Raw genomic sequence first — 72,089 nt, 5'->3', positions numbered from 1 at the left:
TGTGTCGTCTTTGTCAATTCAATCATGCTGACGACACGTCGTGTACTGTAGAACCTGGCCTTGAATTCTTCCTCCATTTCTGCCCAACTGTCGATGGCTTCTGCAGGAAGGTCCGTGTACCAGTCGAATGCCGTGTCCTTTAGAGAACGGACGAACTGTTTGACGAGTAAATCCCCCGATGTGCCAGCGTTGTTGCACGTTTCGATGAAGTGGGCTACATGCTGCTTGGGGTTCCCCTTTCCGTCAAACTGCTGGAACTTCGGAGGTTGATAACCGACGGGCATCCTTAAGTGATCGATTCTCTTCGTGTACGGCTTCTCATAAAGATGACTAGGGCCGGAGCTTCCGACGATATGATTCTTCACCGCATTTGTTATCATGTCCTGGATCTTTTTCATGGTGAATGTGTCGTCGGGTTTTTCACCCTTTGTGGTAGATTTTGAAGTCGTACTCCCTTCAGAGTCGTCGTTCTCTTCGTCTGCGCTCTCTTCCTGTTTCTTGAGCTTTTTGGTTAAGGAGGAAATCCTCTCATTCTGCTTCTTGATTTCCTCGTCTTTCTCCTCGCCATCCTTCATGAGCTTCACGATCATGCCCTTCATTTCGGCAAGCTGCTCCTCAACGGTCTTTGATTCGATCGCCATCACCTCCGCAATGTCGGTCTGTAGGGACTGGACCGATTCTTCACAATCTGATACTTTGAGGGGTGACGTTGGAGAAGACCCGGTACTACTCTTTGCATCGCTTTCTACATAGAAAGGATCGAACAAAGGACTAGTGTGGATGACCAGCCTGTCAGGCTTTTGGTGAGGACGCATATCTTCTTCACCGGGCATAAGGAATCGTGCACCTTCAGCAGGAAAGGACCCGAAAACAGGGATGTTGCGGGATTTGCGGTAATACGGATTCGGGGACACGTCGGAGGAAGCACGGACATGGCTCTTTCTCCTTGTTTTGGTGGTGATAGGAGCCGAACGCAGACTCGAAGCAGCCTCATTCAGATCAGCGTTCTTCATTCCTCTGGTGCGTATACCCTCGTCACGCCCTTTCATCATCTCAGCCAATTCTGCCGCCCTTTGTTTCACCATAGCGGCCTTCTCAGCATCGGACATGGAAACGGTTTGTTGAGCAGCCATCTTCGTTGGTAGATTGATTTTTTTTTTTTGTAGAGAAGGAGATGAGTGGTAGAGTGGTCCCACCGAGCGTGCCAATTTGTAAACACAAATTTACGAGTCTGCAAAAATAACAGAATCAAAATAATGTGAACAAAATATATTTTTATTGATTTTGTATTTGGGTACAATCTCTAATGTTTATCCACTGATTCGATCTCTACAACAGCAAGAATTTGTGGTTTGAAGGTAGAACGGCGTTTGTGCTTGTTGTTCTTCTTCCACCGAGATTTGATGTCAGACTTGTGTGCTTGGAAGCCGTCTTCGGGTTTTTTCTGGAGAGTAGTAGGTTTTTGTATACTACGTTCAGTCTGTCTGCCAAATGACTTGGAGAGAACTTTTTATATCCTCTTCTTAGGTTTAGGGTTTTCCTTTTGTGGATAAATGGGCCTCTTTACTTAAGCTCATTTAAATAACCCACTCCTATTAAATGAACGTCATTTATTAAAAATGGGCCTATTTGGTTTATAACCCAAATTAAACAATTTATCTGACATTTAATAATAGAAGTCAACATTTGACTTTTTCGGGACAAAAAATGATGATGTGGCATTCTTCATATTTTTAATGCCTACAGTAGCATCCAACAGTCTATTTTGCCAAACATGTTTTATACAAATACAAAGTCAAACCACTAACAAAAAAAGTTAATATAAACCGTCGTCTATTACTCGAACGGAACACTGTAAGAGGGGAAGAATTGTAGTATATAATGAACTTGCTAGACTATTTTTGCGAAATTATAAATAACATAAGCAAGTAGATAAATAATTCAAGAGAGATTTTACGAGGAAATACTCCAGGCCTGATGGAAAAGTAAAACCCCAAGAAAGCTGGTGGTCAGGTGATGCAGCTAGCTCCAAATTTTGACATGTTAGATGGGAGAAGATGTGTGAGGCCAAGAAAGCGGGTGGTCTTGGACTTACGAATATTCTGAAATGGAATAAAGCTGCAATAGGGAAATTAGTGTGGAATATGCTCTAAAAGCAGGATTCCTTGTGGGTGAATTGGGTTAATGAGGTTTATGTGAAGCAAGATTCTTGGTGGGGGTTTGAAGCTCCAAATTCTGCTAGATAGAGCTATAAGTGCATCTGCAAGGTTAAACAGGAACTGGTTCAAACTTTAAGGTATGATACTTAGCCTACAAATCAACATTACTCCATCTCTCAGGTTTATAATCAGCTGCACAACTCTGGCATGACCTTGTTTTAGTCATGTGGGGGTAATGTTAGATTTGTATTGATATATTTTCTAAATATTAATTTTTTATAATTTTTACCTACCCACGATTTGATATATATATATATATATATATATATATATATATAAGACTATTTCCCCTTGTGTTCCTTTCTATCTTGTTCTATAATTAGTCAAGTTTCTACATATTTACAATGAATCATAGAAAATAAACTCTTATTCTATGTATTATGTTTTATGCCGCTCTGCATGTTGATTGTTCCCCCTCTAGAACTCCTCGTTGCTTGTTCCCACTAAGGAACTTATCTGTACTCCAGCTTGTACGGAGTTCCTCCATAGGAACTGCTCTACAGTTCCAGCTCTGAAACTTATGCTTAATTTCTGTAAGCATCTAACAATTATCAATATCCAGTAAGCATTATACATTAATTACTACCTCCGTTTCAAAAAGATCTTTATACTTTGAAAAATGTGTCTAAAAATCAAAACTTTGACAATAAATTCTCACTATTATATCTACTTCCTCCGTTCCGTTAATATCGCACCATTTGGTTTTTTACACTATTCACACTACGATTTTGGCCATTTTTTGTGATTCATACGTAAGAAAATTGTAGTCATGTGGGGTCACGTTATATTCGTATCGATATATATTTTCTAATTATCAATTTTTTATAATTTTTACTTACACGTAATTTGTGATATTAAGATCGAGTCAAAGTAATGTGTTATAGGAGTAAAAGTCAACCATGATGCGATATATATGGAACGGAGGAAGTATAAAAAATTATCATGAGATATCTTGTTAGATTCATCTCGAAATGTATTTTATAAATATCAATTTTTTGTCATACTAAATTGAATATTTTAACGGTCAAACATTGCACCGGAGTCCGTGCAAATAGTAACTGCAAAGATCTTTTTAAAACGGAGGTAATATGACTTAAGCACAATCTTTTATCAATGATTCTTGCACATACAACTTAAAAACCATGCCGACCAGTTAATTACGTACGACATGACACAAGGACATGTGAGTTTGGTTGGTTAGATCATACCTAAGCCTTCCTTTAAAAAAATTGGTATAATAAGATACCGTAACTAGTGGACTTGGAGTGGGCCACATATCAATGCTTATCCAAGCCCAAATCACGTGGATCTGACACGAAACACGGCCTATTGCAGCAGTGCCTATATCCATCTTTAATTCTTTATCGTATGAGTCGTAAGACCGAACTGGTGAAGAAAGTGTTAGTTGTCCCATCTAAGTTACGCAAAGTATCTATTTCTTCTTCCACTTGTAATTTTAGCAACTAAAGGCCAAATAATTGAAGTGAAAAACAGAATAATACTCCAAGATACTAGTACATGCATCTAATTCCGCGTATGAAACAGCAAACACGTATATTATATACGTAGTATAATACACAACATTTGATTCTGCTACACATTTTTGTTACTCCTATAATAACAACGTAGATATAATGTTATTATAACCACTCAATACTTAAACAAATACTCCGTAGTTAACAAACAAATACTCACTATGGATGATGGAAATGGTCCGAGGGAGGCTCACTATGACGACGAGATGGAATTGGCGTCGAACCGCCCGAAGAAGCGGGCGGGTCGGAAGAAGTTCAAGGAAACGAGGCACCCGGTTTACAGAGGAGTGAGGCAGAGGAATGGAGACCGGTGGGTGTGTGAGGTCCGATCCCCTAACAACAACTCTCGCATATGGCTAGGCACATATCCTACAGTTGAGATGGCGGCACGTGCCCATGACGTGGCTACATTGGCGCTTAAAGGTAGGAATGCATGCCTCAACTTTGCTGACTCAGCATGGAGGTTGAGTGTTCCTGCATCGATGGATACTAGGGACATTCAGAAGGCAGCGGCCGAGGCGGCAGAGGCATTCCGAGGTGATGGGTCAGAGGTGGTTGTAGGGGAGAGTAGCAACGTCGTAAACAATAATGATAGTGTTGTTATGGAATCTGCAGGTGACAATAATGAGTCAAGGAATTGAATATGATATGATGCATGTATGTAGATAAAGAGGCAGCAGTATATGTCTGTATGACCTGCTATGGTTGTATGTTTGAAACTCGATTGTTACTTTAATTACTTACTTACATGTGAGGTGTACCGCGTTGGAATAAAATGACATTAAAATAAAGGAAGTTTTGAAACCCAATTGTTATTCATGTATAAGTTGTCCCATATTGGAGAAACAAGAGATAAAATCTCAACTTATAAGTTTGTGGGGTTAATTCCACTATTGCAAATTGGTTTTAATGTAGAACCTCCATTGAGCTAGCTTATAAGCCTATTGAATTCTCCTCCCCGGTGCGAATGGAGTAGAACTTTCTACCCACATATCAACCAAACAATCTCTTTACTCTTCACTTCCTAGGAAATGAAACTTCCCATGTATTAGAGTGTCAACCAAACTAGCCCTAAATGAAACATATTTCAATAATTACTTACACTTTTGAATGAGCAAGGTGTAAATTATATATTCTTTGTGAGGAACTTCTCAGCAAAATGAATGGGTGGAAAGAAAACAACATCATATTGTAGAGAGCTTGAATAGAGGGCACCTGCAAAAAATTAGCTAAACCTAATTCAATAATAACGGGTTAGGTCAAGATTTCTATCTATTTAGTTAAAAGAAAAGTTACATGGTGACATTAACTTAGGCCTAACTGTGACCATTGACAATAACTTATCTCGCTCTATGATTAAATCGACATCAACTTAATTGGTCATTTGTGTTCCGTTGTTGAAATAATGGGGCTTCGTATATATGAAGGTCTTTTTCGTTGATGTGGAAGATCTTGCTTGCTTGGATGAGTTGTGTCCGAATTTACCTGCACAATGACGATGTCACTAGCTTCGGGGGTGTTTCCGAGGAAAGACCCTCCGATGCCTAAGTAAGAACAATGCTCGGATTCTAGAGAGAGTTCTCTAGAGAGTAGTCTTAAGGCAATAAATTGGACGTACCTTGAGGTGTGAGCCTTGGCGACTTATTTATAGTGTCTGTGTAGTAAATGTCTTCATAGGTCATTTGTTAAGTACAGTTGGGCCTTGGGCCTTGGTTGGTGGCTAACAAGCCAAGTAGGGTTAGAGTGGGTTTGATGTTGTTGTATAGAGCCATTGGGCTTTGGACTGCTGGCCCAATTGGTGTCCAATTGGGAGATCCAATTGGGAGACCAAACAATTTGTATTCCGATGACTGGAACATACCCATTTTTCGTAAATTAATAAAACGTACGTTCCATCCGTTCTTGTTTATTAGTGCCCTTTCTGTATTGGGATATTTTTTTTATAGCCCTTTTTAGAATATTTCCTTATTTGTTCAACAATTGTTCCCCTTTTACCCAGCCCCGACCCTGAGGGTAGGCTGGGAGTGCAGCCGCCTAGGGCCCAAGGCGAAAAGGGGCCCAAAATAGAAATCTGTACAGTATATTGCTATAATAATTATTACACACGCTAATTAACAAAATAAATATCTTTGGCTCAGTGATAAAGGCGTAAAGCAGTAGTAATTGACTTAGGGATCGTGGGTTCGATTCCTCATGCTTGTTGTATTAATTATGTTTTTTGTTTAACAACTTTTCACCCTCTCTTTTGCTCATTTCATTTTCGTTACTTTTGTTTTACTTTTTACCTTGTTATTTTTTTTAATTTACTTTTACTTCTGAGGAATTAATTTTCTAATCATATTTTTTGTATGTTAATTTCTTAACTCATTAAACCTTCCTCTTTCATGTTAGCATTATGTTCAAGACAAATAAGTCCACACCGAACTTACCTGTGTAATGCTTGACATCTAATTTAACTTTTAATATTCAGTTGTAATTCAGGTAATAGTTGTACGCGAATTTACTTGTATGATGGACTATGAGTCTATGTTAGATGGTATTGAAAAATGAAATTTCGAACTTTATTTAATGAAAACAAGAATAAATAACAACTCTGGACTAAAATTAATCTATTTTCTTGTATCAAATAATAAACCTATCATATTGACTACCTAATACCGTAATTAAGTGATTATCTATTTTACTAATAATTTGCAAGTGCTCAGAGCAGGCCAGTGAAATTCTAGAAGCGGATTGGACGAAAATTTTAATGCATCTTTTTTTCATCAACATTGAAACGATATATTTCAGTTAACTATTAGACATATCATTTCGAAAGGAGCCCTAAACATTTATTTCGCCATAGGACCCCCAAAAACTCAGGACCGGGCCTGCTTTTACCCTTACACCACAATTGTAATTACCTTTCCTTCCCAAGTAAATATGCAGGTAGTCCCTTTATCCTTTTTAACAACACTAAATATTCCATCTATCCTTTTTTTTTTCTCTCTCATACCCACGTTGGCCACATAAATGAGATTCTTTAGATGTCTTTTTTTAGTGGATTGTTCAATATTCCATAAGAGATTAATGAACAAAAACAGAGGGAGTAGTAATTTATGTAAAAGGACTTTTAAAGCATTTTCAATATAGAGAATTAAATGGTTTGAGAAATCAATAATGTTCTATATATGCTTTGTTTTTTTTTTGTTTTTTTGTTTTTTTCTTTTGGAAAATGATACACAACAATCTTCTATTCAAAATAATTATGGACAAACAACTAAGATTTATACTAAGAATAAAAAGGGACGGAGGGAGTAAATTAAAATAGCAAGAAATTAAGATTTATACTCTTTGGATCCTTTAAGGTATACCTTTGTATTCGGAAAAGTTTGAAAACTGAAATTCGTGCAAAAATAAATAAATTAAAATAGATTTATAGAAATTTATTAGTATTGGCCCTGTTTGGCAATTGGCTGTTGGCTGTTGGCTGTCGGCTGTTTTACTTGGCTGGTTTGACTGGCTGTTCAAGTTGGCTGCTTTTGTTGGATGTTTGACTATGGATTGGTTACAAATATGTTTGGTAAAATCAGTTGTTGGATGTTGGCTGTAGCTATGTAAAATGACATTTAAGGACATTTAATGTCTTTTATTCATTTTTCAATACATACTGTGTATTGTGTACGGAGTAAAACGTAATTACAAATAAATAAATATAAATTAAAAATAAATTACTTTATGCAATAGTATTAATAAATTATTATTTTAATTAATAATTACGGAGTAATAATTAATAACTAATAATAAATAATCAATGATTAATAATTCATAATTAATAATTAATAAAAAATAATAATTAAATTAATAATAATTATTAATTATTAATTATTAATTAATCATTAATAATTAATGATTAATTAATTATTCACTTTTAGTTATTAGTCATTAATTAATACTCCGTAATTATTAACTTTTAATTATTAATTATTAATTATTAATTATTAATTATTAATTATTAATTACTCCGTATTAATTATTAATTATTAATTATTAATTATTAATTATTAATTATTAATTATTAATTATTAATTATTAATTATTAATTATTAATTATTAATTATTAATTATTAATTATTAATTATTAATTATTAATTATTAATTATTAATTATTAATTATTAATTATTAATTATTAGTCATTAGTCATTAGTCATTAGTCATTAGTCATTAGTCATTAGTCATTAGTCATTAGTCATTAGTCATTAGTCATTAGTCATTATTTATTAATTATTAATTATTATTATTAGTTAATTAGTAAAAAACAAGGACAAAAAAGTAATTTAGATAGTGAAAAGCCAAAAGCCAACTCCAAAAAGCTAGTGTTCTTAGCTTTTCATTTTTGGCGGAAAAACTGGCTTTTCAGCAAGCTAAAAAGCCAGTTACCAAACATATTTTTGGCTGTTTGACCAGATTAAAAAGCCAACAGCCAAAAGCCAACCAAAAAGCCAGCAAAAAGCCATTTGCCAAACAAGGCCATTGCGTAAAATATTTTTTGAAAGATGGGGCCGTTCCCATCCAAAAAACATACTTCGTATAATTTTAGGAAAGCAATTTTTCTTTTAAAAAGGAAGGGAAGACGCGTTTTTTCCTCCTTTTTCTTTATTTCGTCAATCCATCTTCACTTTTCCACTTGCCCCATTTTCTTTTCTCTATGTCTTTTTTTTAAGGGAACAAACAAATTGAAACTACATAGTAGTTCTGAATTACTCTATACTGTTTTTTCTTTGAAAATTTATTTTTTAAAATATTTCCGTCCAACCAAACATAATGCTCCTTTAAATATTTTCTATCCAACTAAACAAAGTTGTAATGAAAGTGTATGTAGGTGTATAAAAACCGGAGAAAAGTAAGACAAAGAGAGATATAGAAAGGGTCATATGGGAAAAAAATGTTTAAATACAATTGAGTAGTAGTAAGTTGAAAATTATGAAATAACCCCAAAAAAAAGAGTAGAATATCAAAAAACGATTAGAGTATATTATATCCATGATTTGGGATGACAACGGGTTGGACTTGGACTTGATCCGTTTGATCAAGGTCCTAGCCGTTTGGAACATGTGATTCCAGATATGCGGGCCCAAAATGTTAAGATTCTGAATTTTGGGATTATCTACATGCAAATTTTTTTCCTAAAGGAATAAAGTAAATAAATATTAATGCGGAGTACCAATTTTTAAAAGGTTAAATGAATGACTCTATTGAACCGGTATCTCGTACATGTATTTTCAACCAGTTTTACAGGTCATACTCAGTGAAAGCGGTCAGGTTTATAAGGAAATCCTCACCTCTGAAGAGCCTCTTAGAAAATTGATCTCGTAACCTTGAGGTTATGATGCCAAGCGTTTCTTGGTAAATATAAACACCATAAGAAACGCAATGTGTGACGCATTGTTATTAAAAGAAACGCAATGTGTGACGTATTGTTATTATTGTTGTTGTTGTTGTTGTTGTTGTTATTGTTGTTGTGGTTATTATTGTTGTTGTTGTTAGCTTAGACAGGTCAAGTAAAATATCTTGTGTATAAAATTTTCTACACATAGCTCAGAATAAAAACTAATATACCCCGTAATAAAACAAATCCACAAATCAGGTATGCACTAGATCAAAACCTCAACAACAAGATTTAATTTAATCCATCAGAAATGAGTTAAGTCCGATACAAACTTGAATCCCCAGGTTAAAAATTTGAAGATCCGAAACTAGCCATGAACAAGTTGCACAAATACTACCTCCTTTTTTAGTTGTAACCCTTCTCTTTTCTACTTTGCCCATGCTTTGCTCGAGTTACCAATATCTATAAGTATCATTCTGTATCAATAAGAAAATTCATTTTAATTTTTTTTACAGATATGGATAATGGGCTGTAATTAGTCCGTAGTATGTGGGCTGAATTCGGGGCCCAAGTCTCTCTTTTTTTTTTATGCAAGGGCCCAAGTCTGAGAGAGAACAAATTGTAGACCGTCAAATTTTAATTACGGAGTACTCCGTACTTGGTATTGTTTACTCCCTCTGTCCCGGAATACTCGACCCAGTTTGACCGGCACAGAGTTTAAGGGACTTGAATTGACTTATTTAATTTAATAGGTAGTAGTTGATAGTGGGGTATTATTTTAATGTAGTTAGTGGGAAATGTGTGAAGGGGTGGGGTTGGGAGAGAATAGAGGTTGAATTTTTAATTATTTTTTGTATGGAGTAAGGGGTAGGTGGGTTAATAGGGGTGGAGTGAGAAATAATATAATATTGTTAGAATATTTCCATTTTTAGAAACAGGTCAAGTATTAAGGGACGGCCCGATAAGGAAAACAGGTCAAGTATTCCGGGACGGAGGGAGTAGTTCTGTTCAGACTTCAGAGAGCCGACAAAATGATGTTACGCCGTAGTTGAAGTGCGTGGGATTGACGCGTATAATCGATGCACATCACTGAATGCGTAATGAAATCAACATAATAATTTGATAAGGACAGTAGTTAATCTATTTATCTACTAGTCTTATATGCACGCGATGCGTGCGGGATTATATAAAAGCTTAAAATTGTATTACTACCACTAAATACAAATATTGGATTGAACAAATATTCACAAAATTTCTATTTAAAAAAAAATTAAGGTTATACTAAATGATCATACATCAAAATAGTGAAACAAAGTAATCATGCCCTTTACATGACAAAGAATTTAAATCTTAGTACCAAAATAAAGAATTAATATAGAACATCAAACTTTAGGAATTAATAGAACCCTTCTATAATAATCAACCACAAAACAACAGAATTCCGAATTATACAATTGCAACCATGACGAAAAAAATATAGTTATAGAAAAAGGCACTAACTTAGTTATGCCATATGCCAGACCTCTAGTTAGTGGGCACTAACTTCCCCCTTTTCGGAATGTCCTAACTCCTCCCTCTCACAGTCTCAGTGTCTCACCCATCCTCAATTCTATTTTGAAATTACAGAGAAATCCACCCAAAATAACTTAATGAACTATACTACACAGAATACAATATAAATCCACAAAAATAGTGCAAATAGTTTCGATTCGCCACAAATTGTCTCCAACTTCAAACACCAAAATGGGGATCAGCTAATTTCGCACTATTTTTTTTCAATAAATTTGACCACCCTATTGTTGTAATCCAATAATCCATCTGGGTATCAAATTAATCGCTCATTTTTATAATCTCAGTGATATTTGAAGCATCCCCATATATTCTGTTTTGTAATTTAGCCACAAATTCGCAGCAGATTTGGTTTGCCAACCACCTGTTCGATCTTATTCCTCAGTGAATCTTCATGAGTTTGCCAAACCAAAAGAAATTCCAATCAAATGGCATTATGTTATGCAATATGACATCCTTTAACATCATCACAGAAGAACTCACCGTATTTCCCAACAATCCTGACCTTCTTGGTTCTCTTGGCCTATATGCAGCAACAACATCCAAGGTTAATTAAACGGATATTTCTTGTTCAAATAATTGGGTATTGGAATCAATTGAAAGATTAAAGCAAACATTAAAGATTCAACAAAAACCCAGAAAATTAATAGGCAAAAAAAAGATAAAAATTGAAAGCTTACCCTGGTGAAGATCAAGGCGATGATGAGAGAGAAATAAAGGAGGCAAATGCTGCAAATTGGTTTTTCAAAAAGCATAATTACTTGATTAAGTGGTTTCATTGCTACTACGAACGAAAGATTTGAGGGTTTTTTTTTCTCTCTCTTATTCTGATCGAAAGTGAGATCTAAGAAGAATGTGAACACTCATCGCATTACAACAAAAACTATGAGTACATGAAAATAATAAAGGAAATGAGGGAAGATTTTACCTTCAGATCTGAACTTCTGATGGAAATAGAAAAGCGAATACGGTGGCTGCTGCGCTAAGGAAGCGGCGGAGAATACGTTGGCCGGCGACTTCGTTGTCATCCTCGTCGCTTTCCTCTGCGCATTAATCTGCATTCTCGGATGGCTCCACCGCTTTGCTAGAATCCACCGCATTAAACGAAAAGAATCCGATCTCAAAGGTAGAAGACGAAGATGAATCGAAGAATGGAAGATAGAGAATGAGAGAAGATGAAGAATTGCCGAGGTGCTGCTGCACTCAAATGGAATTTTTAGGGTTTGAAATAAAACCGGGGAGGGTGTTTTTGTAAATTGCTAGGTGGACACGAAATGTCATTTTACTAAAAAGCCCTCAGGAGCTGGCTTATATAATAGAGATCTAGGAAAAGGAGAGTTATGGACCATGCCTAAAATATTCCAGGCTTTCAACCATAAATACTCATCTGATTATCCCCTCGATCCCTAAAAGATTGAATTGCAATTTGTTATGTCAAAACCTAAAAACTTAGATCATGAAATTTTTTGCCAATCAGAAAATAACAAAAGATTTTGCATGTACAAAGTGTATAATAAATTTATTATACACTTCACCAGGAAACTTGTACCTGGTTTTTTTAACACTTAATATGTTTTGATTAACTTTTATATTATAAAAAATATTAATAGATATACTTTTTAAAAGGCTAAATGAATAAATTTATACATTATTTGTTGTTTTTAAGAAATATTTTTTTATTAAAAATGAAAAATTTTATCACTAAAAAATAGATAACTTTTACATATATAAGATTAACTTTTACTCCGGGAATAATATATATTATTCATCACATGCAAATAAGAATTTGTGATTTTCTTTTAGGATTTAACAATTAACCCGAAAATCAACCAACCCGGTTCACCCAAGAGGGAAGGGATTTAAGGAATGAATGTGGGTGACGAATAGAGATGGCCAGTAGGTCGTATGACCCAGCACACCCTGACACGTTCTGTAGTGGATCACGTGGGTCAGACACATCTATGACCAATGACACAACCCACCCAACCCGAATACATTTTTTGATGTGCCGTGGGCCGAAATTTTCCAGCACAGACCATTCGACCCACCTTAGCGAACTCAACACAACCCACCACGACCCACCTAACCAACCAAACCCAACCCAACCCAACCCAGTCCCACCCGACACACCATCTTAATTTAAACGATTTTGTATGTTTAAAGTGCTAATAAATTTAATATTTATGTTCATATACATTAACTACATTTCTGTGACTAAGTCAATAACATAAAAAGTAAGTAATTTAACGCTTAAGTACATCCAAACCCACCGGGCAACATCAACTCCTAATACTCGTCTAAACCCTTCAAACCCACTTGACTAGCCTGACCCATCAGAGCCACGTCAGACCTACGAGGTTGCAAGCACATAGTTGCTATAGCTTATGCTATGGGCTTTCATATTCGAACATCGTATCCGATCCGAATTTTTTGGACCAGAAAATGTGATCCAAATCCAATGTAAAAATTTCGGATACCAGATCGCATATCATCCGAATTTTCGATGTCAACTCGATTTTTCAAAATTCTCCTATAGAGCTTTGAACTTTGATTTCTATTCATGTAAAGTGGTATTACTAAAATACCACTTTGATTTCTATTCATGTTAAGTGGTATTACTAAAATACCATCAATACCTTCTTTGTTTTTTTTTTGTCTTTTTCCTAACAATAGTGCATTTACCATTTCCCCCTCCCCTCTTATTACACTTCACAGTAGTTGTTTTACCCTTTTCTCTTACTACACTTAATAATTTATTTGTTTTTTGTCTTTTCCATAAACACAATGTTATACTCCATCCGTCCCAAAAAGTTTGCCCATTTGACTTTTTAAGGTCTCCAAGACACGACTTAAAATTTAAATACGTCTAATTCTACACGCGTAAAAATTATAAAATGTTGATATTGAGAAAATATTTATTGAAACGAATCTGACAAAATCCCACGTGAATATATTATTTCTTATGGGTTGATGATGATTCTTGGTCAAGGTTTTCAAAGTTTGACCCTAATAATCGCAACGAGGCAATCTTTTAGGGAAGGAGGGAGTATATCGGTATGATTTTATATTATAGTTTTACCTAGACTAAGTTGTATTTAAATTGTAGAATGATCCAAGTGGCATTCATGTTTCTCCAAGAGTTTATTCGCACCAAGCATTTGCTGACCGAAATAGGAACACCAACTCTTTATAGAGGAACCATGTTGTGTAGTGGACCCTCAAGCAAGTTGTTCCGGAAGAAAGAAGATGGTGAATAAATGAAGTTCAAGGATGATTTCCAGCTCTATGTGGCTAAGCATCAATGTTAATTTCTATATGTATAAATTACATAGTAGCTTGACACTAGTAGCCTAGTAGGTAATGATGCATCACCCTAACTCCCCAAGTTTAATGTAGTATGCATTGAGCAATTTTGCAAGGCGATGTTTCATGTTCTTAGCCAATACTCATTGCCTTTGCTCATTTTGTAAAACTTAAAGAATCCTGGTTGCCAAACACATCTAATGTATAATATATATTACCTAAGCGTTTGTGTTTAAAATTTGTATATTTGTGATTTTCATATTTCGTTTTCCCTAGCATTTACTATACAAGGTTTTACAAATTTACTTTAACTAATTGTTTATACATCTCTTGGGAAACCCCGCGCGCTATCGCCTGGTCCAACAACTGGTATCTAAAAAATAGTCAAGTTTTACATTAATTTTTTTTTCCAGATACACTATCGAAAATATCTGAAACATTAAAATAGGATCCGAAAGATAAATAGAAAAACTTGATTGATCCAATATGAAATCCTAACTTTTTTCAATATCGTACCTGAAATATTCAAAACCTTAGAACCGGACCTGATATCCAAAATTTCGACGGAGTTTTAGATCGAATGCGGACCCCTATCTCCCATACGATTCCTACGGATTCCACGAGTCTACAACGAGGAAGTACAAATACATATCAGATATGTATGGGAAAATACATAATAGAACATAAGACAAAATAGGAAAAAGGACAAAAAAAATAATTAAATGGTACTTTTCTAAACACAAATGGTACTTTTTTTTTAAAGAATGGTATTTTTTTTACATGAATGATACTTCCTTTTTTTGTCTTTTAGCTATTTGTCTTTTAGTTGATATGTGTGTTTCCACACTTATCAGATATGCGAAAAAACGAACCTGTCTACAACACCGAAATATCCCCTCCGTACACAGCAAAAAAGTAAAAATAAAGCTATTTAAAGAAACTGTTGCTTTCCAATTTCGCCTTAACACGTAGAAATTAAATAAATTATAAATCCATATATCCAACATGGACACATGATAAATACCCACAAACAACGTGTGCTTTTATCAACAAAAGGACAAAAAGAAGACACTACTGTGCTAGACGAATAATGGTACCTCAAATATTTTTATCACACCGTGTATCAAACATATAACACTTATAATACACAACATTAAACACTGCTTAACATTTTTGTTACTCCTATATTAACCTGCCTCAAATATGGACACAAACATAACCACACAATACTCAAACACAACACTCGATCAAACACAACACTCGAACACATTACTCGATCAAACACAACACTCGAACACAACACTCGATCAAACACATCACTCGATCAAACACATCACTCGATCAAACACAACACTCAAACACAACATTAATCCAAGTTAACAAAACACACATTATGGAATATGGAAATGGGCAATGCTTCGACCCCAACGCTTCAATGGGGTCTAACTATGATGAACAAATGGCATTGGCTTCGAGTTGCCCGAAAAAGAGGGCAGGAAGGAAGAAGTTACAGGAAACGAGGCACCCGGTGTACAGGGGAGTGAGGCAGAGGAATGGAGACCGGTGGGTGTGTGAGGTCCGAGCCAATAACAACACTCGTATATGGCTAGGCACATACCCAACTGCTGAGATGGCTGCACGAGCCCATGATGTAGCTGCATTGGCGCTTAGAGGTAGTAATGCATGCCTCAACTTTGCCGACTCTGCATGGAGGCTGCGTGTTCCTGCATCAGTTGATCACAGGGACATTCAGCAGGCAGCAGCCGAGGCAGCAGAAGCTTTCCGAGGTGGAGGATCAGAGGTTTATGCAGTGGATCAGAATAGCAACATAAACAACAATCATGTTATGGAAACTTATAATTATGGAGAACAAAACGGTGAATATGTGGATGAAGAGGCGGTATATAACATGCCAGGGTTACTGATGAATATGGCTGAAGGAATGTTACTCCCTCCACCTCAAAATTCATATGGAGGATACAACTGGAATGATGAAACTGATGACTGTGAAGTCTCACTGTGGAATTATTAAGCATGGACTATAAGATCCCTGAAACATTAATATGAATAGTAGTATGAACTATGAAGTATTAAGTCCAGAATATTGAGCAAATATTTATCAGTGTCATAATCTGGACTCCACTTAGCTTGAGCTTAATCAATTAAACTGAATCCTTTAATGTATAACTTTTCACATTTTTGTCAACGTACTAATGGAAAACTGTGAGTATTAATATCTCTAACTATATACGAAGTATATGTACTCCCTCTCTCCAAAATACATAATCTCGAATGCTTTTATTCACTTTTCTAAGAGATGAAGGCAAAATATTAAAATATGCGAAGTAGTTTGATGGATTTGGCTTTTTGTTCCAACGTTAAATACTACGGAGTAATAGTGTGTGACTGTGTGAGCATGAACATGTGAGAACAAACAATGAACGAAAATGAAAAATGGGCAACCTTAAAGAAATAAAAAGAGCAATATTTGTAAAATTATACTTCAGTACTTGAACATGCAAATAAACTCCGATAAGGTTTCATATGACTATTTTTTTCCTCTTACGTATAAATCACATACGGACTATGTCATAGTAAAAGATTTTTTTTACGAGATATATAAGGATTAAATTGCCGTTTATGAATATTATTACTCGTATTTAGAAACAGGTATACTCCAGTATGTAAGTTATGGGGGTACATTGAAGGCCCAAGTTTGGGAGAGAACAAATAATTAATTCTTTTAATTTCATAAACAGTCAAATCTTATTTGTTCATTTTGTTCAAAGATAGCCGAAAAGTTAGTTGAAGTGCGTGGGAGTGGCGCGTCTAATCAGTGCACATCACTAATAAATAATTAAATATGGTGATAAGCACAGTTAGTGATAAGTACTCACCCAATAAATTTGTTTGGATCCGTACGAATAACTGGCAAGAAAAACACGGCATAACATGGTACTTTGTTTTGATCCTCCCTTTAAATTTGACTTGGCTCACTAAACTTATTTGACTCGAACTCAAGTATTATTCTGTTCACCTGAACTTCCCTGAATTTATCTTATCTCATTTTATAGTCTCTAAATTTATCTTATTTTATATTTTATACATCCTTAAAATATGGTCTCATTGCAATATTTTGGATCAAACTTTTATGTGCTAGTATGAATTCTCATGAACTTATAAGAAATAACTTTTCAGCTATAAAAAATCTTTGAAACCTCAACTAACTTATTATCTTATCTTATTACCCATTGTCTTATACGGAGTACTATTCTATTTCCCCTTATTTTATATTATATTAATTTTATATGATCGTATTTGCCCTGAAATAAGTGAACATAAGGTGAATAGAACAAAGTCTTGACTTACGAACATATTTGATTTATACTTGATGAGAGCAGCCAAGGATTAATCTTGTCCAATAATGTTGATGTAGAATAGAATGACATGTCAATTATGTGCGCTTGTTGTTCTTTTCTACGGGGAGGATTTGATGTTGTATATGGAGTATGCTTCATTGCAAGCTTGATTGCCATGAATAGGGCTTTGCATTCGGCAAACTCTGTCGACCGCCAAGCTTGAATTCTTTGTGTCGCTAAAACACCACATTTCCTTCATGATCGTGAGGCACATGTCATGTGTTGACTTTTTCCTGATGTTAAGGCCAAGTGTGTACCATACGAGACAACTCTCATGAGGTTGTGGTGCCATTACTGATGCAGGTATCTTACTGCAGGTTAGTATCATTGCATGTTGTTTTTTGTACTAATGTTATGTACGATGCATGTTGCACATATAAGGTAGGTTGGCTTGGATCAAGCCTCGAGGATTCAGGTGTCGTGCGGGCGGTCAAAAGGCTCGTTTGTGACATGTGGTATCAGAGTCGTTTCAACATCGTAAAAGAGAAATGTTCTATACACCATCAGGAAGACCACCAATTCTGTGGCGGTTGGGCCCCCCCATATCAAGCTAGTGTGGATGGTGCGCTAACCATTGGAGTAAGTGAGCAAGCTCACGGGAACGCCCCCGATAGACCGTGGGGTATGTTTGTGACTACTACGTGTCAGAAGCTGTTGTTATTGAACATGTTGAGCGATCGGGGACAAATGTATGCAACAAGTGAGATATCTAAAGAGACACATTGTGGTGCTAAGGGTGGGATTTATTGTGCAACGTCCTTAATGATCGTTGCGGAGCGCAATGGATGCATGTCACATGTGTCGTACGAGAGTTACATGAGTGATATGTGCGTTGGGAAGCAACGAACTACAAGCCTCGAAGCGCCACAGGAGTGCGTTTTTGGCTTATGTGACGGAGCTTGCCACGTGTTGACATTTTTCTGATACTAAAGCCCAATGTGTTCCATATTAGACAACTCCCATGAGCCTGTACGTGTGCTTGTACTGATGTATGTATCTTGCCGCAGGTTAGTATCATTATGTGTTATTTCCTCGACTATTGCTATGTACGATGTTTGTTGCGCATATGGGGTAGGTTGGGCTTGATCAAGCCTCAAGAATTCAGGCATCACGCGACGATTGGGAGGGTCGGGGCGGGTCATTAGCGGGTCGGGTCATTTGCGGGTCATAGAAAAATACATGCGGGTCAGGGTCGGGTTATGGTCATAAGGGTCAGGGTCATAGCCAAAAGCTAATAGGGTCTATAGCGAGTCAGGTCATAGCCAAAAAAAAAAGTTCTTCACACCTACAGAACAACAAATCTATATACAAAAATTTCATTTAAAATTACACTGAAAATGAATCAGATTATCCTCAATATAATTACACTGAAAATGAATCAAAATATTCAGAAATCAAAACCAAGGTGACATAATTTCATTTAAAATTTCAATAAAAAAAAACCATTTCAAACTACTCCAATTAGGCGAAGAAAGATTCAGAGGCCCAGATACATAAATGCTTAAGGATGAGCTTCCACCCCACCACCACCACTACCACCAATTCCACCACCACTTTCCACCATTTGCATGGTCGTTGCAGCCATCTCTTCCACTTCAAGTTTTGCTTCATCTTTTAGAGTATTCGTTGGATTAAGGGAAGAAAATGTAGGCTGATGAATTTAATTGAAAACGAAAAGAAGGTGCTTAGATTTCTTTTCCTTTCCCAAAGATCATATTTCGCTCGTGTTGTAGCCTGACGTTGCAAGTAAGGTTCGAGTTTAAAGAACTTTTACCATGGAGGCTGATGGATAGGTGAGGAATGAGGAGAGAGAACACTGAGATAGGATCGCGTATGGAGGAGGAGAGAGAAAGCAAGAGAGCTTTGTATTCTTTTTACCAGGCTTGACCCTTAAATTTTTGTTCTAAAGTTATTGGGCTTTAAATTAATACCCTATAAGAGCCCTATAAGGAAATACCCTATAAGGACCATGTCCAATAAAAAGGTAAAGGGTCAAGACCCTTTTAAAATTGGCCCGACCCGTATGTCCATTGGACTACCCTAACCAATAACCAGGCCTATCTGTGACACACAACTCACATTTCAACCCACATGCCCTTTGAAAGCTAGAGATGCATCCATGTCTATACTGATCACTCTAATAGGGAAATTTAAAGTGGACATCAGTTAATAGTTAATTTCGATTTCCAACGTCAACGAATAAAAGGGGAGCTATGTTTAAATACAAAAAAAAGAAAGAAAAAAGCTACAATTTTTAGAAATAATTATTTCCAAGAAAAGGTAATTAGTAGAAATAAAAATAAAACAATGTGAATTATTAATCTTACGGAGTATAAGTATAATACACTTAGTAGACATTTGGTTCACACGGGGTAAAGAGAATGGAATCAGTAAAGGAAAAGGAGAATGAGAATAAATCCCAATGATGTTAAATGTTGTTGGGATTACTTAATAAATCCGACCTCTCCCCCAACCTGCTTCCTCTTCATTCTCACCCCCAACCTCCTTCCTCTTCACTCAATCAATCCAAATAAAACCCTAACAATGGCGGCAATAGCAGTTGCTAACGGGGATTTCTCCGCCAGTAAATTCACTATGGAAAAAGATTCTCGGCGGTCTATAGTGAACTCTAGAGGAGTCCTTATAATATTAAACCCAAAATGGCGATGAGTTATGAATAGTGGATTCGAAACAATAGAGTACATGGTAGACTTTGACGAGTTCCACAAGATTACGACATATTTTGGTTCTGGTTTATTACTATATACTCCGTATTTATTTAGGAGATATATTATGTTATTGAATTCTTAATTTACGAGTTGTATTTAGGAATTGATTTGTTAGTATATTGGTTTCTCTTAAATTGTAATATTCTAGTAATATTGTGTTTTCCTAAAACTAGTACTCCATTATGAAGTTGGGGAATACCATTATGATGATATGCTTGAGATCTTGGGCTTGAACATTGTTTGAGAGAAACACCTGTGAGGTTGATTGATTGTAATGTTAATAACAATTTTGATTAATAATACAAGTTAGGACGTGGGTTTACCACATTATTTATATTGTGTGTGCTTTGTCTAGATTGGTATCTCATACTATTCCCATGAAGTCGCGTCAATCACGCCTTTCCACTTCCAGGCGTTCTCATCAGTAACTTCTTAACGGACCTAACAATTCCGCCGCTGAAAGTCTTGGTTTCTCTCTCTTCTTTCTGCCGACAGCGGGCGGTGTTTTGGTTCGCAGTGAAGGGTGGTCGATTAGTGGCGGTCGGTGGCTGGTGGAGTTTTGGCGGGATTTCGGGTGGTCAAGGAAAATGGGAATGAAAAATCCTTGGGTTTGGGGGGAGGGTATTATTAAAGAAGCATTTAGAGTAGGTGAAAAAAAAAGATGGAAAAGAAAATGACAAAAATCACCTAACAAACAATAACAAATGGAATCAAAATCCATCATTCACTTTCCTTTTCCTCAATATCCCTAACCAAATGCCCCCATATAGAAACAAAAGAGTATATCCATTAAGAAACGGAAAAAGTTTAGGTGAACTCAATTCAAGGCCCAAGTCTGGGAGAGAACCAATTCTGCATACCATCGACTTTGGTTTTGTTTTGTTTAAAGAGAGCCGGAAATAATAAATCCGTAGCTAGTTGGAGTGCGTGGGAGTGGCACGTCTATTCAGTGCAACAAAAAGATACTCTCTCCGTCTCGGAATACTCGACCCGGTTTGACCGGCACAGAGTTTAAGGGACTTGAATTGACTTATTTAGTTTAATAGGTAGTAGTTGATAGTGGGTTATTATTTTAATGTAGTTAGTGGGAAATGTGTAAAAAGGTGGGGTTGGGGGAGAGTAGGGGTTGAATTTTTAATTATTTTTGTATGGAGTAGGGGGTAAGTGGGTTAATAGGGGTGGAGTGAGAAATAATATAATATTGTTAGAATATTTCCATTTTTAGAAACAGGTCAAGTATTAAGGGACGGCCCGATAAGGAAAACAGGTCAAGTATTCCGGGACGGAGGGAGTAGTTGATAAGCAATAAGAGCATGAATAAGGGGATTCTCTTAGATGACTCTTAAGGAGAGAGAAAAAATAAGAGCTAGCTCTTAGGTGTGTAATGGGAGTCTCTTATTTGGAGATTGTAAGAGAAATTTCTGAAATAAGAGCTAGCTCTTATAAATAAGAGCTAGTGCCATGTCAACATTTTTGCTTGAAAATAAAATAAAATAAGAGGGTGAGAGAGAATAAGAGTTAGTGGTAAGAGTTAGTGCATTTCCATAACTTTTAAAAGGGACTCTTATTTAGAGTTGGAGCTAATGTGGACATAGGAAAGAGACTAAGAGCCACCAAAATAAGATTCTCATCCGTAGTACCATTAGTAATATACGATGGCAGTGGAGTGGCTCAGTGGCTCTCATGAGCGATCGCAAATCACTGCATATGAAAGTGAAAGTTGCCTACGGACCCTTCCTAAAATATTCCAGTCATAAATAATAGGAGTACAACACATTAAAGTTATTAGGCTCTGTTTTCTTCAATTTTTTATTATTATTATTATTATTATTATTATTATTATTACTGTTATTACTATTATTATTATTATTATTATTATTATATCAGATTAAATCAGAAAAGGTAAAAAAATTACTCACATACAAAATATTTAAAAGACCAAAAACTAGAAAAAATCAAACAGAGATAATATAAAGATAATAAAGTTTTAGTCCGTTTAATAACTGGTAATAATAATACATACTCCATAATAAGATTAAATTTAAATGTAATTTTGCAATATCAAGATACACATAAACATCTCATTTTACTCTTGTAGCAGATGTTATGTCCCTAAAAACAAAAACAAAAACAAAAACAAATGCAAATGGACCCCTACATCCAAATCAAAAAAGTACACCTTCCGTCCCTTAATACTAATCGGTGCGAAGTTTAAGACACTTGAACTGACTTACTAATTTAATGATTGTTACTCCCTCCGTCTCTTAATACTCGACTTGTTTTGACTTTTTGCACTATTCACATAATTCACTTTGACCCTATTTTATTTCTAGTATACGGAAATAAATGTTAATATATAATATATTGTTGGCTTTATCTTAATATATATACTCAAAATATTAATATTTTTGTAAGTTTTTATAATATGTAGTTAAAGAAATTGGTGGTCAAAGTTGTGCATTGGCAAGCGTGTCCGGTCAAAACAGGTCAAGTATTAAGGGACAGAGGGAGTAGTTGATAGTGGGGTATTTTTTTTTAATATAGTTAGTGAGAAATGTGTAAGGGATGGTGAGTGGGAGATGAGAATTTTCAAATGAATTTTTGTAGGGTAGGGGTGTAGGTGGGTGAGGGCGGAGAGAATCATCTAAGAGATGTATCACCCCACAAAACAACGAAATATGGTTAAGATAAACATTAAAACAGATGCCATTTTACAAAGAACAAATGCCATTTTTCAAAAACTAATGTCATTTTTCAAAAAAATTGATTTTGTCCTTTAGTGTTTGTCTTTAACCTATTTTGTCGTTTTGTTAGCTGATATATTTTTGTAAAAACATATCTGACATAGGAATATACTTACTCATAGGTGGGTTAATGGGTAAGTGCGAGAAATAATATAATATTGGTATTTCATTTATAGAAACGGTGCAAATACTAAAGATCGACCCGAAAAAAAAAGTAGTGCGAGTATTAAGGGACGGAGGGAGTAATTGTATAACTGTTTTTGTAAAAATAAAAAATAGTAGAAATATATAAGTGTTGATAGGTTTGAATAATCCCACTCGCATTTATAATTTCTACTTTTCTTGAAGTTCATTCGCTCAATTTTTTTAAAAAAATATATATATCCGTACCATTTAAAAAAAATTATCCATTAACTTACTGTAACATTTTTATACTTCCTCTGTTCTTTTTTAAATGACACAATTATTTAGGTACGTTTGTCAACGTACTATTTCAAACATTAATATCTCCAATTATGGATAAAAAAATTATAAAAAGTTGATATTTAAAAAATATTTATTGAGACGAATCTAACAAGACCCCACACGACTATGTTTTTTCTTAAGTATAAACCACAAAAGGAAGTCAAAGGAGCTTGTGTGAATACTAATAGTGCCCAAAATCCAATTGTGTCATGTAAATAAGAACGGAGGAAGTATTTGTTAAGTTATGATACATATGACATTACATAGATCATGCGGAAACAACCATTAACCCAGGAAACATATTATTTACACATAATCATTTAGCATAGTTTAGATGCATACTCTTTGTTGCGTGCCTTCCCTAGCTGCGCCCGAACCGAACAAGAACAAGTCTTTTAGGACTCCAAGTGTCGTCCCTCCGTAGAAAGTCCACAGCACGTCCGGATCCGCCTTAAGATTGACCAACTAGAGTCGCCCTTAAGGTACTCAGAAAATTCGGCACTTTTGGGGCAAGATGGGTGTTTGAATTTTCTCTCAAAAAACTCACTTTTGAATACTTTGAAACTTGTGTATAAATTATGACCCCTAGGCCTTTATTTATAGAGTTATGGAAAAGTAATCGTAATCCTAGTAGGATGCGAATTAATTGGAATTAGAATTCTACATGAATTCTACTTAATCAATTTATCCAATAGGAATAGACATTTAATCATACACTGACTCTTGCAGATTCAGGAATCTCGCATGAGCTCAAACTCACACACACACGGCAGCCACAAGGGCTGCCCACGCATGCGAGCAGCAGCCCACGCAGCGCGGCCCACGCATGCGTGGCCTTGTGCGCGCTGGGCTGTGGCGTGCGTGCTTGCTGGGCGATGGCCTGGCTTCGTGCTGGGCCTTCGTCCGGCAGGCCTCGTCCGATGCTAATTCGTACGATACGCTTCCGATTAAAATTCCATTTCCGGAATCTATTTCCGATACGAACAATATTCAATATTTCCGATTCCGGAATTAATTTCCGTTTCGAACAAATATTTAATATTTCCGTTTCCGGAATTATTTTCCGATTCCGGTAATATTTCCGATTCTGACAATATTTCCGTTTCCGGCAATATTTCCGATTCTGGTAATATTTCCATTTCCAACAATATTTTCCGATACGTACCATGTTTCCGTTTCCGGCAACATCTACGACTTGGATAATATTCATATTTCCGATACGATCCATATTTCCGTTTCCGGCAATATCATCGTTTCCGGAGTATTCATTTCTTGCCTGTGACGATCTTAGCTCCCACTGAAACCAAGATCCGTCGGTTCCGAATATTCATAGATGGAGTATTTAATGCCATTAAATACTTGATCCGTTTACGTACTATTTGTGTGACCCTACGGGTTCAGTCAAGAGTAAGCTGTGGATTAATATCATTAATTCCACTTGAACTGAAGCGGCCTCTAGCTAGGCATTCAGCTCACTTGATCTCACTGAATTATTAACTTGTTAATTAATACTGAACCGCATTTATTAGACTTAACATAGAATGCATACTTGGACCAATAGCATTATTTCCTTCAGTATTTATGTCACAATTAAAGTACATAATTAATTAACATATGCATATTAACTAAAGTAGTTAAGCGTCACTAATTGAAACCAAAAGGCCACTTAAACTAAAAATGTTTGTTTCCTCTTCAACTGTCCCCTTTCCCCTTCAAAATACACGGGTCTACCACTCCCAGTAGGCCAGTAGTAGTACAGGTTGTTTTTTCGCATATCAGATAGATATGTGTGGCAACACACATATCAGCTAAAAGATAAATAGCTAAAAGACAAAAAAGGAAGTACCATTCATATAAAAAAGAGTTAAGTTAAAGGATGGGGTTTAACCTTTTATGTTTTTCACCTTTCAGGATCCATACTTTTTTTTTCACCTTTTGAGACCTCTTTTCTATTTTCCGGTTAACTAACTCACCGTTAACTCAACGTTAACTAACTCACCGTTAACTCAACGTTAACTATACCAACATTATTTTATATGAAAAAATTAATTAATTGCAAAATAAAGGAAAAAAAGTGACTGACTTTGTTGCAGTTTGTTAAACATCCGCACATCAAAAGATATGTTGATAACTGATGCATGTAAAAACAAAAATGTTGATACCATTCCAATTGAACCTGTAAGATATGGATCACAAGACTTTTTCATGCCCCAACTACGGTTGGTGCAATCCTTCATATCCCACACCGAAAGTGTTACTTAGCCGCGGTAATAACATGCCAATGACAAAGTCGAAGGTGTTGGTTAATCCTTGTGATACATTAAAGTAGTATACCATACCATTGCATTATTACTTTGTTCATGTTTTTCGTATTCGATCTTACAAACATTTTCTTTCAAGGTATTTGTGAATTAATCTCATCTCGTGATGCTTAATGGTGACTCTCTTAACCCAATCTAATTGCTCCTTTGATAACTTATTTTTCCCATGGCGGTGGTGTAACAACCCAAATGTTCATATTTTTCTTGATGAAGGTGTGTTTCCGGTGGTGATTGAAAGGCAACTTCCAGCCAAAAATAACAGTTGGAAATTTGTATAGTTGGGGTGGCTTACGTACGGTTGATGGTTGATTTAGGAACACAAAACAAAGAAAAGCAATTGAGATGAAGTTTGTGTGGTTTAGTTGAATATCTTAAATTGATATAGGAACACAAAACAAAAAGAAGTAATTGAGATGAAGTTTGATCTAGTTTATTAACATAATAACATTAGTAATGATTACTGGTGAATTTTTGACAACTTCTGAGTACTACTTCAATTGATAAAGTGAGACAAGAAAGATTGAGGAGGAGGATGACTTACTCATACAAGGATAAAATTGTTAACTCACTTTCATCTATATAACAATCGGTCTAAAAATTAATTTTGAAAATTAAAGAAAATCTCACATTTCTTTAGCCTAATATTACGAAAATAAATTTCTTAATGACCAACTACAGGGTAATTTAGAAAATTAAGGAAATAATTTATCTAATAATCAAAACTTCCCTTTGGTTGTTGGGTTAATTACATTTCAAAAATTTCACCAATCATTATACATAAATTATTTTTAACTCAAGGACCCAAACATTTAACCAAAGGGACTAAACTTTTCTATCCTTTGGTTAAATTTGACCGGAAAATGAATAATAGGTCCCAAAAGGTGAAAAAAAAAAGGTACGAGTCCTCAACGGTGAAAAATGTAAAAGTTGAATCCCCAAACATTAGCTTAACTCATGTAAAAAAGTACCATTTTGTAAAAAATAGTACTCCTTCTGTCCCATACTTATAGTCCCGTTTGACCAAAAACACGGATTTAAGAAAAATGGAATATAGTACATGAAAAAGTGGAATAAAGTACAAATGATGATTGAGTTGTATGGAAAAGTAGAATAAGGTAAATGTGAAAGAGAATATAGTACATAGGAAAATGTAATATAGTACATTGGTGGGATTTTCAATACATTTTAAATTAATATAATACATGAAAAAGTGGGGACCTTAGTAGACAAAATTAGAAACCGGGCTATAATTTTGGGACGCCTGATTTAGTAAACAGGACAATAATTTTAGGACGGAGAAATTACCATTTTTGTTTTAAAAAGTACCATTTTTTTTTTGTCATTTTTCCTATTTTGTCTTTTGTTATGATATGCATCCGAAAATACTTTCTCGTAATAGTACCACTTATTTTAAAGAAATTGATGCTCTTCAATTTCGGCGCATGACACGTGGTAAACAGGCAACCATCTATACTTATAGAGTTATAGCAACTTAATGACAAAATAACTACCAATAAGGAAAAAAGAAGAATATAAGATGCTTTCTACTACGTAATAATGGATTCTTGATCTCTAATATGAGTACCCCGTAACGCATATATTTAGACTCCGTGTATCAAACAGCATCACGTGTCCTACTTGATACTACGTACAATACACAACATTAAACACTGCTTACCATTTTTGTTAACCCTATAATAACTTGCCTCAATTATGGACAACACTCAACAAGTCAACACTCAAAAACATCAGTAACTAAGCACAAAAACAAACACATTATGGATAGTGGAAACGGGTCTAACAACTATGATGACCAGATGGCATTGGCTTCAAGCTGCCCGAAGAAGAGGGCAGGAAGGAAGAAGTTACAGGAAACGAGGCACCCGGTGTACAGAGGAGTAAGGATGAGGAACGGGGACCGGTGGGTATGTGAGGTCCGAGCCCATAACAACTCCCGAATATGGCTCGGAACATACCCAACTGCTGAGATGGCTGCACGAGCCCATGACGTGGCCGCATTGGCTCTTAGAGGTAGTACTGCATGCCTCAACTTTGCTGACTCCGCATGGAGGCTGCGTGTCCCTGCATCAACTAACACTAGGGACATTCAGCAGGCAGCAGCCGAGGCAGCAGAAGCTTTCCGAGGTGGAGGATCAGAGGTTTATGTAGGGGAGAATAGCAACATGAGCAATAACAATGTCAATAATGTTACTATGCAAGCTTCTGGTGGTGGGAATGAGGTAAGAACTAACACTAACAATAATGAGGTTTTGCATCAGCAAAACGCTGAATATGTAGATGAAGAGGCGGTATATAACATGCCAGGGTTACTTCAGAACATGGCTGAAGGAATGTTACTCCCACCACCTCAAAATCCATATGAAGGATATAACTGGAATGATGAGACTGACGACTGTGATGTCTCACTCTGGAACTATTAAGCATGGACTAAATTCCATGCAAGGTAATAGACTAACTAATTGTTGCGGGGTGGTTCATTCCGTGCATATGCATTATTTTTAATTTCTAGTACATATAGATCATGCCGAAAAGGCATGAAATTTCAAGCAAGATCTATCTATTAAAAAAAAAATCTTTGCTTGAAGTAGAATGAAATATTATCAGGGGAGACTAGGGGTATCAGGGTATGTTTTTGTGCAGGCTTGCGTAAGGGGTAGAGAAAGGAAAGAGTGTATTTTGTATTGTAATGGTGGTTTTTGCAATGATGTATTGCTATAGCTAATAGCCTGCATGTAACTATGTAAGTAGCCTAAGCAAAGGTCCCTGGAACTTTACATGAATAAAAGTCTATTGCCAGTTACTACGTACTACACCTCTATTTCAAAATGATTCTTTTACAGTTACTATTTGCACAAATATTAAGATAAGAAATGGAGAGTATGTAAAAAGGTGGGTGAACTGTAATAATAATTCTCGTTTATCCCATTTAATCCCCTAAGCAAAACTAAGTCGCCTTCACTAGAAGATCCCACCAGGTGTATTTCAATATTCTCGCGGTAGTTTAGGCTCTGTTTCAAGTTAAGTTTATAAATACAAAATATGAAGTATATCACCAAGTAATGTCTTAGCCTAATGGAATTTCCAACCAAAATGGCCTGCCCATAGCTCTAACTAATCTTTCTACTTTGCGTCCAACTCTCCCATAGATAACCCAAGCCACTCTTAAAGTGTCAGGGTATTATCCACGATATGAAAAAGTTAGCAAAAGTATCTATCAATGTCGACTCATAACTTAGACCTCACTTGAGCTTAATAAAAACAAAATAAGTTATTTCATCCCTTATGACAGAAAATTACAAGTACTCGGTAGTTATTACGGCTTATGGATTTCTATAATTAGTACTCCGTACTATTTTTGTGGACCAATTCAGGGCCCAAGATGGGAGAGAACAAATTCCTCTGACCCCAAAATTAGCATATGCCCAAAATAATTAAAGTAAGTTAAAAGTGCGTGGTGTGGGCGCGTATAATCAGCGCACATCACTCATGCGTAGTAAAAGCAACCAAAAACAAGGTGATAAGCGCAGTTGCTAATCTTGATAAGCCAACTTTTTTGGCCGCAGCTCCTCTTTCTCTCTTCAGTCTTCACCCTCTTCCTGGTAAGGACTAAGGAGTACTATTTCTGCCCACTTTTCTTTTTTTCGTTTATATTTTGTTTTTTGTTTTTTTTCCCTGTTTTCGGGATTATTTCCAAGTTTTCTGGTTTTTTCCTAACTTTTACAAGATTCTTGATTCTAATCCACGGATGAGAATATTTTGGGGTTTTAATTATTGGGAAGGATATTTAAATGCGTATGAGTTTAGAGTTTGCCATCAACTCGTCAGTCAGAACAACTCGTACGCGAATTGTGAATGACTCTACTTGAAAAAAAAGTGAAAACATCAAAAATCACGACTCGCGTCAAGCTAGAAGCGATGAATTACGAACTTTGCTTTAGGATGTGGAATAATAATTACTTTGATTGTAACAATTATGTCAGAAATTTGTGTTTTATTGAAATCTTTGTAAATGTGGTATGACTAATTACTCCATATTAATGATATTGTTCTTTCCCGTCGAATAATAATTCGATCTTCTTTGGAGCGTATTGTTACTTTTTCACTTTTTATTTGATCATAACTAGTGTGATTTCCTTTTTGTTTTCCATTAGGGAAAGTCAAAACTTGATTGCATACTACACATAATTTATTTATTTTTTTAAGGTAAGATGAAGGACCCTATTATACTTGTACATTGCACAGATATTTTTAGCCAAATTGTAGGTCAGACTCATTAGAAGTGAGGGAGAATACGATGTAAGTTCTCACCCCCAAAGAGCCTCTAGTGGTGTTTGATCCCATAACCTTAAGGTTAGGACTTATGAGGCCAAGCCTTGCTTGGTGCATACTACACACACCTAAAGATGAATAGCATAATAGACTTGAACTAGAAATGCAAAGACAACATGCAGCTTTCCATCGTGAACCATGGGTATAAGCACACTAATTATTACAATAATATTAGGGTGAGTTTATCTCAAGTCTTACGGTGAGTCTCGATGTGAGTCTTGAGTCCAAGTTTATGGATAATGTGGTAAAAGACTACAACAAGTCTTTAAGTGAGTTTGAAAATCCAAGACTCACTCAACAATCACTTAATACTCCACCTTTTCTCCAACCAAATCAAATTATATCACATCATCATACTTTATCTTATTTTTTATTTATTTTAAGGAGTTTAGTTATATCTGAAGCGAGTCTGAGGATAATGTGTAAAAATAGGAAAGTCTTGTGTGATTCTGAATAATGAAAAAGTAGGTAAAAATTAACGGAAAGATGATGTGACAGAGTTTAAAGATAGGGTCGAGTCTAGGGATAAACTCAAACTTAATAATAATAATGTGTATATGATATTTAAATATCCTGGATATGCCACTAGATCATCCTGGATTATACCATTGGATATTAGAGTATCATTTCATCCTCTATACTTATATTTTCTTCAAATTTTCATTTCTCCCTATCTCTCTCCTCAAAAAGTAAATCACATACATCCACATGTATTAATACATGTCATTGCACCACGAAAAGGCTTCGCACTATCGATATTATCTCCCCTTACTTAAATGTAGACCTGGTTATCAGGCGGATCGGGTCAAGGTCAGTGCGAGTCAAAAACGGATCGGGTAATGAAAGGGTCATTTATAACGGGTCGATAATGGACTGGTCAAAAGCCAGTCGCGGTTCAATAGCGGTCGTTAATGAAAAATGAAAAAAAAATCATGTGCAAGTACAAGTGAATACGAAGCTATTTACATAATTTTTTGTATCATTGCTATTTTAGTTTTCAAAATTATTACGGTATAAGTTTGATCCTATAATGACCATGTCCAATAAAGTCCATGTCCAATAAGAGTCCAACCCAATAAAATCTTTATTAACTTAACCCATACCCATTGGACTACCCTGTCCAATAACCAAGTCTATTTAAGTGTGGCCTTGGATTGGGTTGTAGCACGGTTAAGTTTTAAGAAAAAAGTATGGCACATCTCGACCTAAAAGAAAGAAGCACGGGACGGGCACGGACTAAAGGGTTGTGTGTGGGCTGCATATTTTCGGAAAATATGATAAGAGTCACGAGAAACAAAACACGTTAAATCGAGTGAATTATACTTATGCACGTAGACACTACACAACCGTTTAGGCCAACCTTTTAGTTTGTTGGTATAGTACAAAGCTATAGGGTCCGGCACACGGGCTCGATACGAGGCACGACCCAACATAGCCACGGGCCCACGACCGTCTTTACCCTTGTTATCCAAAGAAAATGAACATCCCATTTGACTCTTTCCACGTATTTGATGTGATGTCCCCAACATCCATACCAAATAAGTATTGGTGGCACAAAATGAAGCCAATAACAAAAAGAAAGAAAAACTATTTCCATTCAACCAAAATCATATCCATCATTCCCACCAATTTAGACTCGTCCTTAACATCTACGAGTACACTGTACAAGAAAGTTCTTTGCACTTTTTCAAAGTATAACTAAAGTACGTAATTAAATACTATGAAAATCACATCTGTACAATTAAATAACATATGATTATTAACTAAAGTACTAAGGTGTCACTAATAGAAGCCAGGTGGCGACTTAAAAATCAACACGTGTTAACTGTTAAGTTTAAGCATACGTAGAGTGAAGAAATATTTTGTTGTCCCCCTCAAATAGCTTAAGCAAAAATGTCTGTTTCCTATCTCCTGTCCCCCTTTCCCCTTCAAAAAAATATTACTCCGTAAAAAATATTGCTGTCATCCAATATCGTCTGGACAGGTGGTAATTAATTAAATCCATTTCTCCAATATAGACACGTGCTAGATAGCCAGCAACCCAAGTGTACTTTAAAGTTTTAGCAATTAGAGGACAAATAATTAACAAAGGCAAAAAGAAGATACTGCTATGCTAATAATAGTACTCCGTACCTCAGATGTTTTAGACTCGGTGTATCAAAAGCTAACACGTGTCTTACCTAGTATAATACACTACATTCGACGCTGCTAAACATCTTTCTCAAGCCTATAATAAGTACACAGCAACATGGCAGTATAGTCACTCAAAAAAAACACATTAGCACTAGTCCCCTTTCCAAGCTCAAAACCGAATACTCGAAACTTGGTCAATGTTTAGAGACATTATGGATGATGGAAATCAGCAATGTTTCAACCCCAATACTCCAAGAGGGTCCCACTCTGATGACGAGATGATATTGGCGTCGAGCTGCCCGAAGAAGCGGGCGGGGAGGAAGAAGTTTAAGGAGACGAGGCACCCGGTGTACAGGGGAGTGAGGCAGAGGAATGGAGATCGGTGGGTTTGTGAGGTTCGAGCCCCTAATAACAACAATAGGATATGGCTAGGCACATACCCTACTGCTGAGATGGCAGCACGGGCCCACGACGTGGCTGCATTGGCACTTAGAGGTAGGAATGCATGTCTCAACTTTGCTGATTCAGCATGGAGGTTGAGTGTTCCTTCATCAACAGACACTAGGGACATTCAGAGGGCAGCAGCCGAGGCAGCAGAAGCATTCCGAGGGGAGACTAGCAACATAAACGATCATGTTATGGAAGGTTATGCCGGTGAGAATGAGGTTAAAAGTAATGATAATGAGGTTTTGCAGGAAAATGGTGAATATGTGGATGATGAGGCAGTTTATGATATGCCGGGGTTGCTGGTTAACATGGCGGAAGGACTCTTAATCCCTCCACCTCAGAATCCATATGAAGGATTCAGCTGGAATGACTCAGATAACGATGAATGTGAAGTCTCGTTGTGGAGTTATTCCATTTAAAACGTAGCTAGCTAGCAATGCGTAGGCATTATCTTTTTACTACTCATGCCAAAATTTTATGAGGCATCAAATTTCAAGCAAGATTAGCTATGAAAATATCTTTGCTAGAAGTAAACAAATCATTAAAAGAACTTCAGAGTGGCTTGAAAAACATACTTCGCACTAGGGAGATTTTTTTTTTTTGCGCCGGTGTAATGGTGGTTTTTGACGTATTGCTGATTTGCTATAGCCTGCATGTCAATAGCTCAAGCAAAGGTCCCTGAAACATTAATAAAGTCTGAAGTTAGATAAACTTTGCCAAATACCTAAACCAGGAAATGGTAGCCTGAGGAATTCTCAGATCAATACATACTTAGAACAGAAAAATGGAGAGACAAAACCAGAATGAAGGTCAATCAAGTTGGATTACCATGATGGATGTATCTAAACAGAAGATAAATAACTAGCCATGCATATTAAACCTAACATCTTGTTGTTTGTAATCAAACATTAAAAGAAATTTCGAATTGGCAGCACAACCATTTCAAGAGTTGTAATCCTACGTCTCAACTCTAGGAAAATAAAGAATTTTCAAGTACGCAACAAAAGGTAAAAAAACATAATTCCGTAGACATTTTCACTTCATGATATAAAAAATGAGACGAGAACAAAGTAACAACTGCCCAGGAGTGATAATGAATAACAAATGATAAGTGAATTACAAGTGCAGCCACTCATATGAGAGTATTAGACTACCTCACTGGTTTTCTTCCCTGACTCTAAGTGAAGACTAGACACCACCCTGTCAAAACTACTTACATTTGACTATAAAATTTATCAACATATCATCATAAATTATCAAACTATCAATGTAATTCAGGCTTATATCAATGCAAAACACTTTAGCTTCCGAATTCTGATATCTGCAATTGTGTTTCAGCTTAAATTTCTGAAATCCAATCAAATACAGAGCAAGTCTTTTTGATAGAAATTTGGGGACGCACGCGGAAGTTTTGATGGGCCTTAATAATATATCAAACTTGCATTTTTATCATTGACTTTATTATTAAGAATTGTACAACAATATTTGCAAGAGCTCATGTCTCTCACTTATCTCTTTGGTAGAACCCTTGTTTCTACCCTTCATATTTGTGGGAGGCTGGGAGCTCTCTTGATTGGCTCACCCTAAACTTATGCACATACAACCTATTTATAGTTGTTGTATTATGGTTTCTAGATTTTTCTACTCCTCATCATCTAGATTGTTCTTAGGATAATTCTAGACATTTTAGTTACTAGATTTTTCTAGTCTAGCTCCTAGATATTTCCTAAGATTATTCTAGATTATTATATTTCTAGATTTTTCTACATAGTACATTTAACTATTATATTTTTACAAGTGTATTATCTAGATTTTTCTAGATTAATATTTTAACACTTATCAGGTTTGCCAATGAGGCATATTACCTAAACTTCACTACAGATTTGTCATTACCCTAAAACTATAACATTAACATATGTTAGATTACCAACCATAACAAGAACACAAGTAAAGACAACCACCATTTCGGATAAATTCCTTGTGAGACTACTGATATCAGTAGTAGGCAGTTTTTCAGGCTATTTTAGGTTACTTGAGAGTTGAGACTAGAGACAAAGAGCAATATGAGAAAGAGAAACAAGAGCTTTTACTTTTTACAGACGACAGGGTTGCAAGAGAAACTCCAAACTTCTACCTAAAATTGAGCAAAGTGATTTCGTTTCTTTAGCTTCCATGTTAAAATTTCCATCCTAGTCTCCTTAAAATGCAGGTATTCATCCAGGCTCATCCAATTGCCAAAAATCCATTACTTAATCCCTTCTTCAAAAAATGTTACGCAATGTGACACTTTTTCAGAACATCCAAAAATAGCATTTGCGACCATTATTTTTGGAAAGAAAGTGTAGTTTGAACTTCCTCGGTTTCTTAATATATGCATTCATGTTATTTTCTTGTACGTTCGGTCATTTTCGGGTTCCAATATGGTCAATTTTGGCCAGATCTAAATTATTATGCCATTCCTTTTCAGAAATCATACAAAATAGAAAGCTAGTTGCACTCCGCCATTTTATACACAAAATTGTAACATATACATTCTCAAATCAGCAAAAAAAAAATCACCTGAAGATTGAATATCAAAGTAGATTACGCACATTTGGATGAATATCAATTCCATTACAAAACTGTTCGTCGCAGTACTCATTGAACGCAGGAAAATTAACACACAAACGGGAGAAAGAATTCATCAATTAAATTCGCAATTCAATTGGATTTGAATCAATCGAATAACCCAAACAACAATCATAAACCAACACGAATTAAGCAGAAACAGAGTGAAATGAGATGTGAGAGAAAAGTGAGAATTACCAGGAAGTTTCTGGATTCTTCAGGAAATCTACCATTCGCACACAGCAAACTCCTGCAATTCTGAATTCTCCCTCATATAGTCAAAACAATCGTTCAAACTTTTGAAATCGAATTGTGGTGTCCACAGTCCATATATTCCGGATCCACATAGGTAAACGGGTTGTGAGCCCAACATATTTAATACGGAGTGGTAACTTACTAACTTGTCTCTAGATTCCCAAACCTCGGTTAAGGCCCATCGTCAAAGATTTATCCCATATCTTTCTAGGGATCCATTTGTTAGTTTTACTAACAAAAAAGTAACAAGTACGGCTAAGAACTGTAGCTTTAAAATCGACCTAATCATGGGGAGTTACGATTGTTATTTATGTGTTTCTCCGAACAGATTTAACATATAAATCAGGTTTATGTAATAGTGTTTATTTCATAACAGATTCTTATGTTTTTAGGATATTTAGGAAAATTTGCCAATACAACCTAATAAAGTTCTCTATTTGTCAATTACATCCTCAAATTTTTATTTTTGCCAATTACAACCTTAAACTTATACATCCATTTTAAATTACAACGGTAACTTTCGTGTAAGACCACCTTACCGGAAAGACCACTTTAATTGCTTAACTAATTGGTTCCATTGCTTAACTAATTAGTTCTAGTGCTTTACTAATTAGTTTCATCGATTAACTAATTGGTTTCAGTACTTAACTAATTAGTTCAAGTGCTTAACTAATTGATTTCATTGCTTAACTTATATGACACCAAAGTGGTCTTTTGTGTAAGACCGTCTTATATAAAAGTTTGTAAAATTACAATCCGAAAATGATGTCATAATGTTATTAAAAAAATACGTAGTAGTTACATATTTTCTATAAAAAAATTAAATCTATAAATAAGAATTAAAACCAAAAAAATAAAATAATCGAATAAATAATTTTTTTTACAGATATTATGTGCTTCATGATTTTTTTAAATAACGTTATGACATCATTTTCCGGTGATTTTTGCCGGAAAATGATTTCGGGTTGTAATTTAAAATAAATGTACAAGTTTAAGGTTGTAATTGGCAAAATTAGAAATTTGAGGTTGTAATTGACAAATAGAGAACTTTATTAGGTTGTATTTGGCAAATTTGCCAGATATTTAATGTTGGATAAGCTTGAGAAAACTTGAAAATAAAGTTGTGTTATTTGGAAGTTATCTAAATTAAGTTATGTTTTCCTTTTATTGTTAGGTTTCCTTTTATTTAGAGGTTTTCTATTACTGTTAGGTTTTGGTCTTTGTCGTGAGTTAATATATAAAGAGAGAAAGATACCGAGCAATGTGATGTTGAGAGATTGTAAGGGTTTGAGATATTTCCCTTGTTGAGTTTAATAAGAGAAAGACTTCTTATTCTTGTGTGCTTGTGTTTATCAAATTCCATATTTGGTATCAGAGCCAATAGGGTACAGACATGGCTAAAGACAAAGAAGGCAACGAAGAAACCTCGAGCGGCGAAGGTACAGACATGGGGAAGATCGGAGGAAGCTCCTCCTCAATTAAATGTCCGATGCTTACAAAAGACAATTACACGGTTTGGGCAATACGAATGAAGATCGCTCTTAAGGTGAACGAAGTTTGGGATGCAATCGAGACAGGAAAGGAATCAGGCAAGAAGAATAACATGGCTATCGCCTTACTCTTCCAATCAATACTCGAATCACTAATTCTGCAAGTAGGAGAACTTGACCAAGCGAAAGCCGTGTGGGAGGCAATCAAAACAAGATATGTTGGAGCTGAACGTGTTAAAGAAGCCAGACTTCAAACCCTAATGGCGGAATTCGATCGACTTAAGATGAAAGAGACGGATACAATCGACTCGTTTGTGGGAAAACTTTCAGAAATCGCATCTAAAACATGTTCACTTGGTGAAACAATTGAAGAAACAAAACTTGTTAAGAAGTTTTTAAAGAGCTTACCACAGACGAAATATATACACATTGTTGTTGCCTTAGAACAAGTACTTGATCTTAAAACAACAAGCTTTGAGGATATTGTTGGGAGAATAAAAGCGTATGAAGAAAGGATTGGTGCTGAGGATGAGGAACAAGAGGAGCAAGACAAACTAATGTATGCTTATTCGGAAGGTAGTAATGGTGGCAGTCGTGGAAGAGGAAGAGGTGGTCGCTTTGGCGGAAGAGGAAGAGGACGAGGACGATACGGTCCTGATTAGAATCGTCAATGGAGTGATAGAGAACGCGAAGCAAAAGTCACATGCTTTAGATGTGAGAAGCAAGGTCATTATGCATCAAATTGTCCAGACCGATTGCTAAAACTCGAGGCGAGTATAACATGTTTTAAGTGTGACAAGAAAGGCCATTATGCAGCAAACTGTCCGGATCGACTATTGAAGTTACAAGAAACAGAGGAGAACAGAGGTAATGAGACTCAAGAAGCAGATGCATTGATGATGCACGAAGTGGTATATTTGAATGAAAATAAAGTGAACCCGAGTCTATTTGAAGAAAATCAGGATGCAAAGAAAACTTGGTATCTTGATAATGGAGCTAGTAATCACATGTGTGGAAATCGTGAGTTCTTTGTCTCCATTGATAAGAATATAACCGGGAAAGTCAAGTTCGGGGACGACTCTCGGATCGATATTGAAGGGCGGGGATCTATTTGCTTCATACTTAAGAACAAAGAAAGGAAATTTCTGCATCAGGTCTATTACATTCCTCAGTTGAAGAGTAACATTATAAGCCTTGGTCAAGCAACGGAAGCTGGGTGTGAAGTACGAATGAAGAAAGATGTGTTGATTGTGTATGATCGCCTAGGTCAAGTATTGATAACCACAACCAGATCAAGAAACCGACTTTATAAAGTTTTGTTAGAAGTCGAAGTGATGGAACAGCTACAGCTTGTACACTCGAAGGAATCAGTAAGATGGCATGCTCGGTTAGGTCACATAAATACAGAAACTATGAAGTCTATGATCAACAAAGAGTTGGTGGAAGGTTTACCAAAAATTGATGTCGAGAAAGGCATGTGTGAATCATGTTTTCGTGGGAAACAAGCAAGAAGACCATTCCCACAAGCAACCAGTTTCCGAGCCACAAGACCTCTTGAACTGATACACGGAGATCTTTGTGGACCTATTACACCCAAAACACCGGCTCACAAAAGGTATGTGTTTGTCCTTATTGATGACTACACACGCTACATGTGGACGATTTTGATAAAAGAGAAAAGTGAAGCTTTCGAGAAGTTTCAGTTATTCAAAAGTTTGGCTGAACAAGAGTCGAGAGAATCGATTAAAACGTTTAGGACAGACAGAGTTGGTGAATTCATGTCGATTGAGTTTCAAAATTTCTGTAAAAAACACGGGATTCAGAGACATTTAACTGCTCCATATTCACCTCAACAGAACGGAGTGGTCGAGAGACGCAACAGAACGCTATTAGAGATGACGCGGAGTATCTTGAAACACATGAACATGCCACATGAGTTATGGGGGGAAGCAGTTCGGCACGCTACTTACCTCATCAACAGAATAGCTACACGATCATTGGTTGAGAAAACGCCGTATGAGATGTTTAAAGGAAGGAAACCAAATCTTGAGCATTTAAGGGTATTTGGGTGTGTTGTTTACGCGAGAACTGAAGCTGCAGGTCGAAGAAAGCTTGATGATAGATCACAAACCTTGGTGCATTTAGGAATTGAACCAGGCTCTAAGGCATATAGACTACTCAACCCTGCTACTAAGAGAATTGTAGTAAGTCGAGATGTTGTGTTTGATGAAGAGAAGTCGTGGGATTGGAACATGTCAGAAGCGAGAGTGATTAATCGTGGTGGTACTTTTGATTTAATGACACAAGACGGTGGTGAGGAGATCACGAGACCAAGCGAGACTGGTGCTGAAACATGGAATAATAATTCGGGCTCTCATGATATCATCGAGATCGAAGAAGATAATGAAGAGGAAGGCGAGGTGAATAATGAGGAAAGTAGTAGCAGCGATAATGATGACGATGAACCACCGCAACTAAGAAAGTCATCATGAGTCAGCATACGACCTCGACATTTGAATGATTATGTGCTTTATTTGGCAGAACTAGAAGGAGAACGCCTGTTGCTATCATTAAACGATGAACCTTGGGATTTTGGTGAAGCTAAAGAATTAAAGATTTGGGTAGATGCTTGTGAAGATGAGATTTCTTCCATTGAAAGAAATCAAACATGGGAGTTAGTTGATCTCCCTGATGGTTGTAAACCAATTGGTTTAAAATGGGTGTTCAAAATCAAGAAGAACTCCGATGGGAGTATTAATAAGCATAAAGCAAGGCTAGTTGCAAAGGGATATGTTCAAAAACAAGGCATCGACTACGATGAAGTCTTTGCACCTGTAGCACGAATTGAGACAATCCGGCTTATTATCGTGTTAGCCGCTTCGAAAGGTTGGGAGATCCATCATCTTGATGTAAAGACAGCTTTCCTCTATGGAGATTTAAAAGAAGAAGTCTATGTGATGCAACCAGAAGGTTTTAAAGTCACAGGTAGTGAGAACAAGGTTTATAAACTGAGAAAAGCTCTTTACGGTGTGAAGCAAGCTCCAAGAGCATGGAATGATAAATTGAATAAGGTGCTTCGAGATTTAAAATTTCAAAGATGTTCAAAGGAGCCATCGCTTTATCGAAAGAACGAAGGAGGACATCTTATCATGGTCGCGGTTTACGTTGATGATCTTTTAGTCACAGGTTCGTTACTAAAGCTAGTACTCGAGTTCAAGAAGGAGATGGCAAGGAGATTTGAAATGAGTGATCTTGGCAAGCTAACCTATTATCTTGGGATAGAGGTGCATCAGTTCAAAGGAGGTATTGTGCTAAATCAAGAGAGATACGCCCAAAAAATTCTGATTGAAACTCGCATGGATGATTGCAATCCGTGTCATGTTCCGATGGAGATGAATTTGAAGTTGACCAAATCGGACAAAGAGAAGAGCATTGATGCAACAGAGTATAGAAGAAGCATTGGTTGCCTTGGATACTTGTTACATACACGACCAGATTTGTCATATAGTGTTGGAGTACTGAGCAGATATATGCATGATCCTAAAGAATCACATGGCGCAACTTTAAAGCAAGTCCTGAGATATTTGCGTGGCTCTACAAAACTTAGGTTGGTGTTTCAGCAAGATGAAGGAGTAAAACTTATCGGATACAGTGACAGCTCTCATAATGTAGACATGGATGATGGGAAGGGTACTACGGGTCATGTGTTTTATCTAAACAACTGCCCTATAACTTGGTGTTCTCAAAAACAAGAAACTGTTGCTTTATATCGTGTGAGGCCGAGTTTATGGCTGCGACAGAGGCCGCAAAACAAGCTATTTGGTTACAAGAATTGCTTGGAGAAGCCATTGGAAAGGATTATAACAAAGTTGTGTTAAGAGTGGACAACAAGTCAGCCATAGCTCTCACAAAGAATCCAGTTTTTCATGGACGAAGCAAACACATTCATACGAGATATCACTTTATAAGGGAATGTGTCGAAAATGAGCAAGTGGAGATGGAGCACGTGCCTGGGAGTGAGCAAAGAGCCGACATTTTGACTAAAGCGCTTGGAAGGTTGCGATTCAAGGAGATTAGAGACCTTATTGGAGCTGTGGACAATAGCAATCTCAAGCTTAAGGGGGAGAATGTTGGATAAGCTTGAGAAAACTTGAAGATAAAGTTGTGTTATTTAGAAGTTATCTAAATTAAGTTATGTTTTCCTTTTATTGTTAGGTTTCCTTTTATTTAGAGGTTTTCTATTACTGTTAGGTTTTGGTCTTTGTCGTGAGTTAATATATAAAGAGAGAAAGATACCGAGCAATGTGATGTTGAGAGATTGTAAGGGTTTGAGATATTTCCCTTGTTGAGTTTAATAAGAGAAGGACTTCTTATTCTTGTGTGCTTGTGTTTATCAAATTCCATGTTTAATTTATCACTTGATTAGGGTTTCCAATTCTTTATAAAGATCACCAATGTAATCACAAATCTCCAATAAAAAAAAGGTAATGAATACCCTTGTATTAATTGTTACAATCTTTATCCTCCCTCTTTATTTATTCATCATGGCAGACAAATCTCCATATCACATAGGTTGTTTGTCAATATACCGTAAACAAAAGAAAAATATTATTGTAGCCTATTCCACTGGCCGCCTTCCATCAGAGCTCGAATCTAATATTCTTGAAAGAATATCGGCTAAACCTCTTTTTCGTCTATAGTGCGTTTGTAAGTGTTGGCGTGATGAAACTAACAACCCCTACTTCAAAAATCTCACATTAGCCAATTTCAAGTTCATAATGGTAATTCCACCTCCTTCATCCTCTTTGATTTTTATACTTCAACATCTCACTCTTATGCGATAAATTTTGACAATAATTCTATCCCTTTGAACCTCCTCCAAGGTAAATTTAAACCACCCTACTTTCTTGGATATCTCCCCTTCCTTCTTCTTCCTAAATCCTTCTTTCAATTCATAGTTGGGAATTTGTAGGTTTTTTCTTGATGAATTCGTGATTATTGGGGGGTTTTGATGGATTTGTTTGCTGAATTTTGGGGTGTTCTGTGCGTTTTAAACTCTAATTTTTTTACTGTAACATGCATGTTGATAATTGGAGTTTAATTTGAGCAATTGAGCTTCATGATTCTACCTCTAGTAATTAGTAAATGTAATTTTCAATACCTGAGATTGGGGTTGATTGGTTGAAGTGTGTTAAAAACTCGTGTGAGTCTTTGCCGCAATAAGGGAGTAGTCATCGCTCAGGCCACACACTAGTTGACCTTATAAAATGAGCATATGGGGTAAAATCGTGCATATTAGTTGTTATTATACCCCGGACAGATTAAGGTAGTTGACTCTTAATAAATTTATCACTTATTTTCTTTACTGAGTCTTTATTTATCTATTTTAACTCATATCAAAATTTATCTCTTATTATTTTTTTACCGAGTCTTTATCGAGTATGTAATTCTCTATCTCATCCATAATTAATCTCTTCTATAGTTTTACTCGGTAGTTGTTCATTGTCCACTATGTCGCTTACACCAACATAATTGGTTTGGCTATCGTCTTCGTAATATTGGTATATTCAAACCTCGCATATAATAAAATTAAAAGATTACACGTAATAAACCTAGAGTTTTACGAAATCAAACCTTAATCGAGTATATGAAAAATTATATATATACACAATTTACTAAATAAGAAGCAATGTTTTTTTATAACTTGTTCAAAAGAAATGACAACAGAATACCTCAGTCATTCTTAAAATATACTACCTATACGTTAATACCCTACACGATACACTTAAATTATTAAATAGGAAAAGGGAGTGATACAACTTATCACTTAACTAAGCAAACCCAAAAACAAAACATACCTCTAAAATCAAATAAACAAAACAAAAAAAATGGCAGTAAATGTTAGTTTTAAGACTTCATTCTAGCTTGTTTGTACTCAACTTTGGTTGATTACGTGCTTTGTGTTTTGGTCATAGTCTTTGCCTTAATGACCCTGTGATGATCCATCATTTGCACTTGCATTGTTGGGAGTCGAATTTTAATAACAAGTAGAGATTTTCAAGTGAAGTTATCTAGCAATGGGATTGGTTGAGCGAGTTTATTTTACTTATGCATTGTTTTAAACTCTATTTATTTTATTTTGTCTAGACTATAATGTTTTCAAGTTAGTTAATGGATTTTTATTTAAAGTATTTTGGTTTGGACCGTTATAACTATTATTATATTTAATGTTTAAAAGTTAGTTAATTCAGTTGCGTAATTCTGGTACTATCGTTAGCTGTTATCACTGTGGCGATAATACTTTAGTAATTCCTTTATTTTAAGTTGAAAAATAGTTTTATAAAGGTAAGGAATTAGTGGGTTGTTACATAAATACATAATGTGTATACGTTGACATCACCCATCTCCCTTCTTCTTCTTCAAAATCCATGCTCTCTCATTTTCTCTCTCTTTTTTTTTCCTATTCAATCTTCTCATCTATCTATCTATATAATATACTAAAAGAGAGGAAACCAATGTGGTGATGACAAATGTCACTATTTGACTGACCGCTCTTTTAGATATAAAAAAGTTATAAAAAATAAAACATTCTATAATTATTTTGTTAACTTTCACCTCATAAGAATATTTGATTCTATTTTCCTTTAAAAAAACCACTCAATACATGGGAAATATTTTGTAAATTATCTTTTCTATACTTTCATAACAAATATAACCAATTTAAGATTATCTTTTCATAAAAAGAAACATTACTATTGTTTAGATATTTAGCCAACGATATAAAAATCTCGATTTAGATATAACATCATGTTAATCAAGAAATATTGAAACTCATTCCATAAATGTGGACTAATTTATTTATAATATATTCAGTATACGGTTGAGAAATTCTTATTTTAACACAATTAAATAACACATAAACATATGATCAGTTAGTACAAAAAATGTATTTAATTAATCAAAATAAACCAACATGTACTTAATATTCCTATAACATTATATCAAGCTAGATAAATAAGGTAAAATAAAATTGAAATGAAATATATAGTTAGGTCTATAAAATAACTTACTTTTTAAAAATATATATTGACATTTTTCTTAGGCATGTGAAGTATTATGTATCTACAACTCATTTCGTATTTTAAAAAGAGATACACTTTCCTAAATGACCGTTTTAAAAAGAGATACTTCTCTCTTTCTTGAGGTCCTCATACTTACTCACATCATCATTTTACTATAATAAATAATTCAACCACTACCACACTTTCATCTTATTTTAATAAATTCAACTCACTCTCCTAAAATTACGTGTCAGTCAAAGTGTATTTCTTTTCAAAATACGGAGGGGGTAATGTTTTAATATTTCACAACTTTAAAAAAATTATGTAACTTTCTTAAAAATGAGTAAAACTTGCGTAATCTAATAATTAATAAGGTTGCGTTCTATTCACCTGATTTTCACTTATTTTTCCTGAACTTATCTTATATGAACTTAATTATCTGAACTTAAACTGAAATTATCTGAACTTATTAAAACTTATCAAAACTTATTTTAGTTATAAATTGTGCTTGGCCAACACTTATTTTTCCTGAATTTTTCTTATCTGGACTTATCTGAACTTAACTGAACTTATCTGAACTTATTTTTCCTAAAAGAAGTGGAAATAAGGTGAACAGAACAGGGCCTAATTCGTATATATTTTACCTAAAATCTTCTAATTTATATGATAATAATCGATCACTACGAAGTACTTATATATATATATATATATATATATATATATATATATATATATATATATATATATATATATATATATATATATATATATATATATATATATATATATATATATATATATATATACTCCCTCTGTTTTTAAATATTAGTGTTGACTTTTTCACCCATTTCAACTCAATATTTAAACATAAATATCTCCAAATACGTACGTTAAAAATGTATAAAATTTTGATATTGTTATACCAAACATTGAAACAAACAAAACAAAATTCGCACAAATATGTTTTGAAATATGTATTGGAAATAAATTAGAAGATTTTATTCAGTTGTGAATAGTGACAAGATTTTCAAATAGGACTAATATTCGAGAATGGAGGGAGTACTCCATATTATAATAAAAATAGAGGCAAATTGACGCGTGGTGATGAAAAATGTCGCTCTCTAATTTTCCTCTCTTATAACGTAAATAATCGAGTATCATGTTTTGTTTAGAAATTGTGTCATACTATGTATAACGGATGTGAATAATGTATAATGAAGGTTTACCTTTGATAGTTTATTATTTGTAATCCCAAGAAAAATCTTTGCATGAAATTTATGATAACCGACCGACATAGAAAATCTTATAATAATTGAACACGTACTATCAATTAAATTATTACAATACTATCAACTTTTTAAGAATTTTTTTTCATATAATGAATATGGATATGTATAACAAAGGATAACTCTTGATTTAATATATTTAAAAAGGTTGTCTCAAACATTTTATAGGCTCAATATATGTTAAATAACGAAATGAGATCCCTAGCCACATACTTTTTTTATGACGGGTCCTAGCCTATACTTAATCTTAAATATCAAAAAAAAAATTTGTCACATTCTCATTATCGTAATACTTTCATACGAAGCAAGGATAATAATTTATCCACTCATATTATTGAAGTCGTAAGGGCACATTGATTGAGATTTTGACTAATGTATCGTAATCAATTATTTCCAAAATCATAAGATCTAGATGATTAACTTTCCTTATTATTAATATGATTGCAATAAAAAAATATATCTTAATGTAAATGATTTTACTATCACATTAAAATTTTGAATAAAATTTATATATGTAAATGGCGCATCACACTTGATGATGGCGCGAGTTTGGATTTTAGATTGGGCTGACGACAAAGATAAACGTAGATGATTGACTAATGTTGACCAATGCTGACTAACAAATAGATATTTGTTGTTGGTAGACGGGTATAAGGATAACATGTACCCACCTTGGTGATGGGGCGAGTTTGAATTGATTGGATTTGAGAACACTCACTTATCCTAATTATCTGTGTCACTTTTAAATATATATTTTTTTATCAATATTGTAGATAATACAATAAATTCTAATACTTCGTAATACACTTATGTAAAAAAAAAAAGTGGATTGTTATGGAATATAGGGATGTTAGATTGTCACCCATGGTTCGGCTCCCAAGTGGTCGGGGATGCAGAAAAGTTTGGTGGATGATGGGGGTTAAAAATGTATACTTCACGGGTAACAGGGTGAGATTGAATTTTATATCGGACTCACTACATCTCTAATCCTTCATCTAATTGATTATGAATATATTAAATAAAATTTACTACTTACTTATATATACTATAGTGTTTTGTTTATTTAATCAATATAATTACGATGTACTCTAATTAGGCACACTAATTGTCAAAGACACTAGATTAGAGTTGTAAAATTCAAAACTTCCTTGCCAAGGTTGAGTATAGGTGTGAGTTTAAGGCGGGTATAGATACACACGAGGGTGGTGATGAAGAGAGTATAAATTTTATTTTGTACCTCTCGAGACGGGGATTGAGAGGGATGGGTATCGTTCCTATCGTGGATGGAGGGGATGGGTATGAGAACTGTAGGCAGGTAAGGGTGTGCAGGCCCCGACTCTCCTAAAATTCATCTTTAACTCAATAAAGCAAATGGTGTAGGTGTTAAGAGATCATGTAATGAGGTTGATTGGACGATTGTGCGAGTATTAAGTGGGTATTACGTACTATCGAAGTAAAGAGTGGATGAGATAACTTTATGATTGACGCAAGTGGTGAATGAGAATGAAAATAATTTTATCAACGGAAAGTTCATGAAATACCCCCGAGTTTTGCCATAATTCACCAAACGCCCATCAAGTTTCATTATTTCATAAAATACCCCTCACAAATGACTTAATACCCCAAATACCCCTTCATGACGTCATCATCCATAATTAACTCAATTAATATCTAATTAACCTACTTTTTCCTAATTAAAATTACTCACCGTTATGAAAAATGCTAGTAAAATTTTAGTTTTAATTTTAAATACTCACCATTATTGATTTCGAAACTTCTTACTTTCTAGATCAATGATTTTGGAATTCCAGTAAAACGCGACTATTTGGCTTCTCTCTCCCTCATATTGAACGTCCTCTTCTTCGGCGCGGCAGCTCCAGTGGCTGCTGCAACATCTCCTTCAACATCCGCCTTGTAGAAAATTCAAACGCGAGAGGAGAGAGAAAGGGAGAGGATGAAGAATTATCATGGTTGTTGCTGAGGTTCTGCTAGGCAAGAGAAAGGGATATGGAGTTGAGAGAGAGAAAGAGTAAGCGATCAAAGAGAGGAAATTTCTAGGATTTGGAAAGTAGGTTGGGGGTATTATAGTCTATCCCAATGGGGACACCAAAAATGATTTTACTAAAATAACCTCATCTCTTCACTTATATAATAGAGATACCCCGTACTTATTCCGCTCATATTTGCCAAATTCTTTTATATATATGATATTTGTTTTAATAGATTATATACGAAATAAATGAGTTAAGCTAAATATTGGGGCATCACCTTTGCAATTTTTCACCATTAAGGACTCAAACTTTTTTTTCTCTGTTAAGGACCTATAAAGTATATTCCGGTCATAATTAAACAAGAAATGAGAAAGGTTAATCTCCATGGTTAAAAGGTTAGTCCCCATGATTAAAAGTTTAGTCCCTTACACGTGTTTGCGTATTATTTGTGGTGCAATAAAGAGTTAAGCACAACTTTTTTGCCTCACCTTTTCATTTTTTCACCGTTTGGGGCCCGTAATATTTTTTCACCCTTTAGGACCTATAAAGCGATTTATAGCTATAATTAATCCACGAATGTAAAAGTTTAGTCCCTTTGATTAAAAGGTCAAACACCTTGATTAATATATTGTACATGCATGTGGAAACCTTTTATTAATAATAATGACTCTAAGGGGGCGTTTGGTTGGGGTAGTAATCAAAGGGAATGGGAATGGGAATGGGAGGATATTATACCCTTTGTTGTTATTTGTTATGCCTATTTCTTCATTCCCTTTACCCCTTTTTATTATTGACTTTACCCTAAAACCCTCTATACTCATTCCCCACCCCCCCTACACTTTCCCATTCCTTTCCCCCTTCACTTCCCTAGCCCCTCTCTCCCTCCTCTAACCTAGATCTTCAACCCCACAATCAGACCACTACCACCTCTACCGCCGTCGCCGGTCCGTCCACCGCCGCCACCCCTTCCACCGCCGCCACCCCTTCCACCGCCGCTTCGACTTCTACTCCGGAAGATCCACCACCTCTGCCGCCACCCGAACTTCACCATTAACGGCTTCACCATCGCCGCTCGAGCTTCACCATTAATGGAGACTTCGAGCTTCATCTACACAACTCTTAATCATGGCTTTAAATAGTCAAATTCGACCATTAAAACTCCAGATCTGGAGTTTTCATGTTCGAATTAGACCATTAAAACCTCAAATTTGCCCATGAAAATGTGAGAAGATGAAGGAGAAGAGGCGGCGGAAGGGAGAAAAGGAAGGGGAAGGAGGCGTCGGAAGGGAGAAAAGAGGGGAAGGAGGTGGCGGCGAGGGAGAGGTGGCGGCGAGGCCGTGATTTCTCTTCTTCGATTTCTCCGTCGCTGGTTTTCTTATCTGGTTTTTCTCCTCTTCATTCTTCTCCCTTCTTTTTGTTCCACCCAAACAATATTATAAATCATAGGGTTTGATTCCTATTCTCTTTCTTTCCCTTTGTTGATTCCATTCCCTTTATCCTTTACGAACCAAACGCCCCCTAGTGGTAATGAGTGTACATGGCCGCACATCAATGGCGGCAGAGGGTGAATGCATGAAGCATACCTGCCCCTAAGGCACAAGATGTATGATGGACTGGGTACTGTTTGCCATAAAACACATCTTAAAAATATTTCCTAAGCCATATCTTAAACAATTATATCTAACAAGATCTCACATGATTATATTTTGTTACGCATAAAACTAGAAAAGCTGATATAAATACCGTCAAAAGTTAATATGATACAATTTCTTTAAAAATGACTAACCACTTTTGTCTAACAAGATCTCATATGATTATATTTTGTCACACATTAAACTAGAGAAGATGATATAAAAACTGTCAAAAGTTAATATGATACAATATTTTTTAAAAGTTTAATCGGAAGAAATTTAAGTTTAAAAGTTATATTAATGTTGGGTGTTCAGCGACTAAAACGAAATATTTTGGCATTGGCGATTGATGAAAACAGAGCAACAACATCTTTTAATAAGAGTGGGGCTTTTAAGTTTTAACGACTATATTTTGTGTACATTTGGGATATTATACCTTTATTTAATGTACATAAATTATTTAATGCATTGATATTGTTTTTTTTTTTTTAATTCGTGTTGTGGTTAAAGATGAGTTAACTTGCTGAAAAATAGGTTTGAGATTCTAAATGATGGAAAACAGGATATAAGTCCCAAAGGATGAAAAATGAAAACGTGAGACCCAATTTTATACTTAACTCTGAAATAAATAGACATTTTCAGTTTATTTTTCTACGTGGAACAATGATTAAGTGCCAATTCAATGAAGTATCAATTCTAAGAAAAGCAAGCCAATTGATAGGGCCATAATCAAAACCATTAACCAAGCGTCGTCATCATCGTCAACAACACCAACATAACCAAACAAACCCACCTTATATTGATGGTGATTACTTCCATATTTTGGTATAATTGGTTAAGTTTAGGCATTTTGGCATTTTCACTAAACTCTTTATCACCAAATCCAACACCACCAACTTAAAAGACAAAAATGAAGAAAACTCGTGGGACCCTCAAAATCTGCCTCACAAACCTGGTCACACGTGGACTCAACAGCTAGCAAGTAAATATCACTGTTCACTCTTCATTAAAATTAACCTCATATTAAAAGGTCAACTATGGTCGCATTCAAGTCTAACACCTTAAGATTCTTAACTTATTTGAAATTAAACTATTATTAATCCAACCTTCCAATTCAAATCCAAATCAATCTTAATCTTAATCATTTATTTAATCATGTTTAAGATTCAAATTTTTGTACCATCTTAACTAACGAACCATCCTTGCTTCTTCTCCTTCTTCTACACTCCTTATAAACAACTAACTAACCTAACACTCTCACTCACTCACTCACACTCTCTCTTTCTTACTCGGATTTGATTCTGTTTCTGCAAAACTAACTTATAATTTCCAGTTTCTTGAGATCTTCACTTCACCCCCTCGAATCTTCCTTCGCGATCTTTCTCTCTCCTCTTCAGCCCTTACTTAACCTCTCTCGCTCCGCTCTCATTAATGGGAGCGGATATAGGTGGGTGAGTTTTAAACATTTTCTCTGATTTTCTCTCTCTACATTCAAATTGGAAATTCGTGAATCGTGACCTAGTTTTAATTCAGCTTTCAAATTATTTCAAAAATATGGCGCTTGTGGTGTCTACTTTTTGCGGCGGCGAAGAGAAGGAGAGGAGGTCGTCGTCATTTAGGAAGCCATGGATGCTGAAAGACTACCTCGGAGACGATTTAAGCTCGTGCTCCTCCAATGGCTTCCGATCGTTTCCTCGCCGACAATGCTGCGCCGCGGTTCGCGGCATTATCGAGAAAGAGGTGATTCGAAACGGACGGAATAACAATACGAAGAAACGAATGCTGGTTAAAAACCGGAGCATTTCGTCGACTCTTCAAAGAGCTTCGATGGCGGTGATTAACGCCGTGAAGCTACTTCCGTTCAATTCCCCGGCGAAAAATGCAGTGGATTCCGGCGAAGGAAAGCGGTTTTTGCCGAGAAGCTTCTCGAAGAAGCTGTTTAGGAGAAGCTTCTTCTGGAAGAAAGAGAGGAGTAATAATGTGGTGGTTGTTAGAAAGAAGAAGAAGGATGATCATGACGATGAGATCGAACGGTGGATATCGTCTGGTGTTGTTGGGAAAGAGAAGTATCAGCCGTCGGATTTGTCTAATGATACGACGGTTACGATGACGAGTGTCAGTAATAACAGTGACGGTAAAAGTGATTCAAGTTGGTCTGATCTTACGTTTACCTCTGATAGCTTAACCTGCTCCAGTGAAAACGACACCGTTGAGAGGAGAGAGAAAATGGAGGAGGTCAGCAAAAGAGTTGGCGTCATAGCCGGTGAGGATTCCGTTGAGCCAGCGGTTGCTAAGGTGAGAATAATGTTTCATGTTTTTTAATTGAAATCTATTCTAATATTTTAAAACACAATGTTTGCATAAAGTGATGCCACATGTCATTTCTGTTATATGTCATCTCTTTTATATTGTTGTCAAATCATCATTTATATTCATCCTTTTCAATCTCCTCCTTAGTTAGTTAGATATTCATTTTTTGTTAATTCATCATTTATATTCATCATTTTCAATCTCCTCCTTCCCGTCAAAAAAAAAATCTCCTCCTTAATTAATTAGATATTAATTTTATTTCAAAACAATTTTATTTGTTTCAAATTCTAAATTTAATTTCTCAATACTCCAAATGCTTCACATTTTAGTTATTACTTCAAAATTTGCGTATCCTACTTTTTATTACAAAAATGATGTACCAAAATGTTTAAATTAAGAAACTCGTGCATCGCACGGGGTAAAAAGTTATTTTTATTGAATAAACTACTCCGTACTATTTTTAGCTCATTTTATTTTCCTAATCTAATAAAATAAGTTCGTAAGTTTAGTAAAGTACATTAAAAAAATTGAGAACTCTCCACTTTAATTTATAATTAAAATAAGTTTTACAAGTTATAAATATTACTTAAAAAAATGAAGTTAAACGAAAATCAAATTAACAAAATGCATCTTAACGGAATACCTGATTTACCTCGTATCATATATGTTGTTATTTTAATGTAATTTAATGCGTATTTTTTTAAGTTATTCCGTAGTCCTTCAATTTTTTTTTAACACAAATCGACGAGATATATTAATTAATTAGGGTGGAGAACACCAAAAGATATCCCACTAAGTGAGATCATAGTTGAAAGACCAAACAAAAGCCAACCCTAATTCTAAACTTACAACCCCATCAAACTTCAAAAACTTGTCAAAATGTGCCAACCCTAACCTTAGGTTGTTACTTCCTAAACGGTTAATTATATATACAACTAGTAGTCCTTTAATTTTGTGTGATGCTTTCATTGTATTTTAGTCTAAACATGCAATATGTGTTGTATGCTTGAGTTTGACTCATTTGAAAATTTATGAAGGACTTTTCGGTTTTTAAATGGGTATTCCGTAAAATTTAAGATTTAAATTTAAACAGTGAAAATATTTATGGCGGCGGGAAGTGAGGAAAAGGCATGACACCTCACGTGCGGGAGTGTATCTTTGATTCGTAAGGAAATTTCCGGTGTTTTTCGAGGGGTTGGAATTAAATTTGCCACATAGCTTTACAGGGAATCATCACCGTCCCTGCATTCCACGTTATGACCCTCAGCGAGATCTACGGCTACCGTAACTCGCTGGACCATTGCATTTTCGTAGAACTCGAGACACTTGATCACAATTTATAGCTTTTAATTATGATCTGAGGTTTATGCAGTGATTAATAATGATGTGTTAAGTGCACTAAATAGACAATTCAACTATATTCGGTCGGTTGTAACTTGTAAGATAGGAGCGTAACAACTTGTTCATGATATCTCTTTTTCAAATTAATAACAATAATCACATTAATGACTTAATGAGTTCTTGATCTAGCGGTAAAGACTGATAGTCCGTCTATAATAGGTCACCAATTCGAATCTCCTTCAATGAGTTTAACTTGCAAATTATGCTGGTTGGAAATACCTACGAGAGTTAAGAGGTATCAGTTCAGTAGAGTCTTTAATCTTACCTTCTATGCTTCGATAGTATTATAAACTAATGTCCAAATAACTGATACTCTACTCAATTTGATTCCAGGAGAATATGTGGTTCAATGAAGAGGTTGAGAAAGAACAATCAAGTCCAATATCCGTCTTGGATTTTCCATACAACAACGAAGAAGAAGGTTCCTCACCCTTCACCCTTAGAGTATCAAGGCTAAAAGGTACCATATATACTTATTTATATACTTTATGGTGGGCAACATTTGACAACAATGACACAAATTATGGGTTTGGGAAAGCACAATTTTATACGGGTACATTTCACACCACAAACTACATTAAGCGAGTGCAAAATATGACATTAAACGTGACATATGTGAGTACTCGGCATCATTTATGTCACTCCTTGCACTACAACGTGGTTTGTGGTGAGGAGCGCACCCACAAAGTATAAGTTTGTGGTGTGAATTTCACCTGTGTAAGTTATAGTTAGTGTCATTGAGGCATATTTTTCCTTTTATTTGTCCTTAAATATTACAATAATTTTTTAACTTAGTTCAAATTCTTCTATTGGTTGATAGGGACTAAAGAAAGGCTTATGGAAAAGCTTGGAAGATTTGAATGTCTAGCAGGACTAGAACCCATTAATCTTGAAAGCCTAATCTCTTCACAAAAGATAGAAGATCGATCACCTAAACATTCAATCCTACCTTGCTCAACACCTAGTTATATTCTGTCTAGTGAAAGCGAAGAAGATGAAGAAGAAGACGAAGAGGAAGAAGAAGAAAGCCATGAAAGCGAAGTTGAAAGACAAGCGCAACAACTTCTTATCATTACAAAGTCAAGAATACCATCCAAAAATTATAACTTTGAGCTATTTGAAAATGTACTACTAGATTTCTTTCGCGAAAATGTAACACAAAAGGCAAATGAGTCCTTGTTACAAGCAGCCGAGGGTTGGATAAACGGACATTATGACACATTAATATTAGGGTGGGAAGTGAAGGATAAGAGGCAAGCCTACATTAAGGACATGGAAGAGGGAGGATGGTGGCCTAGAGATACGACGTTAGAAACAGAAGAAGTTGCAACAAAGCTTGGAGATGAGGTTATGGCACATTTGATTGATGAACTTATGGTTGAATATTGCTCTTCCTAGCTATGGAGTCCTTTGACATAAAATTCGAAAAGAGCGGTATAGTTAAGTAGAACTAGTACATTAGTATTAGCACTACAAATTTGTGAATATTTGCATAGAGGACTTCTTATAGTATTACTTTTGTAGTATTAGTTTTCAATAAGATAGGAGGAGATCCAATAGCTACTACAACAAAGAGTTGATTATTCCATGTACTTTGGTTCTTCCTTTTTCTTCATCTCAAAGAAAAAGGAGGGAGAAATTTTGAATTTTAGTAATCAAATAGTTTATTGAAATTTTATATTTTTGGTTAATTGTTTTTTTTACCACCTTAAAAAATTGACAAATTATTTTTTATCACCTTATAAAAATAGAAATTGTATTTTACCACCTAATAAAAAAATAACAAGAGACCAATTTTATATACTTGTAATATTTGTTATTCTGTCTCTCCTCATTCATGATGGGACAATTAACCCAAATTCTTTTTTTTTTGTCGGGAAATTAACCCCAATTTACATGTAAGTTGTCGTCTTAACACAAAAAGAGAGTATATGATTTTCAAACATGAGTTAAGTATTGAATAAATCAAATTCGAAAGTCTTCTCGAGCTCAAATGCAAGTATATGAGTATTAAACTAGCCAACCTTAACCAAATTGACTTATGCAAGTTTTCACGACTTTCAGTCCTGATAAAGTGTGTTCTCCTTATCTTAAAATTTTTAAACAATTACTACCCCTGCTTCAAATTTAGTGCAATATTTGACGTTTTAAAGTCATTATTTTTTTTTTAGAAAAAATCGACCATATTTTTTAATCAATACACAACAATGAACATTGTCAAATGATGTCTTTTATTGATACCTAACTAAAGATATTCCATGGTTAAATATACGGAGTATGTCTCATAGACCATATAAAGTCAAACGTGATACCTTTTTTTTTTTTGAAAGAACCCATAGGGGCAGAGCAATTAAATTTCAGCAGTAGCTACCGCAAACACATTACAAGGAAAGTTATGCACCCAAATCCTTTTTCCAAACTCCCAAGGTTGAAGATGGGCTAGGATATGGGCTACTTTGTTTCCACTACGTATGACGAAAGAAAAACTAACATTATCAAAACTGGAAAATAAATCAGTGATATCATCTAGTACTAGATCAAAGTTACTGCGCCCCTGCGAACCTCGTTGAACAGCTTGGACCAACGACAGACAATCTCTTTCAATGACAATGTTCCGCAGCCCCAATTCCTTCCCCACCTCCAGTCCAAGGAGAGCTGCTTTAGCCTCGGCCACCTTCGTCTCCCACCGCTCCGGACCTTGCACCACCGCGCACCCCTTCATTACCCCCACGCTGTCACGCACTACGACACCCAGGCCCGACCCCACCTCTCCCAATAAACCCGCATCCACATTAATCTTGTGCCAGCCATCCTCCGGGCAAACCCAACTCGCCGCCCAGTTCGCCCCTCCACTCGCCGCTCCCCGTCTTCCCCCACAAACCTCCTCCCTCACCTCGTTGCTGGTTTTGGCCGTATAAACGGGAACACTGACAGGGTCAACCACCTCCCCCGCCATAACCACCTTGTTTCGAGCCCCCCAAATCGCCCAACACAAAATAATTAGATCCTCCATCTCCTCACCGGTGAGCTCAGCGAAGCACCGTTCCCACCACTCCATAACCAACCGGCAATTCCAGTTAGCCACACTTTCGAACTTCGAATTGCACCAGATCGCCCTAGCCAGCGCACACTCCTTCACGGCATGCATCACAGTCTCCTCCTCCCGACCACAAACTCCACACCCTGGGTCGTAACCAGCTATACGGTGGCTGATCCCCACCCTGGTTGGCAGCGCGTTCAAGCAAGCTCTCCAGGCAAAGAGTTTCACTCTTGGCAAAACCTGTAATTTCCAAAGCTGATTCCAAATGTCCCTGGGATGTGCTGCAGCAACTTCATCTCTCACCCACTCATCGTTGAAGACAGCCCGATAAGCCGATTTGACCGAGTATTCGCCGGATTTCTCCAGGTCCCAACAAAGACAGCCAGGCGGCATTCTGCTACTTAGAGGGATGCTTAGCACTCTTTCTTGCTCAAAGGGAACCAAAACCTGAGAAATTACTTGCTTATTCCAACACCGACCGATCGGGTCAATGAGTGCACTCACTCTCAGATCAGCCGGCGAGATTCCCCTTGGCGATATGACCCTTCGCGATTGAGTCCCAGGGATCCACGGATCCGCCCACACACGCACCTCTTCCCCGCTGCCCACTCTCCATCTCATCCCCCGTCGGACCACCCACTTAGCTTTCCAAATTCCTCTCCAAGTATAACTTGGCAATGTACCCAAATCAGCCTTTATAAAAGATGAACCCGGGTAGTACTTTGCCCTCAATACCTGCTCAACAAGACTCCCTTGCTTTGTCATTAGACGCCATGCTTGTTTACCAAGCAGTGCCCAATTAAAAAGCTTAAACTCCCTAAAGCCAATGCCCCCTTCATTTTTCGGCCGGCACAATTTCCTCCAAGCCACCCAGTGGATCTTTCTCTCCCCTTGCTTTTGCCCCCACCAGAATTGGGATACCATGGATCTTAGCTCGTCACAAAAAGAAGATGGAAACTTGAATACACTCATTGCGTAGGTAGGGAGTAGGGATGTCAATGAGGCGGGGCGGATGCGGATGTAGGTCCCTCCATCCCCATCCCCACCTAAAATTTTCATCCCCATCCCCGCCCCATCACCCATGGCGGGTACAAAATTCATCCCCATCCCCGCCCCAACGGGTATAAACTAAAATCCATCCCCGCCCCACCACCCAACTGGGTATCCATCCCCGTCTTATCCCCGCCTCATACCCGCGCCAATACCCGCCAAAATTTTCTTATTTAGCAAATATTTTCCATATATACGGAGTAATGAAAGTTAACCTTCGAAAAAAATACCGTATGACTAAAGTAACATATATAATTGAAAAAAAATCTGTCATAACAAAAAAATTCTCACCTGAATTCATATTATCACTTAAACATGCAAATAAATCCAAACTCAACCCATCACCCACGACGGGTATGAAGTGGGGCGAGTGGGGATGGGGCGGGGCGGGCGGGTTCAACACAAAATCCACACCCGCCCCATCACCAATGGCGGGTACGATTTTTTTACCCATCCCCGCCCCATCACCCGCCAAACCTACCTCCATCCCCGCCTACTTGGGGCTGATGCGGGGCGGGTCTCCTGCGAAACTCGTCCCACTAACATCCCTAGTAGGGAGAGATTGCGCCACTGCCTTTATCATAACGTGATACTTAATTTGGAACGGATTAGCGAACTTGACCTCAACGAGCCAATATTAGGGCCCAAACATCATGTCAACTGGCCATCATGAAACAGGACCAAAAAAGACCACCAAATCACTAACACAGTAACACACGAGCACATGTCTCATGTGCGGTTTGCCACATAACTTTGTTGGCATTCCCGCAAACGGAAACTATAATCTTACGGTTGAAATTAAAACTTAATACAATCACAACTTCAACGGCTGCAATTTCATCAGCAACAAAATTCCCCAACTTTTTATTTAATAATTCTCTTCTTCATCAGAACAACAATCCCCAAAATAATTTGAACCAAACAAAAACCCTAATAAATCCCTACTCACTCCTTTCTCTCTCCTCTTTTTTCTGCAAAATCTCAATCAATCTTGTCAATTTCTCTCCTGTCTCTCAGTGTCGAATCCAATGATTGGTACAAAGCGTCGAAACGTTTCATTGAGCTCCAATGCTGATGATAATAACCCTGTGAGTTGGAAAGTTTCAATTTCTTTTTAATTGTCAGTGTAATTTAATTGAAGTTTATAATACTGTTTGATTGAATACCCTTGTTTTATTTGTCTTAATTTTTCTGGGTATTTTATAATTTAGGGATGTAATTTTTGATTTGAGTGTAATTCAATTTTAGAATAAATGCTTTTTTATTGGTTAGAAGTTTGTAATTGTTAAGTTTGATTTTATGGTGTTTAATTGTATTGGGTTTGGTAAAGTTGGTGTTTAGATGCTAAATGAGTGCGTTGAGTGAGCTGAATATGTGAACTATCTTAATTAGTAGATCAAATTTGAAGTTTGAGGTGAAGAATTTGATAAATTAGGTGTTACTTTGAACCTGTCAATGTACTGTAAACCGTTTTGAGAGGCAGTAGAATTAGTGAAACTTCTGGATCTGCTTCGAAAGGCTGTTCATACTTAGGACCGAAGTGTTATTGGTTTCTTTTCTAAAATTGGTTTTATTCGTGGGTGATTGTTCACTGACCTGTAACTTATCTCGAGTTTATCCATAAGAAGCTGGTTTCCAAATTATGATTAATATGCTATACTCCGTCTTCTTTGTGCTGCCAGGGTTCGGGTTTACTTCAAGTGATCTTTGTAAAGAATCACTAATATTCTTGTGGAAGATCATATTTTTTAAGTAGGACTGTAGGAGTGCTGTCTCATGTTTTGTTTTTGAATTGAGTTTATACTTTAGAACTAGGAATTCAATTGATCTTATACATACCTTATACAAGTATAGAAAAGAGTATTGGGACGGTCAGAACGTCAGACGTTGTAAGCAAATATCCTTCAATTTTAATCAATGTACAGTCGTTTGTCTTTTCTTATAATTACTCTGATATTTATACTTCATGTAGTGTTTGAATATAACTTAGCTTCGACAGCTTGGTTGGGATAAAGAAAATTTTGGGAGTCGTAAAGAATATAGGTTCGATCTAACATGAAACGTTCCATATGAATATCTAGGTTTTAATTAGCTGTAATGAAATTTTATCAAGACAACACATGTACAAATGACGATGAATCAAGGTAGCATTTAAGTTGAATATTTGTGTGAAACTTGTGCTCAGCCTTCATTCTTTCTCCTTGATACTAGAACTCATTACTTTTCAGATCTGGTTGCTGTGGCCTGTGGGATGACCTTTAGTTTTGTGTGTCGTGTCTCATCTATGTGGCAATCGATACGCTTATAGCTTGTTGCGTTGTTCACATCTCATCAAGATCATATTTTTAGTTGGACATACGCAATTTTGGGGTGGGGATCAGTGTCGAGAGAGTCTCTCTCTCATAATTTTTTTAGGCTGGGTCTGGAAGGGATCAAGTTGGGATTGAAACCTGTAATTGCATTGCGTGTTTCTTAGTCTAATAATAGGATACTTTTTGCCCAATTTCCAACATTTGATGCACTAATCTTGCTTTGAAAGGCAAACTTGCTTCCTTTCTCAAACTTGGATTCTAAGCTAAAGCCTAAAGGTGTATCCAGATGAATGTTAAGTGGTTTCTCTTAGGTAAATAAGATAAAAAATATTAATGGACATATATTGGAGTTGTACTAGGAAAATCCTGGCTAATAGTCAATCCTTTCTGTGGCAGCTTTTACGCCATTAACTTATAAGTGGATATTTTTTTGTAAGGTATCTTTGTACTTACTTTCTCGTCTTCATGCAGTTTCAAAGTAAAAAGGCCGTAGCAGAATCTCCTTTGGGGGGTCAAGCTGCAGTAGTATCACCATCATATGAAGTGGAAACAGCAGCTACACCGTCATTGGATCGGCGTAAGGCTGTTCGACAACATGTGAGGGCTTTAAATACTGAATTCGCAAGGTCCATCTTCTTTCCTGTGAAGTTCTTTAATAACTTGTCAGTTGGATTACCATGCATGTTTTAGTTGTCTGTGATCTGCAAAGGACTATGTGTGCACTCATCCCTAAACTGGTGTTCTTTTGTATCTGAAGAGTGATGCATGTATTTTATTTATCTCTTGTTACTTTGAATTATCACCTCTTCATCCTTTGCAACACTATATTGGACGCCTCTAATGTTATATTGCTTAATGATATCGACAGTTGGGTGCAATCTCAGTTGCGGGATCACCCAGATGAAGTCTGGGAAGATGGTGTCAGGGACTACCTAGCTCAGGCTTCGGACATACTGGTACGAGTTGTACGGCATTGCTCCTTTCCGTTTTTATTTTTTATTTTTTAAATCAACTTAAATTTTAGATTACACTTGGTGGACTTAATCACAAATGAGTATGATCATACTCCTTGGCAGATTTTCAAATCCTCCAACCTGTAATGGGTATTTCAAATGTTCATCAGCTAGATTTAAGTACTTAATCCTTTATGTTTTTTCTTGTGTGTGTGTGGGGGGGGGGGGGGGGGGGGGGGAAGGGGGGATTGGTTGGTTATTTTGTCTTTTAACATGTTACGCTACCCAACTACTTCCTTCTTACCCCTTTGCTCTTTCAGAGATAGAAATGTTTTAAGAGTTAAATAATTAAGGGTCATATAAAAAGGTTGATGGATTAAGAATTATAAAAAGACAAAGAGAAGATCAAACAGAAGAGACAGAAAAAAACTTTGTTCAATTTTGAGCTGTGGCTAACTGCTGGCCTACATAAATCATATTCAATTAAATTTGCATATTACACTTCAAACGTGGGAAATAGGGATATTTCATTATGGTCTTGCTGGTGCACTGTGCTCCATTTGTTTGAGGTATTGCTCGAGGAAGACGTTTCCCTCTCTTGATTCTTGTCCTTCGTACCTGATTGTAGTCTAAAAGTCCTCCCTTTGGTCAAAAGCTCAATTTTCCTCTCCTCACTGCTCCTAGTTGATTTCAACATGCTTAATAAAGGGTGGGGCGGAGTTGGACACGACCCAAGTAAATGGACATACGTAGTGTGAACTAAAAAAAATTAAAAAGACCTTGCTAGTTTGGTGGACTAACTCTGTATTTTCATCAAACCAAACAAAAAACAGTCCTGTATAACTTAGTAAGTTTTGTGTTTATCAATGTCACCAGATTTTTTATTCAGTAATGTGTCAAAGACTCCTAAATTTTTTGTATCAAATTAGAAAGTCAGCTGATTTTTTGTTTAAACTGGATGATTACTATGATTTTTTGTTCTTATTTTCTGCTTGTTACAGGATTTAGCTTAATGGAAGTTTAAGGTTATATTAGCTCTTGCTGTATTGTGCCATAGATAATTAATTCGTGTTTGATTTGAGATGATTTGAAAGTTCCTTTTTCTAGGTAAAGAGGGGATTTGAAAGTTATTTTTTTCTGCTGATATGCTTAGAGACTAGCAGAATTAAGTTTAGTGAATGGATCTATTGTACTGGTTCTGCTGTTACTTTCAAATCAAGTCTGGTGAAACACTTGTGGATTTTTGATGGTGTATAAGATTTTGAAAATACATGTTCTCCATTTTAGAGTTGTTGACCTTAATGTTATTCTTATTTTGCTGTTTATCACTGTTTAATTGGTCTTCTTAATTTAATTAAAAAATACTTTGTATATTTTATTATTATAGACAACTTTTTCCATAGCCAATAACAACAATCTCAATGCCTCATCTATAACAGGAAAAGTTTACTGATGTTGTAAACTGGCTAAAATCAAATACTGGTGGTGAAGGTAAAATGTCTAGTTCAAGAACTCCAAGCAATGAGAAGAAAAATACACAACTAACAAACAGCAAGGAACTAAAATCTGGCCCGGGGTTATCTATTTTTGGTATGTCTAATGCTAAAGCAAGCGTCATACCTTCATCCAGCACCCAATCCTCATTTAAAAGCTCAACTGCAAGTGCAGCTGCTTCATGGAGCTTTGGATTATCTGCCAGTACTCAAGCTCTTTCACAGAGTGGGAGTACTGCTCCAGCAACTTTACAGAGCTCTGGAGTATCATCTGATATTAAATCAGTATCACCAGTCAAAACTGTTAGCTTTTCTACTTCGCCTAATTTTGGAGTAGCATCCAAAAATCAAGCACCTACATCAACGACAACTGCTAGCTTTATGAGCTCTACAAGTTCTGGAATATTCTCTAACAGTCAAACACCTTCATTTGGTGGTTGGAATGCTGGAACTTCCTCCAGCAGTCAAACTGCTTTCACGTTTGGTAAGTACTAAGTATTTTTCATGACATATAAGGAATGAGACATCTATTAGAAAATGAGTCACATTTTGTTTTCAAGAAAGTTCTGGGGTATTCTAATTAGAAATAGGGCATGGTCACTGATAATTTATAAATGTGCAAACTATAATGCTCTTTCAGTTTATAATTAAATCTCTTTCTTGTGTACTCAGGGAATCAGAAGTCGACAGCTCTAAATGACAGTGCTAAGGAGGATGCTGATGAAGGTATGATACAAATCTTCCTTTCCATCCAACATACTCAACCCCACCCCTGCACATGACCTTTATTGTGGTTATAGGGGATTGAGGGAATTAGTTATTTTTCTTATTTGTCTGGATATCTCGTGATATTTTTGTAGAGAAAAGCTTGTGGTATCAACCTTAGGATACATTTTAAGGATTTTGTAGAATATTCCATCTGTCTCCAACTTATACTTTGTCTATAACTTTGATCTTAAAGGAAGAAACTTTCGTGTGGTATTTTTCTTTTAAATCGTCTTGAATTTTGCTGGAGATAAATAGTACTTCCTCGGTTCGTTTTTACTCGCAATGTTGATCCCTTTCACGCATGTCAATGCACAATTTTGATCATTAATATCTTTAATTTTCTTTAAGAAAAAATTATAAAAAGTTGATATTTTGAAAATACACATTGAGATGAACCTAACAAGATCTGACTTTGTTTTATCTTACATCTAAGTCACCAACAATAGTCAAAGTAAAATATTTAAATAGTGGAACAAGTCCAAATGTAGCAAGTATTTAAAAATTTGAGGAAGTAGGAGATATCTGAGTGGTTCTTGACAATCCATTGGATTGCTTTAAAAATGTGTTTCTAGCCTTCTTTTTGGATGCATTGAGTTTAGTTAAAAATTGTTCTGTTAATCTTGTTTTTATCAATTTATTTAGTTTCTCTCCTGGAGGGTATGTTCTGTCCTTACAATTGTTTCTCGCCTCATATCATTCTTTCTGCATAACTATAACTGGAAAGAGAGAAATTTTGTCGCTAATGTGCTACAAAATAAAAGGAAACTGATTTCTAGATAATGATGATTTGGAAATTATTTTATTCTGTAAGATGAGAGTCATGAGACCACATATTAATCGGTCTTGAGGCATTAACACTCTTCTCTGCGGTCCATGTCCTTTTGAGCTTAGTCAAGAATTGATCTATTAAGCTTGTTTTTATCAATTATTTAGTTTCTCTTCTGCAGGGTATGTTCTTTCCTTACAACTGTTTCTCGCCTCATATCATTCTTCCTTCATAACTATAACTGAACCAGAGAAAGATATTTTGTCGCTGATCTGCTACAAAAAAAGAAACTGATTTCTAGATGATGATGATTTGGAAATTAGTTTATTCTGAAAGATGAGAGTCATGAGACCATATATTAATCGGCCTTGAGGCAGATATTCACACTCTTCCCTGTGGTCCTGGAACGTACCTGTGCCTTGGTGTTCCTTTAACAGTTACGTTTTGTTTGTCTGGCATTTCCAATTTCAGTATACCTTGCCTTTTTATACATCAACCCCCTGAAGCACCAAGAATGCATATAAATATGGTATCTTGACGTGCTGTTTTGCTTCTTTTACTCTTTTAGTGCCATAAGATTTCGATCAAGATAATTGGAAGATCTGTGTTCCCACATTACCTTGTAAAAGATTTCAAACTAATGTGATGGAGTTCTAGTTCAAATTTGATGTCTGTAATGTTTCCACTTACATGTACTTCTGGCATGTCGATATACCTTGAATTCTTCTCTGTAACTTTAAGTGTCAACTCTTCTTTATTTAACAAACATATCTGCAGGTTACATCTGTATGTTGAAAATTTGAGTCTTTTTCTTGTTTATTAAGTTGTGTATGTGTATATTTAAATTCTTTCCAAGTAATTCCAATTATTTCTCAATTTATATGAATTTGTAGATAATGAACCTGAGCAGCCTAGCAGTCCATCTTTGAAAAGGTCTGAAGAGAAGGGTATTACTGTGGTGCATGAAACCAAATGCAAGCTTTATATAAAGGTATTGTCTAAAAGGCTTGCCCTTCTTTCCAGTGTATGAGTAGACAACATATATCCTGGTTCCAGAAACAACATATCCTTGTCATCATCATTTCACAAGGTTGGAAAATATATGGTATTGTCACAAAGTTTTAAACACACATACAAATATATGCAATACACATAGAATTGGCACTTGATTGTCACATACTTCGCAGGTCTGTGTTAATAACTCATTTCTGTGACATTTAAAAAAAAAAATTGTTTAATTACCATGATAAGGAACTTTGGTAAGCACTTTTCAGTCATGTGATAGGTTGCTTGGCATAATGCTGAATGAAGACTTAAGTTAGGTTATAGTACATTATTATTTTTACGGAAAAGGGTCTATAATACCTATTTGTATTGATGTTGAAGAGTTGCTTCTTCCTCCATTGATTTTCAGTCAACTGATCCAGCTGATAAAGAGCCGTGGAAGGATAAAGGTACTGGTCAGCTCTTCATCAAATGCCAGGAGGGTGCTGGCAAAGGAACCAAGGAATCTAAGCCAATAATCCTTGTTCGTAATGATGTATGTTTTTTGTTTTCTGCTTCTTGTTGCCAACCATATTGTAGTATGTTTCCCATTTGCATATCAGCATTTTATACTTTCTGACTGCTGCTGTTTTTTGTCTGTATTTCTATTGATTTTGTAGGTCGGAAGAATTATGCTTAACGCTTCAATATACCCAGGCATAAAGGCAAATTTGCAGAATAAAGCCATCGTGATCATATTACATACTATGGTATTACACTACAATATCTTGTATTGATTTTACCCTTAGTAATTTTCGTTTCCTTGTGGTGATATACTGTCATTTACCGCCTGTTGCACTGCTGCTTAGAATTCAGAAAAATCTAAATGTAGCTATTCCTTGCAAGTTAGACCTATGTTTCATCTCATGTATGGTCTTTGTTTTAGTAGTAACCCAGGCGAATTTGCTACCTGTATGCACAACTATGCATGGGTAACTGAATGTATCTTTCTTTTGCATTTTGTTTCACCCTCATTTGTTGCATTAAGTTTCAAGAAATAGGTAAACACCAGCTTTTTGATAATTTCCACAGACCCTTCAATTTTCTTACCATTTGCACCTTCCACATCGACTCACCCTTCACCTTTTTTATGCTCCGTGCTGTTTTTCTCCCTGAAAATTAAAGTGACATACACTCTCCCACAAACTCCTTTTGGCAAAGTCTTTTTTATGGCTAATTTTTCACCTCTAATGATAATAAGTTATTTTACCCAAGATTTTATAATTGGCTTTTGGGTTATGCAGTAATATTACAATCTTGTATATCCATGCAGGATGATAGTGGAGGGGACGGTAAAGCAGTTGCCCGTACATTTCTTATAAGAGTAAAGAGCGAAGCGGAACGAAATAAGCTTGCAGAAACGATACGTGAACATGCACCAGCTGCTTAATCGAGAGTCAGATAATTAATTTGGTTTGTTAATGATTGTTGTTTCATAGTTGTTCGGGTAATCTGGGGTTGTTATTTGTTTTCCTCTGCAAATTTTGGAAAAGCGAGCTTGCAAGAAAACGAATGCAAACTAACGAACCCTTGTTGTGCCATAGTTGGTTTAAATACCCTCCAATGGTAAAGGAGTTGTTGATACATACAGAGGAGCAGGGAGGGCATATATGTATCAGCATAAACATAAACATAAACAAAAGCCAGAAAGGTTAGAAATTTTTCCTCTGCTCTTGTGAATTGTGATTAATGGTTTGTATTATGATAATAGTTTGACAGAATGCCTGATTTGGGCTATTTAGGCATTAGGCAATATTCAACTCTTCCGGAAAGTAATCAAATGTCTTTCCATAATTACTGTCAAATCTCTTGTTGTGTATTCCGTAATTGTTTTCCAGATTGGGTACTAGTAATATAATTCCTTTTTCTCGAATGGTGGTATGTTGAGAAATCTGATCATAAACTTACTGGTATATTCGGAAAATTGACATTATCAGTATACCCGTATGAGATTATCAGGAAGAAGGGTGTTTGTTTCTGTAATCGAATAGCAATGGACAAGCGTAGACACCATGGAACGAGCATATTGCAACTTCCTTGCTGATCCGAGTCCATGGATTTGTTATCACATCAGTTGTTCCATTCCTAACAGAGTTTTTTGAGTAATATTTACAGTAATCCGTATAATTTACTGTTCAATTCTACAGTCTTGCTTAATTATTTCGAGTATGTGGATATTACAATGGGTGACCTATGCCTGTGTCTGTGCCCTTAAACTATGTGCATCAGTGAAAAATAATTTTGCTGTCGTCCTCCTTTTTCCACCTCCAATCCAAAATCCAAGTTACACCTATAATTCGTTGGGAACATATTCTATTACAATAACATTAAAAAATTACAATTTAACTCGAGAGTTTTCATATTTTTTGGAATTGAGGATAAATTATAATTTAACTCGACGAGTTTTCATATTTTTGGAAATGGGGATTTTGGGTTTTCTCTGCATGTTAGAGTCGTGGGTTTTCAGTAGGTAAGAAAGAGAGTTAGAGTTACCGTTTACTGTTTAGAAAAAATCAAAAAAAAGAGAGGAAAACCCGAAAAATAAGTTAAAAGGGATTCCAACCCCTAACCTTTGGTTTGGTTAGTAAAGCAAAAACTACCCCAGTGCCCCTTTTATTTGTCATATAGTGTGTTTTATATTACTTGACCGTTTTCTTTTGTTTTTTTTAAATCTGGCACATTTTATTTTTAGCTAGCAAGGGTTCAGTTAAACCACTGAACCCTTACTAGCAATGCCATTGTCTTCCACTAATACCTTTTACTTAAATTTCTTCTTTTTCTTCTACAACCTTAACTCAAGGCCAATAAACACATTTTTGTAAAAGAAATCAAAATATTGCAAGTGGCAGCAACCAAGAGCTGATGAAATCAAAATAAAATGCAAGGGGAATGCAAATTTGTCCCCACATGCTCATCAAATCACAATTTTATTAACTTGACTTGCGGTCACATATCCAACTTTAGTCAAGTTAATAAAAAATTACCCCTTATACACTCTTAATATTGTAGTCATTTTGTTCTGTCAATTATCACTTGACCCAAGCCAAATGTCAAAGTTGTGTGTGCTCTAATAAATTCAGAGTAATGGCAAATTGATGATTGACTTTTGGGCTCGGTTTGTTTCAAGAAAAGTCACATTTAAATTTGTATGGTAATGCAGTAACATGTAAATAAATGACCGGCTACGAAGTATGAATAGGATGTGAGTGTAATGTGATAATGTCAAAACACCTGATTGGGAGTCTGGGACATGAAAAAGTCTCCAACAATAACTGGTCCATTTTGGACGCTAATAATTTTTATTGGTACAAAGTTAATATGTTTTTGTATTCATTTGTAACAAGCCTTTTGATTTATTGTTACTAAATTTTATTAACAAATATATTTGTATCAACAAAGCGTGTTAGCGTTCAAAATAAACAAGATCGGATATACTTTTAGCCAATCTGACTTGGATATGTGAACGGGGACATCATGAATTTAATTACTAAAGGGTTCACACAAAATCAAATGTGGGTAGTGTTCCGGGTGTGGAATGAGAACAGCTGACTGTGGGATACTGGATTCCTGTCGAGATTGCCGGTTGATATCTGCACAACAGAATGGATTAACTAGCCTCGGGGGTGGTTCGAGGATCCCCCTCCGATGCTTAAGTAAGATTACTGAGAGATTAAGAGATGATTAAGAGATGATTAGAGAGTAAGAAAGAAGTGTGTTTAAGTGTTTGTGTACCTCATAGCAATAAATGAGGTGCTCCTTATATAGACCAATCCAAGGGTACGATCTGGTAGGTCCCTTGTGGTTAGATAGCGACCTGTTGATAGTGACCCTTGGTTGGTTGTCTTCATGATAATGCCGGTAGGGGGTCTGGCAAATAATGCCGGTTGAGGATATTTACCTAAGATGACCAGATTACCTGCAGGTTAAGTTTACATACGGGGAGTTCTGCCGGTACCAGGTGGTGCCGGTAGGACACCCCGTACAGGTAGATTGTTTTTGGATAAAAAGAAAACAAACAAAATGGAGAACACTTTAGACGTTTGCCGTACATGTTGTTAGCTTTTATAGTTTCCAATAATTGGGATTATATACTTCACTTCACGAGTATTTCATAAATGAGAAAAACAATATGATTGCGAATCTGCACAAAACAAGCAAAAAAACAAAGCCTAAAGAAGAACACATCACACATGTGGCTAAGACAGTATAGTAGTACTATAGTGACTTAGTGAGTGGGTGTGTACTTTGTCACCAACATCTACTCCCTAACTATTTTATTTGCGTATTGTATTACTTTCGGCGTTTTGTTATGCCATGCCGTTTAACTTGAAACACTTGGATTTATTATTTTTGACTTATTCAGAAGAAAAAAAAATCAAATATTTTTACATATAAATACGTTTATTTCAGATAAAATAAGTTCAGATGAGACAATATAAGATAAGTTCACACAAAATATTCCTAAAAGTTCTTTATGTCTTGGAATATGTGTCGAAAGTATGAAAATTTGACCGTCAATTCTCACTATTATATATTTATATACATCAAAGTGTTATCATTAAAATCTTGTTAGATTGTTATCTTGTTAGTTAACTTATTAACTTATTGGCTCTTATTAGCTCTATAATTGACTCTTCGCTTGAAATAGTGGCGAAGAGAATAAATTGAAAAGTTACACAGGATATTATCCTAACTATAAGTGATACAAAATTAAAGCGCGATTACAAGGAATAAATATTTGTCATACACCATGCCCAATATATACCCTATTGCATGTATAACATCCTACTAAAATGGGAAATGCCTCTTAAAATTGAAATATCTATTTAATTGATTCTTATCTTTGAAGATCTTTTATTTTTTTTCTTGATACCCTAATGCACTTGAAGATGAAGTGGGCACAAAGCTATAATGAAAGAACACATATGAAAGTATTAGGTTCTTAGTTTAGAAAGCAACCTTTTTTTATTTTTATTTTATTTATTACTCCTAGAATCTATGAATTCCTAATATGACAAAAAGAATGGTTAGAAATCTACCCTAAAAATCTAGGGACACCATTTATTATTCTCCCCTAAAAATCTACCTAAAATATATGGCTTTGATGTAGTAGTAACTTTATGAAGTTTACAACACCAAGAACAAAAAGAATGGAGGGGGGAAGGAATCAAATCATACATTAAAGGAAAGAGAAAGACATTCCCTTTGTTCACAAGATTCAATGCTAATATCATTTACATGCATATGCATTTCATTATAATTATATTATATTTATATTTATATTTATATATGAGGTTTAATTTGGCAAAGAGACAAACCCAAGTTTTGGTGGTACAAACCCCTACGATATGCCTTGAATCTTGAAATATAACTTTGATTTTTGTTATTATGCAAGATATTTGTGCCAACTAATTAAAAAGTAATCAATTAATCATGAAATATGGTGATTACTATTCTTAAATTGTTATATATTGACATAAAACTAAAATTAGATTATATTAGTGTACGTGTGGAGACAATTACCCTTTTCCCAAAATGATGAATCTTTCGTTTTTTCAAGGATGAGACATAACAATAAGCCTTTTCATCTAGGGATTATGAAGCCAAAAAGTAGATGATATTTTATGAGATTTACTCTTTTGGATGCTATTCTTTGTGTCTTGTTTTGAGCCCTTTGACATGTGATACCCTTGTTCTTAGGGAGATGAGAAAACTAGCATTAAATAAAATGTGAAGGAAAAAAATGGTTAGAAATACAAGTACTATACAGAGTAGTACACATTTCTTAAATATTTTCTTCATCCCTTTTTATTCTCTACGTTTTTCGTTTCTAGTATCCTATTTTAATCTTTATATTTATAATACTTTCTTTTATTCCGTATAATTTAATGTTTTATCATAATCCTTAATATTCTATCAAAATTTGTGCAAATAATTATTTTAATTAATTAAATTCATTGGGACACTAAATCTTTCACTTCCCACTTTTCCATTGACATATTACATCTCTCACACTTTTCCAATGTAATATTTTGGATAAAAGTGAAAATATTATCAATAAATATATTTTACATTGTTTATCATACATTAATATTAAATCGTGTGTATAATATCAAACGTAAAGAATAAAAAGGGACGGAGAGGGTATATCAATTTAACTGACACATTTACACATCTTTGACCTTATATTGATATATCTCTAATTGTTTATTGTTTAAGATAAGATAAGATAAGGGTCAATAAGATAAGATAAGATAAGATAAGGGTCAATAAGTTCAGATAAGATAAGATAAGACAAAGGTTAATAAGATAAGATAAAGTAAGATAAGTTCAGGACCAATAAGATAAGATAAGATAAGTGAAATTCAGGCGAAGAGAACACTACCTTACACCACTACTCCCAACAAAAAAAATCATTTAAAAATTCACACCCCCAACCACCACTCCCCACTCCCCACCCCTTACCCATTTCCCGCTAACTATATTAAAAAAAAAAAACCACTATCAATTAACACCCATCAAATTAATAAGTTAATTCAAGTATTTTAAACTCCGCACCGGTTAAACCGGTGCGAGTATTAAGGGAGTACAACTATTACGGAGTATTTTTTAAAATATTACTCCCTCCGTCCCGGAATACTCGACCCGGTTTGACCGGCACAGAGTCTAAGGGACTTGAATTGACTTATTTATTTAATAGGTAGTAGTTGATATTGGGGTATTATTTTAATGTAGTTAGTGAGAGGTGGGTTAAGAGGTGGGGTTGGGGGACAGTAGGGGTTGAATTTTTAATTATTTTTTGTATGGAGTAGGGGATAGGTGGGTTAATATGGGTGGAGTGAGAAATAATATAATATTGTTAGAATATTTCCATTTTTAGAAACATGTTAAGTATTAAGGGACGGCCCGATAAGGAAAACAGGTCAAGTATTCCGGGACGGAGGGAGTATTAGTAACCCAAACCTCACTTGAGTTCTTCTCCTAACTCAAATTCTCAACAATTGTTCCCTCAAATGTACAAGTGTACAACTATGCTCACTTCCTTCTACTCTTAAGTTTTCTCTTTCTCTAGCGCTTTATAATCTCAGGCTTATCCCAATACCTAAACACATATACAATAAGTAGTTATCTCATACTCTCACCCAAATTAAGACTTTACTCGAAGTCTCTCATCTGAAAATATAGACGCACGAATAAGTAAACACCAATTAACAAGAATTTAGAATTATAACTGAACGTGTATGAGGAATTGACTCAAAAACGTAGAAGACATAATATTTAGCTAACTATGAATTTTTTTTCACTTAACTAGCTAGACACTAGCTTTCAAATAAATGAAAACACTTAGCTTTTATAGCCTTTGTAAATGTCTTGGTTCAACTCTATGATCTTAGCCAGAGTCCGGATCCTCTATAGTTTTAATAAAACTCTACAAGGTAGAGTTGTATCTAAATCATACGGAGTACATTTTAAAATCAATGGCTCATATTGATGAGAAAAAATAGGGAGAATTTTGGAAAGATGATATATGAACCATTGATTTTTCATTCAATGGTTGATATGCTCAAACTCTACCTTCTAGAGTTATTTGAGAACTCTAGAGGATCCAAAACCTCTTAGCCAACCAGTACATCTAATGCATCCTAGATTTTAGGTACGACCTATGTGTTCTTAAACCCAACTTGTGTACTAACATGTTAGTTAAATGCAACCTACACTACAAAATAATTGTTTCATAGAGATGAGGGATTTCGTCTCTATATAGTCCAAATCCGTCTCAAAACGACGATTAGAGACGGATTTGAGATAGGAATAGGGCTGGGCGTCTCAAAAAAATTTGAGACGGAATTTTGGCAATTTCATTACAAAATTGAGACGGAATTTGAGAAACTCCATATACAATTCCATCTCCATTTTGATTTATAGACGAAATTTTAGTAATCCGTATCAAGTTTGAGATGCTTATAGTATCCGTCTCAAAATTCGTCTCTAATAATGCATAATTTTGTAGTGTTATATTATTGGAAT

General features: G+C 35.6%; 6 protein-coding genes and 1 long non-coding RNA gene across 9 annotated transcripts; 6 read left to right on the top strand and 1 right to left on the bottom strand.

The window, feature by feature from the left end:
- Positions 1 to 3,708: 3,708 nt before the first annotated feature.
- Positions 3,709 to 4,563, top strand: LOC110784337 (dehydration-responsive element-binding protein 1D). The gene has a single exon (XM_021988775.2). It carries the CDS (start codon positions 3,916 to 3,918, stop codon positions 4,393 to 4,395), a length of 480 nt encoding a protein of 159 aa, XP_021844467.2. The 5' UTR covers positions 3,709 to 3,915; the 3' UTR covers positions 4,396 to 4,563.
- A 5,891-nt stretch (positions 4,564 to 10,454) lies between these two features.
- LOC130462618 (uncharacterized) lies at positions 10,455 to 35,870 on the bottom strand. Of its 3 annotated transcripts, XR_008923171.1 has the most exons (5): positions 35,409 to 35,870; positions 33,179 to 33,281; positions 14,512 to 14,620; positions 11,176 to 11,215; positions 10,455 to 11,082 (listed from the first exon to the last, which is right to left on the bottom strand). It is a non-coding gene; the product is annotated as an uncharacterized lncRNA (long non-coding RNA). The 3 variants fall into 3 exon arrangements; XR_008923169.1 differs by having other exon boundaries at positions 10,455 to 11,215; positions 35,409 to 35,866; XR_008923170.1 differs by lacking the exon at positions 14,512 to 14,620 and having other exon boundaries at positions 10,455 to 11,215; positions 35,409 to 35,839.
- Positions 15,205 to 16,238, top strand: LOC110784336 (dehydration-responsive element-binding protein 1A-like). Its single transcript, XM_021988774.2, has one exon. The coding sequence runs from the start codon at positions 15,389 to 15,391 to the stop codon at positions 16,025 to 16,027; it is 639 nt and encodes a 212-aa protein (XP_021844466.2). The 5' UTR covers positions 15,205 to 15,388; the 3' UTR covers positions 16,028 to 16,238.
- LOC110784302 (dehydration-responsive element-binding protein 1A-like) lies at positions 27,233 to 28,501 on the top strand. The gene has a single exon (XM_021988743.2). The coding sequence runs from the start codon at positions 27,452 to 27,454 to the stop codon at positions 28,112 to 28,114; it is 663 nt and encodes a 220-aa protein (XP_021844435.2). The 5' UTR covers positions 27,233 to 27,451; the 3' UTR covers positions 28,115 to 28,501.
- Positions 32,311 to 33,324, top strand: LOC110784339 (dehydration-responsive element-binding protein 1A-like). The gene has a single exon (XM_021988776.2). The coding sequence runs from the start codon at positions 32,354 to 32,356 to the stop codon at positions 33,020 to 33,022; it is 669 nt and encodes a 222-aa protein (XP_021844468.1). The 5' UTR covers positions 32,311 to 32,353; the 3' UTR covers positions 33,023 to 33,324.
- A 14,276-nt stretch (positions 35,871 to 50,146) lies between the features above and the next one.
- On the top strand, positions 50,147 to 54,313 carry LOC110784320 (uncharacterized). The gene is made up of 3 exons (XM_021988759.2): positions 50,147 to 51,219; positions 52,969 to 53,095; positions 53,456 to 54,313. The coding sequence occupies exons 1-3, from the start codon at positions 50,479 to 50,481 to the stop codon at positions 54,031 to 54,033; spliced, it is 1,446 nt and encodes a 481-aa protein (XP_021844451.2). The 5' UTR covers positions 50,147 to 50,478; the 3' UTR covers positions 54,034 to 54,313.
- Positions 54,314 to 57,542: 3,229 nt separating this feature from the next.
- LOC110784340 (nucleoporin NUP152) lies at positions 57,543 to 65,934 on the top strand. The gene is made up of 9 exons (XM_021988777.2): positions 57,543 to 57,813; positions 59,509 to 59,663; positions 59,906 to 59,993; positions 61,430 to 61,967; positions 62,156 to 62,209; positions 63,911 to 64,008; positions 64,432 to 64,557; positions 64,682 to 64,771; positions 65,335 to 65,934. The coding sequence occupies exons 1-9, from the start codon at positions 57,754 to 57,756 to the stop codon at positions 65,449 to 65,451; spliced, it is 1,326 nt and encodes a 441-aa protein (XP_021844469.2). The 5' UTR covers positions 57,543 to 57,753; the 3' UTR covers positions 65,452 to 65,934.
- Positions 65,935 to 72,089: the final 6,155 nt, after the last annotated feature.

This window comes from Spinacia oleracea, chromosome 6 (genome assembly GCF_020520425.1).
Source record: "Spinacia oleracea cultivar Varoflay chromosome 6, BTI_SOV_V1, whole genome shotgun sequence".
Classification (NCBI taxonomy): Eukaryota; Viridiplantae; Streptophyta; class Magnoliopsida; order Caryophyllales; family Amaranthaceae; genus Spinacia; species Spinacia oleracea.
This window is presented reverse-complemented; position numbering and strand designations above follow the sequence as displayed.

Bases quoted from the DNA above. Each gene is read 5' to 3' on its own strand.
- LOC110784337 (XM_021988775.2), top strand. From the start codon at position 3,916: ATGGATGATGGAAATGGTCCGAGGGAGGCTCACTATGACGACGAGATG.
- LOC110784336 (XM_021988774.2), top strand. From the start codon at position 15,389: ATGGAATATGGAAATGGGCAATGCTTCGACCCCAACGCTTCAATGGGG.
- LOC110784302 (XM_021988743.2), top strand. From the start codon at position 27,452: ATGGATAGTGGAAACGGGTCTAACAACTATGATGACCAGATGGCATTG.
- LOC110784339 (XM_021988776.2), top strand. From the start codon at position 32,354: ATGTTTAGAGACATTATGGATGATGGAAATCAGCAATGTTTCAACCCC.
- LOC110784320 (XM_021988759.2), top strand. From the start codon at position 50,479: ATGGCGCTTGTGGTGTCTACTTTTTGCGGCGGCGAAGAGAAGGAGAGG. The intron at 51,220-52,968 runs GTGAGAATAATG...ATTTGATTCCAG, and splicing joins TTGAGCCAGCGGTTGCTAAG to GAGAATATGTGGTTCAATGA. The intron at 53,096-53,455 runs GTACCATATATA...ATTGGTTGATAG, and splicing joins TAGAGTATCAAGGCTAAAAG to GGACTAAAGAAAGGCTTATG.
- LOC110784340 (XM_021988777.2), top strand. From the start codon at position 57,754: ATGATTGGTACAAAGCGTCGAAACGTTTCATTGAGCTCCAATGCTGAT. The intron at 61,968-62,155 runs GTAAGTACTAAG...TTGTGTACTCAG, and splicing joins TCAAACTGCTTTCACGTTTG to GGAATCAGAAGTCGACAGCT. The intron at 62,210-63,910 runs GTATGATACAAA...ATGAATTTGTAG, and splicing joins TAAGGAGGATGCTGATGAAG to ATAATGAACCTGAGCAGCCT.